This window comes from Sciurus carolinensis, chromosome 17, assembly GCF_902686445.1.
Source record: "Sciurus carolinensis chromosome 17, mSciCar1.2, whole genome shotgun sequence".
NCBI lineage: Eukaryota > Metazoa > Chordata > Mammalia > Rodentia > Sciuridae > Sciurus > Sciurus carolinensis.
Genome location: NC_062229.1, coordinates 6,562,796 through 6,613,561, shown reverse-complemented (window position 1 = coordinate 6,613,561; position 50,766 = coordinate 6,562,796). Strand labels below are relative to the sequence as shown.

Sequence of the window (50,766 nt, the reverse complement as noted above, 5' to 3'; positions counted from 1 at the left end):
GCAAAAGATAGGCAATAAGCACACTTTTTACTTTTGTCATCAGTTTTCTTCATAGTTAGGAGTTATAGTGGCAGGGAGGAAAGCAGTAAGGCCCTTAAGTCTGAATCCCTCCAGGGTCTGTAGCACAGTGCAAACTAGGACCCTAACACTTTGCCTACGAAGGCCAGAAATAACTTTGGCAAAGCCAGGTAGTGAGAGACAGGTTTTTTCTGGACTGTAAGAAATCTCATTTAGGGAAAGTCCCTATACTTCTAATCAGAAGGGAGCTTCTCTCTCAACAGTATTGCCAGGTTCACCACTAGCCTGCATACTGCTAAACTGCAAATGATCAAGAACAGTGACTTTCATATATTACCAATTGCTGACATCAATAACTCTACCGTGAGAGGAGAAAGCCTTGAGGAATCACCTACTAAAGGAGGAAAATCAAGGGACCCTCCCAACTTAAGACAGACAAAAATAAATTTAGGGAGGATTTTGGAGGGATCCTAATAAATATTGAGATGTTTCAAAACGTACTTCACCTGGAAAATATGCTATTAGCCATCTAGAGCACTGGCAGTTCCCAGAAACCATCCTAACCAGGATTCCATAATGAGTAGGATGCCTAAAAATCTATTATGAGGCCTTCAGGAAAGTCCTGCTATTTCATGGAGAGACTTAGGAAGGTAATAAGAAAACACACCACCCTGAATCCTGAATCCATAGAGGGCCACCTACTTTAAAGTATAATTTATCATTCAGCCAGCCCCAAACATTTAGAGGAAATTACAACAATTGGCATGAGGGCCTGATCAGATCTTCTCCAGCTTGCATCTTCCATTTTTAATAGAGATCAAAAAGAAAGAAAAGGGAGCATAAAGACAAAAAAAAAGGGGGCTTATTAAAGATCATTCAAATTGATAGAAACTTTAATGCCTTGCAACAGCCCATGCAATTCACCCATTTTAGGAGTTAAAAAGAAAACTGCCTAGTCCAAAACCTTAGAATAATTAAGCAGTAATTACCCCACCCTGTAGTTCTTACTCTGTTATCTGAAATTCCAGATGCTACTTGTTTTACTAAGTTAGATTTAAAAGATGGCTTTTCCTGTATACAGTACACTCTGAATAGCAATTTCTGTTTGCCTTTGAGGAACCAGATAATGTATCTCAACTAACCTAGACAGTGTTGCCTCAGGATCTAGAGATGGCCCTCACCTGTCCAGACAAACACTAGCTAAGGACTTAACAAAATTCAGAGATTTCCGTTTCTGCTAAAACCTGTTAGCTCCTTCCAGATCTCAGTTAAGGCTTACATTGAAATGTAAATAGAGGAATCCTGAAGACTCAGGAGGAGACCAGTCTCAAACCCAAGACAAGACAAGTAAAAAGAGTCTTACCTGAACTCCAGCAAAAGTAAATTTTATGGTACTTTACTAATTAACGGCCATATCATTTTTCCAGGACTCTTTTTTTTTTTTTTGAATTCTATATTTTTTTTGAGCTCATGACTTTTTTGATCAGTTCTATTTTTTATTCAACTAGAGTTTTTAAACATCTTTTACATTGCAATGGAGAGTCACCTGTAAAGTTACAAGGTCTTTGATTTTGTGTTATTTGTATGTCGTGCTATTGAAGCCAGAATTGGGGACAGGCAGTTAGTGTAGAAATAGGAAATCGGGTCAGATCAAGAAAATAGAGGCCATCAAGCCATCTGCCTCTGGAAGTTGGAGACTGCAATGGGAGAATGGAATGTCAAGGACCTGCAGAACCCATTGATAACCAAATTCACCTGCCCTTGCCAGAGACTGCAGGCAAGAAGGTGCTAATCAATGCCCCCTGGGCCCTTGCCTGTCTGAGACACCTTGACCCTCCCTCTGCCCCATCCGCTTTTCGCTTTTTACATTTCAAAACCAGGCCTAATCCTGCAGGCATGAAGGGAAGAGATAAGGGGAAAGAATGGGAGAATGAAACCCATAAAAAGAACGAGATTTGCTCATCCCACGGATTCCGCCTTTGGGTCCCCTTCTTCCACCCGGGAGAAGTCTGCTTTTCCTTTTCTTTAATAAAGCTACATTTTCCACTCTACATTTGCCTCGGCGTGCTTCTCTGGCGTTATACTTCAACACCTGAGGAAGCAGGACTCGTCACCGGTAAACAGCGGTATCACTATCTGACGTCATGTTTTGTCTGTATGAAAATTGAGCACTTCTAAAATTAAAATTAAAAAAATGGATCCAGATACTTTTAATTCATGTGATTTATAAAGGTTAAATTTAAATTGGATGAACTAATAAAAGTAAAACATCTTTAAAAATAATTCACAGATCTCTAGGTAGTCAAACTAATAAAATGTTGATGTTAATAAAAAGTCTAATATCAATTGTTTCTAGGACTTTTCTTCAACAGGAAAGAGATGGCAAATACTGTTCAGGACACTTGTCTGATATCTTAGTTTTTACAAAAATAAGTGAATTAGAGTTACCATGTATGAGATTACTCAAATGTGTTTGTAGGGACATCTGATTAAATTACAAAGTTAAAATGCTAATCGTTATATAACATCGAGTACTCTTAACTCCTTAAATTCCATGGGGTAAAAAACATTATTGGTGTTTTCATAGGTTGGTAAATAAAAAGGGTTTAAAATTGCTTTGTGTCATCACTAAACTAAAAGCAAGGTTACTAAGAGTTATGTCCTAACAGGTACGATTCTATATACAAAGGGTTCCAAATGTTTCAACTGCGTTTCAACTATGGTACTATAAATAACAAAATATTTAATCTTATTAAAATGGAGTAATTTATCTAAGTTCAGTAATTTCTTAAGAGTTGTTTCAGAATGTGAACAAAAAGGGGTCAACACAGGAAAGAGAAAATAAATGGTTCTAGATATGGAAATATATTTAGTGAAGAACAAAATCTGGGGAAGAAAGTGTTTATGTAATGAAATACATGAGCATCTAAGTAAGTGCTAAGAAAGTCTATGTAAGTAAAGGGCAAATTTCAACAAGTTTGCATGTAACTAAGTTGGTTATATGTATGTGAGACAATCAGTTAAAGCTATTTAAGGTTTTTCCTAAGGTCAAATACTACTGTACTGATATAAACCAAAGTTTAATCTATATGGTAAAATGACAAGGATTTCTTAGAAACACTAATTTACTCTTAACTTTGTGTCTATTAAGTTTTATTCTTTAGAACAAATAGTCTTAAAAATTGGGGTTTATACAATTATGGTTAATTAACTGTTAGAGTATTGTATGTTACAGAGTCTAAATTTTTCTTTAAAAAACTAAATTTGGTAATATAAAAGTGTCAAGGTAATTGTAAAATGGTCACTATTTGTATATTAAATGTGTTCATATTTTCCAGGTATACAAGTTTTTAAAGCAGGAAATTTATCAAGCTGCTATTCTCCAAACTATACTTATCTGTAATGGTAATTTTAAACTCATAAAGAGTAAATTTTATTGGGGATTTATTTCTGTCATTTAATATCTATTATAGGACCTGTTATCAATAGGGTATATGTAAAATTTGTTACTTTTTACACTGAGATAAAATATTTTAAATGTAAATGTATTTCTAAAAGTTAATGAGAGCCTGATTTAACAACAAAATGTTAATATAATGAAACAAAAAAGCATTCTGCCACTTTGCCACACAAAAGGAAAATTAAAAACTCTCAGTCTTTCTTTAATTCATGTTTTAGGTATAATGTTAAATTGTGTTAACTAATGTTCATATAGACTCAGGAATCAATATATGTAAACTTCTTAAAATGATAATTAAGAAAGAAGCATATATCAGCATCAGAATTTGAATACTTCACTTAAGATTTGTAAAGAGCCACGTCTTACCTAAGATAAGGCTCTGCCTCCCACCTTACTGCATGTTAGAGTGGCTACAAAATAAGCCAAACTCCAGCTTCTTTAAAGTTATACTCAAAAGATTGGTTTTTGTTGTAAAATTACTGTGATCAAAAACAGGGGATAATTGTATAGCTCAGCCAAAATTTAAGAGAGCTATTATACAAACTAAATATATATTTTACTCTTTGTAATTTCATTTTGTAAAACTGTTATCTGTTACTGTTTTGCAGAAGTAGCTGCTTCAAGAACACACAACCTAGGTAATTTATGATAATAAGCCAAGCCATCACCTATAGAACAGATGGTAACTTCCAGTACTAATACAGACTCCAGTTAAATAAAAAATAAATGTAAAGTTAAAGACATTGAAGTTAGATCCCAGTACTTTTACTTTATGACTGGTGAGACTGGCTTGCTGGATGGTTAAGATCAAACTTAGAAATTGAGATTAAATACAGAGGCCAAGATAGGCTGGTATTTTGATCTTGTCCTCAGTCAGCCTGAATCCAGGGAACAAGAGGACTTCTCTAAGGAGCTTTGCAACTCTGTGTGGGTCACACAAACTCCTGATCAAGATTGATGAGACCAGTGGAGGATGAAAAGTCAATCAGTGCACCTGCTGCAGAGGAGAGTCATGGAAAAAGGGACACATCTCTTGATGCTTCCAAGGGAAGCCACCTCATCGAGGAGACCCTGCCTAACAAATGACAGTGGTGGAGCTAAGAAGGTGCTCTTCCCAAGTTCTCTACAAGTGACCCCTGTGGGAACTCGGCTGACCCTTTAACAGACAGGAACAGGTTAATTTGACCAGCTTGATCTTAGACACCTAGCAAAACAGTTAAAACCAAAATATAGCCATTCTTGGGCATTTAAAAAAAATAATAGTTAAATATAACTTAAGATGTACACTTGTGTTAGCCCACTAGAATAAAGACTAAAAGTTACAAAAGAGATTCTTGGGCAAATGTGCCTGATAACTATCAAGAGAAACTGCCAGAGTCAGAAGTTTTTAGTCAGTTTAAGGCCTACAGACACAGGTAGGCATAATCTGTTTGCTAGTATGATTATCTAGCCCTAAGTAACAGAACAGAGCCCTAAGTACTAAACACAGGTTATATTAATAAAGGGATATATTACAAAAAGTAGATGACGTTAGTAGCTTAACTATATTTTCTGGGGACATCAATGACATTAAAAGTTAAATGTTGTGTTTACATTCCTGATAACCTGGACAATGTTAAAGTTCCCATATAAAGGCCTTGTCCTCTCCAGCCTTTGTTAGGTCTTTTATGGGAAAAATTTTTCAGTTTTTCCAACTCCTGGTGAGAGATTGACTTCTGTCATCTTCACAATATTCATTGGCATGTTCCAGATTCTGCAACATTTACCTTGTACTAATCTCATTTCAGTATTCATGTCTTTTTGTTCTTCTCTCATAGAAGCACCCACCCCCAGATGACTTTACAACCTGCTCTTCCCCAACCAAACTTCTATCTTGGACCACTCAATTGACCCAATTTTTAAAAGGCAACTCCAAACTGCTTGCCCCTCGTTGCCCTCTTCCAGCTCCGAAGCAGCCAGAGTGGTCGTCATTCCCTTTCCTTAGAGCAGTAAGGAGTTCCTAAAGCAAAAAGGGAGAATGAAGTCAGAACTGGGGTCAGGCAGTTAGTGTAGAAATAAGGGATCTGGTCAAATTCAGGAAATGGAGGTCATGAAAGCCCTCTGCCTCTGGAAGTTGGAGACTGCCCCTGGGAGAGTGGAATGTCAAGGACCTGCAGAGCCCATTGATTACCAAATTTACCTGCCCTTGTCAGGGACTGTAGGCAAGCAGATGCTAATTAATGCCCCCTGGGCCCTTATCTGCCTGAATCACCTTGGCCTTCCCCCTGCCCCATCTGCTTCTCACTTTTTACATCTCACCTGCAAAACCAGGCCCAGTCATGAAGGCAGGAAGGAAATATAAGGGGAGAGAGAACTGGAGAACCAAGAGACCTTAACCTATAAAAGATGTTGGGTGCACTCACTTCTGGGGACTTTAGAACATGAGCCATGGCCCCCTTCTCCCTCCTGGGAGAAGTCTATTATTACCTTTAAATAAAACCTGCTTAATATGCTTGCCCTGTCGTGCTTCTCTAGTGTTCAAACTTCAACATTAGAGGGAGCAGAACTTGTCACTGGTAAATGGCAGTATCACTCCCAGGAAGTCAGCTCCTCAAGAGTCCCAGGTGGTTCTGATAGATGCAGATGCTGTGCCTGGAAACGGCACCAGAGGCTGAAATCTGAGTTCTTGTCCCTCTGTGCTTTGGTGACAGCCCTCTCTGTTGTTGTTGTTTGTTTTTTGTATATGCCAGATTATCCAGTCCTTCTTCTGGGATGAAATTGGTTGTTTAAATTAAAGGCATCACATTCTCACCGAACCAGCAACAAATTCTTTTGCAAGGGCCTCCCAGGAAAAGGGAACAAAGCCTGCCCTGCTGGAGGTTTACCAAATGTGACTAAGGCCACCTGGGCCAAAGGGACCCTGGGAAGAAGGATCCTGTTATCTTAACCAAGACTTTTTTTAGGAGGAAGGAACTTGCCTCAGGAAGAAAAAATGCTCCTCTTAAGAGAAAGGCATTTTGGTTGGGGATCCATTATATTCTGGACAAATTCTTGAAACATGGATTGGTTTGGCTCTCCCAGTCCCCCTGTTATATGTCTATTTTTGCTGTTATGAAACCTCACACTGATGAGTTCTGGTTTGTGCAAAATTTGAGAGCTATAAAATGTTTCAATCACAACGTCCGTTGCTTTAGGATTTTTATTTGGCTGAGAAAATGTGGATTAAAATGTTGAGTAAGCTCAGTTTTTATGAATAATCCATACTTAACAATTAAAAATGAGTAAGTTATATTTAACGTAATGGGATTAATCTTCATAAATGTTTGTTAGAAGAGACATCTGATTAATTCAAAAAATTAAGGTACAAAAACATCGCTCTATATAACTTCAAGTACTCTTGGCTTCTGTATTTCCACAGGGTAACACATATTTCGGTTTATTAATTGTGTTTTTATGAATTGGTAAATGAAAAAATAATTTCAGATTGCTTTGTTTCTGGGTCTTCACTAAAAGCAAGGTTACTCAGAGTTGATATTCTAACAGGTGAAATTCTATATGCAAAGTGTGAAACAAATTGTGGCTGCATTTAAATTAAAATACCATAAAAATCATCAAATATTTCATCTTGCTCAAAAGGAATAATTTGTCTTCATTCAAAATTTTCATAAGGATCATTTCCAAATGTGAATTTAAGACAAGGACTATAACAAGAAAAAGAGATATTAGAAAGTTACAGTATGGAAGGGAACTGAGGGGTGTCCCAATAATGGCTACAAAGTTATTTTGGAGAAAAGTAATAATCCTTGGTGTTCTGTAAACATAGTGAACAGAAATGCATTGCATATCATGACATAGAGAAATTTGAATGTCATCACCACAACAAAATTGTAAAACTTGGAAGAGATGGATGTGCTATTGACCCTCACTTGATCTTCACCCAGTGGACCCAGGAATCGGAACTACACTCTCTTCTTCATAAATATGTACACATATACGTCTTTCAAACACAAATAAACGAATGAACACTTGTGAAAAACAAAGCTCTACACCTTTCCTTGGCAACCAATGTCCTCTAGGACTCTGGAAAGAAGAAGGAAGCACATCATTCTAAATGGTGAAAAACTGAAAGCATTCCCCCTAAAATCTGGAACAAGGCAGGGATGCCCTCTTTCACCACTTCTATTCAATATCGTCCTTGAAACTCTAGCCAGAGCAATTAGACAGACCAAAGAAATTAAAGGGATATGAATAGGAAAGGAAGAACTCAAACTATCCCTATTTGCTGATGATATGATTATATACTTAGAGGAACCAGGAAATTCCACCAGAAAACGTTTAGGACTCATAAGTGAATTCACTAAAGTAGCAATTTACAAGATCAATGCTCATAAATCCAATGCATTTTTATACATAAGTGATGAATCTTCAGAAAGAGAAGTTAGGAAAACTACCCAATTCACAATAGCATCGAAAAAAATAAAATACTTGGGAATCAAAGTTTCACAAAATAGGTGAAAGACCTCTACAATGAGAACTGCAGAACACTAAAAAAGAAATTAAGGAAAACCTTAGAAGATGGAAAGATCTCCCATGTTCTTGGATAGGAAGAATTAATATTGTCAAAATGGCCATACTACCAAAAGTGCTATACAGATTCAATGCAATTCCAATTAAAATCCCAATGACGTACCTTACAGAACTAGAGCAAGCAATTATGAAATTCATCTGGAAGAATAAGAAACCCAGAATAGCTAAAGCAATCCTTAGCAGAAAGAGCAAAGCAGGGGGTATAGCAATACCAGATCTTCAACTCTACTACAAAGCAATAGTAACAAAAATGGCCTGGTATTGGTACCAGAATAGAAAGGTAGATCAATGGTACAGAATAGAGGACACGGACACAAACCCAAATAAATACAATTTTCTCATACTAGACAAAGGGGCCAAAAATATGCAATGGAGAAAAGATAGCCTCTTCAACAAATGGTTCTGGGAGAATTGGAAATCCATATGCAACAGAATGAAACTAAACCCATATCTCTCACCATGCACGAAACTAAACTCAAAATGGATTAAGGACCTCACATTCAGACCAGAGATCCTGCAGATTATAGAAAAAAAAGTAGGTCCAGATCTTCAACATGTCGACTTAGGACCAGACTTCCTCAACAGGACTCCCATAGCACAAGAAATAAAAGCAAGAATTAATAACTGGGATAGATTCAAACTAAAAAGCTTTCTCTCAGCAAAGGAAACTATCAGCAATGTGAAGAAAGAGCCTACAAAGTGGGAGAAAATCTTTACCAATCTTACTTCAGATAGAGCACTAATCTCCAGAATTTGTAAAGAACTCAAAAAACTCTACACCAAGAATGCAAGTAACCCAATCGACAAATGGGCTAAGGAAATGAACAGACACTTCACAGAAGAAGATCTACAAGCAATCAACAAACATATGGAAAAATGTTCAACATCTCTAGTAATAAGAGAAATGCAAATCAAAACCACCCTAAGATTCCATCTCACCCCAATTAGAATGGCGATCATCGAGAATACAAGCAACAATAGGTGTTGGTGAGGATATGGGGAAAAAGGTACACTCATACATTGCTGGTGGGGCTGCAAATTAGTACAGCCACTCTGGAAAGCAGTGTGGAAAGTTCCTCAGAAAAATTGGAATGGAACCACCATTTGACTCAGCTATCCCATTCCTTGGCCTATACCCAAAGGACTTAAAATCAGCATACTACAGAGATACAGCCACATCAATGTTCATAGCTGCTCAATTCACAATAGCCAGACTGTGGAACCAACCTAGATGTCCTTCAATTGATGAATGGATAAAGAAAATGTGGTATATATATATATACAATGGAATATTACTCAGACATAAAGAATGATAAAATTATGGCATTTGCAGGCAAATGGATGAAATTGGAGAATATCATGCTAAGTGAGGTAAGCCAATCTCAGAAAACCGAAGGATGAATGATCTCGCTGAGAAGTGGATGATGACACATAATGGGGGGTGGGAGGGGTTAGTGTTAGGGTTAGAGTTAGGGTTAGGGAGGGGGGCAAGAATGGAGGAAGGACTGTATAGAGGGAAAAGAGGGGTGGAAGGGGTGGGGGGAAGGGAAAAATAACAGAATGAATCATACACCATTACCCTATGTAAATTTATGATTACACAAATGGTATGCCTTTACTCCATGTAGAAACAGAGAAACAACATGTATCCCATTTGTTTACAATAAAAATAAATAAGTAAATAAAATGAATTAAAAAAAATTTAAAAGGAAAAGAAGAAGAAAGAACATTCTTGGTTATGGAGATAAATCCAAAGAAGACTTTCGCTTAATCCCTCTCAATATATCATGTTAGCATTGTTTTGGGAAGCAGAAGCATTTTACCTTATTTTTCATGTACTCTTGTGGTTGATAGAGAATTTCATCTTATTTTTTATCCCATTGATGACTTTCTATATACCTTTTATTTCTCTTTTAAAAAGTGAATGAAGTTAGGGCCTGGGGATATAACTCAGATAGTAGAGTACTTGACTCACATGTACAAGGTCCTGGGTTCAATCCCCAGCACTGCAAAAAAAAAAAAAAAAACAAGTGGATGGGTTTATAGAAGAGAGATGAGTGCAGAGAGAAAGGGGGTTGAGGGGGAGGGAGGAGGAATGTTGTAACAATGGAAAAGTTGAACTAAACCTACCAAACTCTCCTGTGTACATCTACAAATTCCTCTTTATTTATGTATCTATGATGCTTTAGTTAAAAACCTATAAGAACAGAAGAAGAGTGAAAGGGAGGAAAGAGAACAGGAATAGGGAGATGAAGGGGAATTTTATTTATTTATTTTTCTTTCTTCTAAAATTTGTTCTTTTTAGATTTCCATGACAGTAGAGTATTTCTTGACATATTATATACACATAGAATATAACTTATTCTAATTAGGATCCCATTCTTGTGGTTGTACATGATATGGAGTTTCACTGGTCATGTATTCATATACAAACATAGGAAAGTTATGTTCAATTAATTCTTTTGTCTTTCCTATTCCCATGCCCTTCCAGTCCCCTTTGTCTAATCCACTTATCTATTCTCATCCCATTCCTGCATTGTGTGTTAGCATCCACATGCTAACATCCATATGCTACCACATATTCATCCATGTGCTAGCATCCATATTCAGACAGATTATTTGACCTTTGGTTTTCTGGGATTGGCTTATTTCACTTAGTGTGATAGTCTCCAGTTCCATCCATTTACCATAAAATGTCATAAGTTCATTCTTCTTTAAGACTTAGTATATTCTATTGTATATATGTACCACATTTTCTTTTTGCATTCATCTGTTGAAGGGCATCGAGTGGGTTATGTAGAAGAAAATGAGAAGGGAGAGAGGGCAGGGGCATGAAAGAGGGTGGAAGGAGATCGACATCATTACCCTAAGTAACTGTATGATTACACAAATGGTGTGAATCTACATAGTGTACAACCATAGAAACAAAAATTTGTACCCCATTTGTGTACAAAGAATCAAAGTGTATTCTGTAAAAATACAAAAAGGGAGAAAATTTAAAAGAGCAAATTAAAAAGAAAGATAGAAAGAAAGAAAGAAAGAAAGAACAAAAGAAAGAAAGAAAGAAAGCAAGAAAGAGAAAGAAAGACAGAAAGAGAAAGAAAGAAAGAAAGAGAAAGAAAGAAAGAAAGAAAGAAAGAAAGAAAGAAAGAAAGAAAGAAAGAAAGAAAGAACGAACACTTGGAATGGAGCCAACATATGACCCAGTTGTCCCACTCCTTGGTTTATACATAAAGGACTTAAAATCAGCATTATACAGTGAAACAGTCACATCAATGTTTATAGCAACTCAATTCACAATAGGTAAAGGGAAATTTTAAAAAATGAATTTGTTTAAGGTGGTGAGAAAGACATCACAATGTCATTTTGGCATGAACTTCAAATATTGACAATTTCAAATCCTGACAATTACTTAATCCTACAGAATGAGTTAACATGGTGTAAAATGTGTTGAAAGCAGAGGAGTTGCTGACACCCTTAATTACAAAGATTTAAAATGAACAATAACATTGGTTGAGCACCATTTCTACCTACTATGTGATGGTTGAAATCTGACCAAACATGCTGAGCACGTGGATGTGTCTGAATTTTACCACCTTTTTTATGGCTTTGGAATTGAATTATCTACTGTATTAAAAATGAAGAATCATGATTTCTACTCAGAATCTCCATTTCTAAAGAATATTACTGAGACTATTGTACCAATATTGAAAAAAGTAGTTATGAAATTCTAACCTGGGGGTTATGGTTCTGTCTATATTTTTGCAGTCAACACTGATCAAACAAACTGATTAGTCTTTTGTGCAAACAACAACAACAAAATACTATTCAGTGTACATCAGTGTGATACAGGACAAGATACTTGTGTGTATTTTCACCATATCTTAGTTGATATTAGCAATTGCATTCTTTATCTCTACATATAGAAGGCATATTTTCATATCTATAGTAGGAATCAGTATTTCTGATGATAGTAATTATATTGATTCCTTTGTTTATAATTTAAAAGGAATAATGGAATTTGGTGAGATGCATGGAGTGCCATGACCATAAAATGGAGATGAACATAAAGGATGTGGATAACCAAATTGTGCACATGTGGTCTCCAAGGTCAGAGACTGAGCCATCCTGAATTACTCTTTTCTATGCCTTTCATCTTTAAAGTCATACACTCCTGGGATCTGAATGACAGTCAAGCAACTGGTCTAATGAGGAGCTGTGGAAATTGAGCCCCAGGGAAACAGACAATATAGGAGTCATCCTGTGAACCGCTCACTCAGCAGCTCACATCAGTCAGGACACACACCGGGGCCTCTTCCCAGAGATGATTCCTCATGAAGAGGGGTCTGCTGCCTCACTGAGCCTCTCTGCATTTCCTGAGGACAGTCCTTCCATCTTCAATATCCAGGTGAGATGTTGAAGTCATTCCTCTTGAAGTCAACCAGGTAACAGAGTCCCTCAGCAAATGTTTTGTACTTGAGGGCAAGGATGTTACTAGAATTTCATCCTGAGAAGCAATGAGGGAAATAAGTAAAAAGGGAGAGGGAAACAATTAACCCATGACTTTCCTATCAGCTGTCTGTAATCCTCTGGACACATTCCCATACATTTGTACCTACAATCATGAAGTTACCATTCTGTTGGTCTTAAACATTTTTGTGCTATAATGATACTGGTTATAAAATGTTCTGAAATTTATTTGAATACTTGAAGGCATGTTTCAGAGGGGACTTTGTGAGTGTCTTTGATGGTAGAGCTGCCATAATGAAGTACCGTAAATTAGGTGGTATCACAACAGAAACTTAATTTCTTACAGTTCTCAAGTTTGGAATTCATAAGAAGTCCTCAGGTGTGGTTATCCAACAGCTGTACTGCATTGACTGAACATTTCCTCTTCACCCAATGTATGTGAGATACCTTAACATCATGGAAAGAAGAAACCAAACAGTGGTTTCAGAATTCCTTCTCCTGGGACTGACAGATGACCCAGCACTGCAGCCCCTCATCTTCAGCCTGTTCCTGACCATGTACTTGGTCACCATCCTGGGAAACCTGCTCATCATCCTGGCCATCAGCTCTAACTCCCATCTCCACATGCCCATGTATTTCTTCCTCTCTAATCTGTCCTTTAATGACATCTGTTTCAGTTCAACTACAATTCCAAAGATGCTGGTCAACATCCTAACAGATGTTCAAAGCTCCACATACACAGCCTGCCTCTCCCAGGTCTGCTTTGTCTTCATTTTTGGCGGTTTAGAAAATTGCCTCCTTGCAGTGATGGCCTATGACCGTTATGTGGCCATTTGTTACCCCCTGAGGTACACAGTCATCATGAATCCCCGACTGTGCATCCTGTTAGTTCTGATCTCTATGCTCCTCAGTACAGTGGATGCCCTCCTCCACACTCTGATGGCACTGCGTCTGTCCTTCTGCACAAGCCCAGAGATCCCCCACTTCTTCTGTGAACTTGCTCAGATCATCAAAGTGGCCTGTTCTGATACCCTCATCAATAACCTGCTGGTATATTTGGTGATGGATATATTTGCTGCTGTTCCTCTCTCTGGAATCATCTTCTCTTACATTTGCATTGTCTCCTCTGTCTTGAAAATACCCTCATCAGAAGGAAAGTATAAAGCCTTTTCCACTTGTGGGTCTCACCTATTGGTTGTTACCTTGTACTATGGGACAGGTTTTGGGGTGTACATTAGCTCTGAAGTGACTGATTCCCCCAGGAAGACGGCAGTGGCTTCAGTGATGTACTCTGTGGTCCCTCAGATGCTGAATCCCTTTATCTACAGCCTGAGGAACAGGGACATGAAGAGAGCTTTGAGGAAACTCATAGATAGAATAACTTGTCCTCTATAATGGGTGAGCATTTTCTTTGGAATTGTTTCTAGTATACATAAAAGAATAGATTTACTAGTGACCCAGAATGCCTGGTGCTTCCATCACAGCTTTTTCCTAAAATGCCTAAGCAGCATAATGAGCATATGCTTTGAACTTCGTTCAAATCTGGGCATTGCTTCATCAATACGTCTGTGAGGGTTTACACATGATTTCAAAGATCTAAACACAATGCCTTTTCTCAGGTCCAACAGGATTCATCTGAAGCAAATGTTTTGTAGTACATTCTCACAAGGAGGTAGGTTGAGAAGGCAGACAGGTCACGGAAAGTATTGAAACAAAATTATGTTTGTATATGTAGAAATTTCCACCTGTTCTATGACTGGGACTTAGTTCATGTCGTCCTAGACTTAATCCTACTGTGAGGTAATTGCAAAAGCCTGAGTATCCATGCCCTGTGAAGCAATGACTGCGACCTGTTACTGTTAATCCATACCCACCATCCTAGGGTCGTTATCTATAAGGTTCATAATTGGATGATGTCAGTGGTTGAGAAGATTCTGTGATTATTTGAACCTGATCAGTGAAGAAGCCTTCCATCCTAATCAGAAGAAGACACACCAATGTTAATATACTCAAACAATAAAGGGAACTACCTTTCATCACATGGAGGCAGGGAATGTGCTCGAACAGAGAGCAGGGCTTCCTTCAGTTCTCCACGAGGTGGATCATCCAGGGCTCGTTCTCCTGCAGGTCACCAGGTGACTGCAGAAAATGCAGGTGTCAGGTGTCACACACTGAGTGCCTTTCCTGTGCCTATGGACATTTACCATCTCTCTGGATCACACTGGCTGCATCTCTGGAGTGGACTGAATGGTGGCCCTCAACATGTGTCCAGTCCTGTCCCACTGACTGGTGGTTATCATATAGGTACATGGGTCATTGTTACTTGTTTGGGAAAGAGGATGTGCAGAGGAGGAGCATTTCCAGGATTGTCTGTGGGAGCCATAAATGTCAGCATTGTCACCATAAGGCAGACAAAAGAGTAGAGGGTATTGGGGGAGGAGGAAAGGAGGCATTTTAGCCTTGGACACAGATTTCGGATTGATTTTTGTGGTATTTAATGGCCAGTACTTTTATCATGTTTTCCCACATAACTTTCATTTTCATAGTACACTAATGTATTTTTGTCACCCTGGAGATATCACTGTACATTTTACTACATAAATGTGCTTCTTTTTGACCTTGGGTAATTCAAGGTTAATGGGTGAATTACTCATCTCTATGCTATTCTCATCATTGCCTCAGAGCCTTGTGCTGTGCTCAGAAGTGGTTCGTTTCTTTATTTCTCTCTCTCTCTCTTTTTTTCTTTTATTTTTTGGTTCATTTTTTGTAAATGCTACATATCATTCATCCTGTATGGGTACATTAAGAATAGGGACCATTTCTAATGTTGATGAAATTGGGATAAACCATTTTTCTGCTACTGTGAATAGTTGTTTGAATAATTTTTCGGCCTTATGAAAAAATAAGTGGTATTTTTATACTGGGTGTGGAATTATGGATTTCATGGAGTAGAGTATTGCATTTTGGTATTTCCAAAGAGTTTTGCTAAGGAATTTAACCACATTACCTTCCCGTTAGATATTCTTGATTCCACATGATCCTCAAAACATTTTCTTTTACACTGACAATCTAATGTGCATCAAATGTTGTTCAACTCATTCACATTTCAGTGTATAAACTCCTATGGGCATTGAGAATCATTCCTCATTTTATGTGCCATTTAATTTTCTTGTGTTATATGCATTTGTGATAGTTCCATAAAGCTGCTCACTGATTTTTTTTAAAAAGTATTCATAATGTTTTTATGAATTTGCAATAGTGATCTTTGAAAGTTGCTTGTATTAGTATTTAGTTTTTAGTGCAGGACTTTGGCATGAACTTTATTTATCAAAATTTATCTTTGATAATAAGGTGAGGCATTTAACCATGTTCTTCTTGAAGCTAACCAGGTAACTATAGTCCCTTAGCTAATGTTTTTGGAAGTGTGAACTCAAATATCCTGAATTCAAAATCTCCACGAGTTTGTCCTATATGAAGGAATCCTTTCAAGATCTCTCATCTTTCTTTGGGTTTTGTTTCATTCTCTTCTGTATTGACAGCTAAACTCCTTATGGAGTTTAATTATACTCACACTACCTAATTCTCCTGCATGTGCCTGAGTTCAATCCAATCCTGCTTCAGTCTGGTTACTCATCCTGTAGATTCACAGTTGCTCACCCATCAACAGTCAGGTCTTGACTCCTAAATACAGCTTGCTAACTTCCTGCTTACTGATATGGAGGCCACAAATCCATCCACAAAGCCAGCAGTGATCTTAGACAAATTCTTCTTTGAAGGCTTATCTGAAACTTTCAGATGTTCTAAGTCCATAGCCATTAGTCTAGAGAGTTCTCAGTTCTTGAGTTCACCCACATACCTCTAGTAATGAAGTTCTATGCAGGAGAAATAAAATAGATCCCTTAACATCACCAGCTACATACATCAATGCAGAATGCATTCAAGACTTAAATACAGGGCTCCTTGATATAAAGCTTCTAGAAGAAAACACAGGGAAAATGCTTCAGCACATTAGCCTGTGCAATTATTTTTGGAATTACCCCAAGACAGAGTTTACAAAAATAACAATGGATAAGTTGTACTACATCAAACGTAAAAGTTTTGTACACCAAAGAAAGAAATAAACAGAGCCTAGAGACAAACTACAGAATTGAAGGAAATATTTACAAACTACAGACCTGAGAAAGAGTTAATATTCACAATAAATAAAGAACACACATAACTGAATAGCAAATTGTAAGTCACCCCAATTAAAGAGTAAGGCTAAAGATCTGAACAGACATTTCTCAAAAGAAGACATACAAATATAAAACACAGGAAAAATATTCAATATCATGAAGCACAAGGAAATGCAAATTAAAACTACATGAGATACCCTATCACCTCAGTGAGGGTAGCCATTATGAAAAAGACAAAAGATAACATGTCAAGCGTTGTAGAATGTATACAGGATGGCCGAGTGGAGCTAGGTGGCAATCCCCAGTCTCTCAACAGCATGGAAAGGAAGCATTGAAGGATTTGCTGACCGGAGAGAACTTTATTACAAGATTGCACCTGGATTAGAAGTTCATCAGTCGGACAGCTTCTCCTCCATGATGTCATGTTCTTTGGACTTGTGTTTCTACAGTACACCAAAACAACAGGATTGTTGGTAAGCCAGAATCCCTGTTTTTCTGTCACTATGTCTTTCTAAATTTGCTAAATGACATAATGACCAGGTGTACTGAATTTGATTTGAATCCTGATAATTTTTTTGTCTCTGTGAGTTTCATACATGAGTTTTTTTGTTGTTGTTGCTGTTGTTGTTGTAAGGACTGAATCCAGGGAAGCAACATCATGAAGCAACATCTCCAGTTCTATTTATTATTTACTTATTTATTTATTTTAAGAAGAATCTCACTAAATGACTTAGAACCTTTCTATGTTGTTGAGGTTGGCCTTGAACTCACAATCCTCCTGCTCCCAAGTCACCGGAATGACAGGCATGTGCCCCCATGCCCAGCTTCAACACGATTTCAATGATCTAAACACAATATTTTTCTCAGTGCCCACAGAATCAGTGTGAATCATATGGTTTATGATCCATTCTCAGAGGAAGGTAAGTTGAAAAGGCAGAAAGGGCAGTGATAATATTTAAACAAAACCACGGTCATATATAGAAAAGATTCCACCTGTTCCTGTAGTTGGGATCATGTGAATGACATCCTAGACTTAACCCTATTGTGAGGAAAAATATGCAAAATATGCATACTCTGTGTAACAATGACTGGGAGCTGCTACTCTCATTCATATCCTTCAAGACAGTAGTAGCATTCACCATATTTAGGGTCATTACCTATAAAATTTTCATAATTAGATAATGTCAATGGTTTGAGATGATTCTGTGAATGGGATGGACTCAAACTAAAAAGTTTTGCTCCAGCAAAAAAAGAATCAATAATGTTAAGAAACAGCCTACAGATTGGGAGAAAATCTTTACCACATGCACCCCAGATAAAACATTAATCTCTAGGATATATAAAGAACTCAAAAAGCTTAACATCAATAAAACAAACAACCCAATCAATAAATGGGCTAAGGAACTGAACAGACACTTCACAGAAGAAGATATACAATCGAACAACAAATACATGATGTTCAACATCTCTAGCAATTAGAGAAATGTAAATCAAAACTAAAATTTTATCTCACTCCAATCATAATGGCAATTATCAAGAATACAAGCAGCAATAAATGTTGGCAAGGGTGTGGGGAAAGAGGTACATTCATAAGTTGCTGGTGGGACTGCAGATTGGTGAAACCATTATGGAAAGCATTATGGAGATTCCTCAGAAAACTTGGAATAGAACCACCATTTGACCCAGTTATCCCACTCTTTGGTTTATATCCAAAGGACTTAAAATCAACATATTACAGTGACACAGTCACATCAATGTTTATAGCAGCTCATTCACTATAGCTAAACTAAGGAACCAACCTAGATGCCCTTCAACAGATGAATGGATAAAGAAAATGTGCTATATACATATGATGGAATGTTACTCAGTTTTAAAGAAGAATGAAGTTCTGTCATTTGATGGTAGATGGATGGAGTTAGAGATTATCATGCTAAATGAAATAAGCTAAACCCAAAAAACCAAAGATCTAATGTTTTCTCTGATATGCAGAAGTTAATTTGCAATAGGGGGTGTGGGGGATAGGGAAGAATAGGGTTACTTTATATTAGGTAGAGGGGAGTGAAGGGAGGCAAAGAGGTATGGGGGAAGGAATGATAGCAGATTGAAACAGACATTATTACCTCATGTACATGTATGATTGCAGGACCAATGTGATCCTGCAACATGTGTAATCAGAAAAATGGGAGATTATACTCTATTTATGAATGATCTATCCAAATGTATAAATGCATTCTACTGTCATGTACAACTAATTAGAACAAACAGAATAAAAAAAATTAAAACAACTGTATATTTGTGTGTTGATATCTTTCTGGACTCTTTTTTGAACAATAGGAGTGTTATATCTTCCCCTGCAATAATTTTCCAAGCCTTAATGATGGCAATAACTCAGTCAGCTAAAACTGCATTTCGTGCAATAACAAACAAGCTCTAAAACATTTTTACTTACAATCTCAAAAGTACCTTCTACTTCAGATGAGCAGTTTTCCTGATTTGCATTTTCTGCAGCGATATTTTTAAGGAAGCTCTACAGTCTTAATCTATGACCTGCAATCTGTGTGCTTGCAAGTGTATAGATATACACACATATACACATGTGATTTATATATATGTGTGTGTGTGTGTGTGTGTGTGTGTGTGTGTGTGTATTATATATAATGCTACTTCTTTGAACACTCGGGAGTAGAATCCTATACAAATATTTGTAACATTTAGTACATTACAAATACAGAGAATATACTAGAAATTTCTCCTTTATAGCATTTAATAATAGACTCAAGATTCATGGAACCATGCATAGAATTCACACTAAGAGGTTACATTTTTATGGTACATTGACTGTAATTTTTGAATTTATCATATGTATACATATCCATCTACCCACATCCACCTGATATTTTCAGATGAAAGGTGATGATACTGTCTGTAAGGATATTTGTGACTCTAAAGACACCTAGGAGAGAGGACGGAGTCCACTAGAGCAGGAAGGAGTGTCCTTCCTGTGTGAAAGGCCTTGTAATGAATGGACAAGAGCAGAAGGAGGTGGAGGGAAGAGGACGATGAAGCCTGGGAGGTTGGGATAAGGGATCAGCCAACACCAAGGTGGGAAAGGTCAGGAGTTCCGCAGCTTAGTACCTCATTTTCTCCACCAGTTAAGCCACTCACCTTACAGAACAAGGCCAGAGGCTCCCCATGTGAATTCCCTGCTAAGCTCTTGTGTTGGTTAAATATCTAGCATTCCTCAACTACAGCAGCTGTTGAACTGTCCAGATCCACTTTGCTCATTTTTTCCTCTCATTTCAGTCTCCCTTCTCTTCCTCCTGTATCTGCTCTGATGGTCCAGAGACTATTGTTGGGAGACTGAATCTATTTATTGTCCGTCTTTTTAGGACATGCCAACAAAATTTTTGTTTCACCTTCAGTTTTATGAAAATCCCATGCAATTTGCAATTCATCCTTTTCTATTTAAAAAATTTTGCAGATATGTGTTGCATATCATATCAGATTAGTCATGTTTTATCTTTGAGTAATTGGATAGAAATACCATCTCATGTAAGCAATAGCCATTGTGGCTGGAGAAGTCATGAGGCACATTCTCAGGTCCCGAGTGGAGACCCAAATTTGAATCTCACTCGCTCTGGAATGTCTGTATTTTCAAAGAAGTGTAGACCTTGAAAAAGAAGGAAATCCCTGTGACTTTATCACAATGGTAGTTTTCAAACGTCATATGATAGGATCACAGTGATGCTCCAGGATGCCTAAGACTCTGAGATCACCTCATGTGCTGGTAGGTGTTCAGCTCTCCAGCCTGGTCTCCTGGTTTCCAGTCCCTTCCCTACCCAACACAAAGCAGAGTACTGTGTGTGAATGCATCCCTGTGTCCCACAACTCAATCAAAAAGCTTTATCCTTACATGAGGTCATGGGCAAAATGAGGCTCACAGACATAGCTAACTGTTCCTAAGTTGTTTGAAAGTTCATATCAGTAAAGTACTGAGAACTGCGTGTGTCTAGTCCTAGAGCCCCATGGCATTCACACTGCTGGTGACAGAAGTCTATGTTCTTGTTACATTTATTATGATGACTTGAAGTTCTATTAACCTTAGGTATCAAAATTTGGTCAAGGGATAAAGCTCCGATTCATGGACAAGTGAATTCAGATGGGCTACCTGAGGACAGATTTGGAGGGCTGGCAGTTCCTGAAGAGGTTAACCAGACTCATGGTCTTGGAAACCCTCCCAGTTGTCTCTGTAAAAAACTGAAGAGCTGGGTCACCTGTCAGAAATTTCCCTGTTCTACCCCAAACTGTGGGACAATTCATTAACCATGCCACAAAATAGTCTGTGTTTTGAATAGTGGACCTCCAATAGTGATCCCCAGACCAGCAACATTGGGCAATTTTTCAGAAAGACACAATTTCAATTCATTTTCTGATTGTTTCATTTGTTTGTTATTTCCACAATCTCAGAGTGCTGGGGAATCGAACCCAAGCCTCCAGCATGAGAGGCAGGCACTCTAGGAGATGGGCTATATGGCCTGCTTTTCTGATTGTTTTGTAGATTTTTTTCCTCCTTTTCTTCCTGCCTTGCTGTCTTTCTTTATGTATTCTACGGAACTTCAGTCACAAGTGATTTTCTCTAGTGATATAATTTGACTCCTTATTTTTATCTTTTCTATGTGTATTATTGATTTTTTTGGGGGGTGTCTGCAATGCTGAACCCAGGACTGCTTACACTCTGAGCCACATCCCCAGCCCTTTAAAATTTTTACTTTATTTTATTTTGAGACAGGGTCTTGCTAAGTTGCTTAGGACATCACTTAGTTGCTATGGCTGTCCTCAAACTGCAGTCCGCCTGTCTCAGCCTCCTGAGTCACTGGAATTACAAGTATGTGCCACCATGCTTAGCACTATTGATTTTTACTTTGCAGTTACCTTAACAATACAAAGAACATATTACTCGATAAATCTATAATGGAAGCACATATGCAAATATCAGAGAAAACCCATTAATTTGTATAGGTAAGAGGGTTTAATAACTATGATGAAAATAAAATGAGCCATATAAAATGCACTAAGTGTAAAAACTAAATATAGGGATACATTCTTCTGAGATTGTCATTTCATTAAAAATGAGCAGAAAGCACTGTATTGCCAGACCATGTTCTAGGTGCTAAACAAAAGGATGGAAACTCTGCTTGGGACCATTGTTATGGAGTGAATGCTTATATCTCTCCCAAATTCATAGGTTGAAACCACATTTATGGTAGTACAAAGTGGGAATTTTGAGTTAATCAGGTTTATGAGGTTTAGGAGCCCCTTGGGATTGTTGCTTCTGTAAGGTAAGAAAGATACCCCAGAGTTTCCTATCTTTGTTAAGGGAAGATGCAGAAAACCACAAAGAGAAATATCATTGGAGTCTCAATCCTCTGACTGTAACGAGCATCTATTGTTCAACCTGCCAATCCACACTGATATGTTATAGTGACCTGACTCCAAAGTAGCTTTGTGCATGATCAAAGCAAGTAGCCATCAACAAGAAGGACACATGTGGAAAACAGTGTGTATTCTATACAACTCCAGTCACAAGAGAAGATGATCAGTTCAGCGGCTATCTTTCTTTCTACTTACTGATACAACAGAAGCTGAGAGCACCATATGGCCATGCTCTATTCCAGATGCTGAGCATGTATCCGTACATAGACAGATGGAAGTCCTTATACCCATCTCACTAATGAGAGGAGAAGTAGGTGTCACTCAAGGATGATTTGTGGTGGGCACTGTGATGAGCTCCCTGGAGCTTCTGTCAGGGAAGGTGGAGCTGTTTCCCCAGTTGCTTGGAGTGCTACAGGAAGACACTCCTTCATTCTCTCCCCTTTTCTCTGATGATCTCAGGAGAATAATCACTGTACTCAGGGTCATGCTCCTTTCCCACAGCCTTAACTTATGACTGATCAATGCAGAATTTCCATAGCTGGTCCACACTTGAAACAGCTTGGGACAATTCTGAAAGCACAGTCAAGCTCCATAATGCCTCACCAGGTCAATGGACTCCAAAATGGGGAAAGCATCACAAGTCAGTTTTCCCCTATTCTAATTTTGTATCTATCCCATTTATCCACAGTGTCTGACCACATATGACCACCCTAATATCTGTGCATACCAATGCCTGCTTGTCTTTCCAGGTAGCTCAATTGGATGCTAAAAGAAAAGTACAGGCTGAAAGATTCTGATAAATGCAATGGAGAATACTTATCAATAAATAGAGTGAGAAAATGTTAAAGCATACACTTGTAGTGGTAGGTTAGGACACTTCATTGACAAATCAACATTTGAACACAAATCTGAAAAGGGTTCAGGAGTGAATGAAGTGTTTCTACAGATTATGAACCAACCTTGCATTCCTGGAGCAAAACCAAATATAGTAGAGCATGACAACCATTCATATTTCTCAGTGGACTTCACTTCTCTCTTTACCTCTCCCTGCCCCTCCTTTTCTCCTTCCTTCCTCTCTTTCTTTCTCTTTGACAGGGTCTCCCTAAGTTGCCAGGTTGACCTCAAACTCATAACCCTCCTGCCTTAGTTCCTGGGGTAACTGGTCTTATAGGCACCTACCACTGTGCCTGGATGGATTTTATTTTGCAAAATTCTAAAGTATCAGGGTAAGTTTTTTATGCCTTTATTATGTTAATCTTATCTGATTTAGGCATCCATGCAACAAGCCAACAATGACCTGTTTTCTTTTTTCCTTGGAGGCATTCAAATTCCATGAGCAGAAAACTAGGCAGTGCTCAGCTCGTGAGTCCTCCCACATTTCTACCCCTACCATAGCAACTAAACTTCTCCCAGGATATTGAGTCCTTGTTGCCTGAGAACAAGTAATTTCGTGGTCATAGGGATAAATCCATAGGGTCCCTTGACTTCTGATCATTCACCAAGCTATACCTGAGTGTTTTTTTTTCTTCCATCTTTTGGTAACTCAACTTTGCATTTTACTATTCCTTTTGTGTGGTAATTGGAAAAATTGACTTTTTAAACAATCCCATAGGTGTCTTTTTATATGCCACCTATCATTCGTGGTTTTAAAAGTTAATGGGGTGAAATGGTGATAAAAACCCATTATACTTCCATGATGTTATAAATGGAGTTTTGAGTAATGTGTCTAGCAAAGGATAGATTAAACAACCAGCAGAGTTAACATTTGTAAAGTAAGTTGACAAACATGAAATTATTGAAATCCTTAATTATAGAAGATTTTAAAATAAATACTAACATGGATTACCATCTCTATCCATGAAACTGGGGTTGGAATCTAACACCTCTCTCTCTCTCTCTCTCTCTCTCTCTCTCTCTCTCTCTCTCTCTCTCTTGTTGTGGTGCAGACAGCTTTAAGAACATGCACTAGTGGGATCAGAATGACAGTAACATTTCTGGTATAATGAGGAGCCATGGGTATTGAGCCCCAAGGGACACAGATACTGGAGGTGTTAGCTAGCGAGGATCTCATTCAGAAGCCCAGGAATCCAGGAAGCAGCAGCTGTGCCTTCAACCAGAGATGGTCCTTCCTGAGCTGGAGTACATAGACTCAGAGTGTGTCTTCCATCCTGAGAACAAGTTTCTGTCTCCACATCCAGGTGAGGTGCTGAGTCATTCCCAGGGAAGTCAGCCAAGGAACTCAATGTCCCTTAGTTCATGATTTTGATGTGAGGGCAGGTGTTTTGCTCCAGTTTCCTCCCAGGGAAGCAGTGAGGAAAGTGTAGGCAGAGGATGAGGCTCAGTTCCCCATGACTCTGCTGCCTGAATCCACATTCCTAACACATTTCTTTTTATATTTTCTACAATATTCAAGCAGCTTCTATTTCTGTTGGGTACCTGCTCTCTCTGGAGAGCTGCAAGGGCCATTTCCTCCTAATGGAGGGAAATTTATACTTCATAATGGACCTTATTAAGTATTATGACAATTACTTCAATTCTGTTGTTGGTGCTGGGGAGATTTTGAACAGTGTAAAAGTTTTCTAAGGCTGCTATAAAAAAGTGCTATGGATCCAGTGGGTTAATAACAGAAGTTCATTTCCTCCCAGTCCTGAAGGCTAGAGTTTGAATGATCAGGGTATTGGCAGGAGTTGTTCCCTCTGAAGCCTCTCTTCTCACCTTGTAGATGGTTGTCTTCTCCCAGGGCTTTCCCAAGGTCTTTTCTCTGTGGATTTCTTTCCTTCCTTCTTTTTCTCCCTCTTCTTTCTTTCTTTGTTTTCTTCCTCTCTTCCTTGTCTTCCTCTTCCTCAGCCTTTTCTCATCTTCTTCCAAAACAGGGTCTTTCCATGTTGCTCATGCTGTTTTCAAACTTCTGGGCTCAAGTGATTATTCCACTTCAGCCTCCCAAGTATCTGGGAAAACAGGTGCATAACAGCTTATCCAGCTTTAGTTTTCTCTCCTTGTAATATAAGGATTCTCGCCATATTGGATTCCGATTCACTGTAATGACACCATTCTAGAGGAATTACCTTTCGGAATTTTTGTTTGTATTAGTGCATGATAGTTATACATAATCCTGGGGTTCATTTCAATATAACGTGCATGTGCGGAAGGTGACATTCCATTTTGGTGTCAGAAACTTCCTCTTCCCCTTCTTTTCCTCCCCCTATTCCCCTTCTTTACTCTATTGGACTTTATTCTATTTATTGATTTTTAATTGGTGCTTTAAAGGTGAAATTCACTGTGGTATATTCACATATGTACATAGCGAAACTGAAGATCACCTTGTAAAGAACCACCTTCAGATTCCCTCATGGACTTCAGTACTGGGGATTAAGGTTCTAACACAAACTTTCTGAGGGTATGGAATTCAGCCCATGACCATCTGTTCCTCTTTTATCTCTGCTGGATCTTTACCCATTATTCTACAGCAAGTCACAGGAGCTTCAGAGACAGTAGTTAACAACTGCAGCAACCCAGGGACAGCCATCTCCACTACCCAAAGCTAAGAGACAGTGATATTTTGCTGTGTTTAGATTTTTAAATGAAGTAATAGAATAAGAGTCATATGGAATTCATCACTGCGGAATTACCCTCCACTCCTCTTCTTCCCTCCCCAGGCATGCCATCCACCATCAAGCTGATAGTCCTGAAGCATGCGGGGCAGGTGAGCAGTATGAAGCGTAGCACACTTGACTCTGGATTGTATATGTAGTCATAAATAAGAGGCAGTAACTGGAACACATATCAGTTAGGGAAAGTAGAAATAAATTGCCTTCTGAAAGTATAGTGGAGTCCTCTGGTAATTGAGATTAAAGAAAGCAGACCAACTGTATAAACTTCAATCAATGAAATCATGCACCTAAGAAAACCTGTTATAAATGGTACATACAGTAGGATTCTGTTTGTGTAAAGCTTTTAAAGTGCAACAGAATACAGAAAAAATAATACCGACCTAAGGAAAGGTGTGAAGAGTGATACCTATGAAGTTGGTGTGCAGTCCTCTGGGAAAGGAAGCAGCCTGAAGTGTTTGACCTACATGCACACATGGTGTGGGTGCTTCAGCTGTGCCTCTATTGTTACTGCCATAAGATATGTGAAGCAGGGATGATGAAGTGTGTCATTCTTAAATGAAGCCTGATGGCTGCCAGCCCTTCAGGATTCTCTGTGCTTTCGATCAAGCCACATCATCCATGACCAAAATGTTATGTATGGCATGGCACAGTGTTTATTCACACAATTTCTTCCTGGATTAGGTATGCATAATTTTGTGAATATGAGTTTAATTTATGTATTATTTACTTCCTTTTTATTGCATAAACTCTGTACATATATATTATGTTACTTTTCATTATATACAGTATCATATGGTTAGGCCAAATTATTATTTTATCGTCAATGTTTCCTTCCTTTCTGCCTTCTCTACATAATCAAGATTCCCAGAGGTCATTTCAATTACAGTCTTCATTTCTTCATTCTTCAAGCTAAAGATGGCCTCTCTTCTTTCTTCTTCAATCAACTGCCCACACTCATCACTCTCTCTGAGGGGTGAGAAATGTCATGCATTCCTGCTCATGGAAGACACATGTGCACAGCCCCCCACACACACACAAGGAAGCACAACATACCTGCACTCCCAGGGCAGGAAATGTCAACATGAGTCTCACAAGCTCAGTACTCTCCTGGTTTTTGTTCCAATTGTTCCTCACTGAAACATCACCACGTGACTTTCGCCACTTTACTGAGATATAATAGCACAAGTAAAATCTGTCCATTTTTAAGATGTGATCACTGGGGAAGTGCACATTGTGAAATGTTCACTACACTGCAGCTACTGGACATGTCCACTACGCAGTTCCCATTATACAGAAGAGGATACCCAGGCTTCTCATTCAGTTGAAAACCCTTTCCATCCGTAAAGCTAATGCAGGAGGCTGAATTAGATTCAGATGTGCAAGTCTAACATACCAAGTGTTAATTGCTGACATGACAGGGTCTCTCTTTCCCCTGAGAGGAAGACCATTGCTCTCCAGAGACACACCTATTAAGCAGTCTCATCATCTAAGTCTGTGAATTCTTGTGCTTGTCATCTGCAATTAAAAATATAAAACTTTTAATTTCCATCTGTTGTCAGAAATGATTTCATTTTTTTCTCTCATTTAACTATTTTTGTTTGTTTAATTTAACAAAAACACACCTATTACATTAAGGGAAGAAGTTGCCTTATGATGAAAAAGAGAATGTCATCAACATTGTTACCCACTTTCTCTTAGAATTAATTGATGAAGCAGACTGCTTCAGTTCCCAAGGAGAGTCTTAAGAACTTCAAGGTAATTTTGTTTTTGTTTTTTTTGGGGTGTGTTTTGTTTGCTTGTTTTCTTGTTTGTTTTTGTTTTGGAACTGAGGATTGAACCTAGGACCTTGCACTGAGTTAAATCCCAGCTCATTTATATTTTATTTTGAGATTGGGTCTTGCTAAGCTGCAGAGACTGGACTCAAACTCATGATGCTCCTGCCTCAGCTTCCAGGTGTTGGAATTACAGATGTGCACACCAGCACCAGGCTTGAACTTTGAGTTTAGAGGTACCAGTCTCGAATCTTTTCTCTCTCTTTTGGATTTTTTTTTTCTTTTTTGGTACTAGGGATCGAACCCAGGGCCTTGTGCTTGCAAGGCAAGTACTCTACCAACTGAACTATCTCCCCAGCCCTGGAATCTTTGCTCTTGACCATCTGAATGAGCTTTCTTTGTCAGCTACAATTAGGGTAGAAGAAGGCATAACTAGAAAGCAAGGGGAAATTGGATGCTTTTTCAGGAAAATCTATTCCAATTGTAAAAGGAAATGATGAAGCATCAGGGGTCATTTAGAAATGTTAATTCTTTGGTGTCCTGAAGCCTTAGCAGAGATTGACTCTAGGAGTCAGTCAGAAAACGGACTGACCCAGTCTTGGCCAACCATTAACTGTATGTTGTGTCTATGACCCGTCCTTCTGAGTCCGTAGGGCTGAGAGGCCACAAACTGCCTTACCTGAGTTTTGATGATCTCTTCTCATGATGACTCACACCAAAAGTGGAGACCATGGATCTAGAAGACAGATTTGATAGGTGAGTTTCATCTTACTTTCTGTTTCCTTACATGGAAAGATTCTGAAGGAAAATCAATGTCATGTACTTTGTCCCAAGTCTCATCACTTGGTCATGTGTGAAAAAGTGTTCATGTCCAAGAGAGGGAGTAGAAGTTAGTGGAAGCTATAGAGAAGAGAGCTGGAGGGTGACAGTAAGCAAAGAATGGATTTTAATATTCTCTTATTGCATGATACATATGAACAGAGTTTTTTTAAAAAACAAAAACACCACTTCTTCATATTTAGAAATACCAAAGTGATCTAGATTGCTTGTTAAAATATACACTGGTGGTCCTTATCCCAGTGTTTATCATCAGAGAAGTCCATAAAGGTACCAAGAATAATTTCTACAAAGTTCCAGTGTGATACTTGTGTTGTTCCAGAGGTTTCTGGAACTCATTCTATTTTATTTCCTTACAATGTTTTCTGTAACATTTACTAGTGACATGGAACCTGAAAACCAAACAGCCATTTCAAAATTCCTCTTTCTGGGACTGACAGAGGACCCAGCTCTGCAGACCCTCATCTTCAGCCTCTTCCTGTCCATGTACCTGGTCACCATCCTGGGAAACATGCTCATCATCTTGGCTGTCAGCTCTGACTCCCACCTCCACACCCCCATGTACTTCTTCCTGTCCAACATGTGCTCCACTGACATTTGCCTAAGCACTTGCACAGTCTCAAAGATGTTGCTGAATATTCAAATACAGGACCAAAGCATCTCTTATCCAGGCTGCCTCACCCAGGTCTGCTTTGTTATAGTTTTAGGATTCTTGGAAAATTTTCTCCTTGCAGTGATGGCCTATGACCGCTATGTGGCCATTTGTCACCCCCTGAGGTACGTAGTCATCATGAAGTCCTGCCTCTGTGTTCTGCTGGTTCTGGTCTGCTTGTTCATTAGCCTTTGGGAAGCCCTCCTCCACACTCTGCTGTTGTTGAGACTGTCCTTCTGCTCAGTCCTGGAGATCCCCCACTTCTTCTGTGAACTTGCTCAGGTCCTCAAGCTGGCCTGTTCTGATACCTTCATCAATAACATCCTGATATATTTTGCAGCTTTAATGTTTGGTGGTCTTCCGCTCTCTGGGATCATTTTCTCTTATGTTCACATTGTGTCCTCTGTCTTGAGAATGCCCTCATCAGAAGGGAAGCATAAAGCCTTTTCCACCTGTGGGTCTCACCTGTCTGTTGTCTCCTTGTTCTATGGGATGGGATTTGGAGTATACATTAGCTCTGCAGTGACTGACTCCTCCAGGAAGACTGCAGTGGCTTCAGTGATGTACACTGTGGTCCCTCAGATGCTGAACCACTTTATCTACAGCCTGAGGAACAGGGACATGAAGGAGGCCTTGAGGAAGCTCACAGGCCAGATGGCTTCTCTACTATGAAGAGTCATGTGCTTTGAAGCAGGTTTTATAGTGTAAATAAAAGTGACAGGATTCCTGGGAGCCAGAATGCCTGCCTCTCTCCCTAAATTCTTCTCACAGAATGGTAAAACCTAATGGCCAGGTGCATTTTAACTTGTCTTGAAACTTCCTATTGCCTTTTGTCTGACTCTGCAATGTTTAACACATGATGCACATTCTCTAAATACAATTTTGTTTCCTTGATTCACAGAAGCAAAGTCTCAAGGAGAGGTTTTTCCTTAAAAAATTTTCTTGTGAAGCAAGACAAGAGGACCAGAGGTGGTTTTTAAAAAGAAATCGATATACACAGGATGCTGTTGTAAAGATGCTAATGAAATGAAAAATTGATCACGGAGAAAAGAGGTGAGAGAGTCTCCAGAGCTACGTCCTACACTTGGCAAGAATGAACAAGCTCTCTGCACAAGTGGAGATAAGTGCTTGAAGATGGTACCAATCTTCTGTCTCGTTCTCAAAAAAAAAAAAAAAAAAAAGAAGATAAAGAGAGCAAAGTGTCTTGAAGAGTTGTCAAGTTATCAATAATACCACAATCTACCAGGCAGTTTTATATAGAAGTTCTACAAATAACTTTTTCAGAATGAGTAGAAAGATTAAACAAAATTTTCAGAAAACGCAGATATGGAATATCATCTAGTTCATTTTTCATGCTACTAGTGTTTGAATCCAATGTCTCACACATGCTAGGCAAATGATCTGCCTTGGAACTAAGAACCAGTCCTTCTCTAACCCATTTCCAAGGCTACTAGAGCATAGATACCTAAATTACCCAAAATTAACACCATAAAGCAATAAATCAAGTTACCCACAATCCTGAAAAATTGGAGAAAGACTTCCAGAAAACAATATCTGATAAGAAATAAAGAGGGATAAGCTATATATCCAATTTATTTATTTTTACTCCAGAAATTCAGGGTTGGTTTATTCTCTGTAGAACCATATCTTTTACCTATGAACTCTCATCAGGTCTGGGCTCAACTGTTAAATTCTCCTCTCATATACAAGAGCACAATACAGTGCTACTATGTTAGCAATTTTTCAAGGCTACAACAAAATATCTGATAAAATCAACTTAGAGGAGAAAAGACTTATTTTGATTCAAAGTTTGAGATGTTACAGTTCATGGTGAGATGGTTCCATTGTTTAAACCTGTAGCCAGAAAGAAACATCATGGTGGAAAAATGTGGCAGAGGAAACTATTCACCTCATGGTACACAGGAAGCAGAGAAAGATAAAGAGGAAGGGACTAGAGACAGAATATGGTCCCCAAGGGCATGACCCCAAGTCCCACTCCCTTCAACTGGGTCCCACCTCCTATAGTTCCCAAAAGTCAATTCAAATTAAGAATTCAAATACAAAGGACATACTGGAGAAGAGGAAGGGAATCAAGTGGGAGGGAGGCAGGATGGGAAAGGGGAAGAACTGTGGAATAAAATTGATGAAACCATGCTAGGTGCATATTGAAATGCACCTGAAAGGTGTAATTATGAATCATCAATTAAAAACAATAAGTAAATAGAAGGTAGCAGTGGAGTAGAGGAAGAGGATCAAAAGAAGGGAGAAAGAAGGGGGAAAGGGAAGTACTGAGGTTTGAAATGGAAAAAAAAATTACATGCATTTATAAATACATCAAGATGAACACCACTATTATCCACTATTAGGTATGGCTATAGTGCAGTTATAATTATGCATGATGTATCAAAAATGTATAAATGCATTCTACCATCATGTACAACAAATTAGAACAAATTTTAAATTTTTTAAATAAAAGCAGGAATAAATAATTTGGATAGATAGAAACTAAAAAGCTTTTTCTCAGCATAGGAAACTATCAGCAAAGTGAAGAGAGAGCCTACAAAGTGGGAGAAAATCTTTGCCACACATACTTCAGATAGATCACTAGTCTCCAGAATCTATAAAGAATTCATAAAACTTTATACCAAGAATACAAATAACCCAATCAACAAATGGGCTAAGAAAATAAGCAGACATTTCACAGAAGAAGATCTATAAGCAATCGACAGATATATGAAAAAATGTTCAACATCTCTAGTAATAAGAGAAATGCAAGTCAAAACTACCAGAAGATTTCATCTCACCCCAATTAGGATGGTGATTATCAAGAATACAAGCAACAACAGGTGTTGGCGAGGATGTGGGGAAAAAGGTACACTCATGCAGTGTGGAAATTCCTTAGAAAACTTGGAATGGAACCACCATTTGACCCAGCTATCCCACTCCTTGGCCTATACTCAAAGGATTTAAAATAAGCCTACTACAGTGATACAGTCACATCAATGTTCATAGCTGCTCAATTCACAATAGCCAGATTGTGGAACCAACCTAGATGCCCTTCAATTGATGAATAGATAAAGAGACTCTGGTATATGTACACAATGAAATATTACTTGGCCATAAAGAATAAAATTATGGCATTTGCAGGTAAATGAATGAAATTGGAGAATATCATACTAAGTGAGATAAACTAATCCCAAAAAACCAAAGCCGAATGGTCTCTCTGATAAGCGAAAGACGACACATAATGGGGGGGATGGGAGGGAGGCAAGAATGGAGGAAGGATGGATTGCATAGAGGAAAATGAGGGGTGGGAGGTGTGCGGGGAAGGAAAATAAAATGAGACAAACATCATGACCCTATGTACATGTATGATTGCACAAATGATATGATTATACTTCATGTAGAATCAGAGAAACAAGTTGTACCCCATTTATTTATGATGAATCACAATAAATAAATTATTTGAAAAAGAAAAAAGAAGAAGAAAAAAGTAAACAAAACAAACAACCGAAAAACATCTATCAAGGGAGCCATTGGGAGATGTTCATATCCAAACCATGAGTTCTGCATACTAATTTCCCTCATTGGTTGTGTTGTTCTCTATTCATGGATGAATGTAAGTCTCAGTGAACGGGGCTGCTGTTGCAATACAGGCTGGGTATGTGGACCAATGCAGTCTATTTCTGACAGGCTGGAGGTGCAAAGTCTAGATCATGGTGCCAGAAATCTAGACCCTGGTGATGACCCTCTTGGTAGTTTGCAGGTGGAGACCTTGTGGATGTGTTTTCCCTTGGCAGAGAGAGGGAGCTCTGGCATCTGTGCTCTCCTTCCCAGGATACTGATCCCATCCTTAGAGGTCCATCTGCATGACCTCAAATAACCTAATTGTCTGCACATGTCCTCCTCCCAATACCACTGTGTTTGGGAGAAATGGGAAATTATTAGGAAAGCTGATAACTTGTGGTGTAGAGACCTTTGTGGTTGTGAACTTTAAAAATTTAGGTCTTGTTTATTCCACAGCAATCTTAACTTTATCCTGTTGCTGGGCCATAATCATCAAAACATGGAATATTGGAGCAGGAAAGGCACAACGATCCTATTGTTCAGAAATGAGAGTGCAGAGAACCAGCAACACATAGATGAACCATTTCTTTATTTCTGAATTATCTTTACACAGAATGAATGGGCTATCAAAATTGCTAAGAAACAAACATGAATTTGATTCCTGTCTCACATCCAAAGTAAAAATAAATTTCATATGGTCTCAGTTTTGCAAAAGGAAGAATAAAACTCTCTTTAATCTAGTAGTTGCAGGTTCTCTGTTCTAGTGCCTAAGTCTTTGATACACTTTAAGTTGAGTTTCATGCAGGGTGAGAGATAAAGTTTTAATTTCATGTTGTTCCATGTGGCTTTCCATTTTTCCCAGCACCATTTGTTCAATAGGCTATCTTTTCTCCAGTGAATGTTTTTGACACCTGAGTTCCTTAACAAGGCCCCTAAAGCACAATAAATTAAATCAGTAATCAATAATTGGGATGGATTTGAACTAAGAAGATTTTTCTCAGCAAAAGAAATAATAATGTGAAGGGAGAGCCTACAGATTGAGCGAAAATCTTTATCACTTGCACCTCAGATAAAGCATTAATCTCTAGGATACATAAAGAACTCAAAAAACTTAACACCAAAGAACCAAGTAACCCAATAAAGTAATGGGCTGAGGAACTGAACAGACACTTCACAGAAGAAGATATAAAATTGATCAACAAATACCTGAAAAAATGTACAACATCTCTAGCAATTAGAGAAATGCAAATCAAAGCTACTCTAATATTTCATCTCCCTCCAATCAGAATGGAAATGATCAAGAATACAAGCAATAATAAATGTTGTCGAGGATGTGGGGTGATGCCGTCCAGTGGAGTCAATTTGGCGCAGGAGACAAATGAGTAGCGTGGCTCTTGAATTCAGAACGGTTTATTGTAGATTCAGGAAACCCGGGAACCCCAGCGCTCAAGAAGAGCCTCCAGGAGGTGAAGGGTAGGGCTCACGCCAATAATGTGAAGATTAGATGAGGAGCTACATGTCCGAGCAGGCACGATTAGGAGCACTTGGGAACACATGTGCACACATTGTGCGTGTGGACTTAATTGAATACGGCCAATGACAAATCACCTGGGTGTGCTTATGTTAATCAACCTCCTCCCTGCCGATGTGGTCAAAACAACTTCTGGCTGGTTTCCAGGCGCCATCTTGGCATAGTCCATATGGCATAGCCCCCAGCATCTCCCCCTTCCTTATATGAAATGAAAATGAAGCTGGCAGGGATCGTGTCTGTCTTAGGTCCCAGGAATCAACATCCTGTCCTTACCTGTCATCAAAGGATACCAAAGCGGGGTTGGTATCCTTCTGTCTTAGATTGATACAGTGTTTTCCCGTGGTTACCCATCTTTGACTACTGATCCAGCATACTAAGCCATATACTGGGAGATTGTCCAGCTTCAAGGGTGGCCATGGCCTATTTTATGATTACATTATGAGTCTGTTGGCTGGCTTTGCGGCGTTTGTAAACGTAGAATAGAATTAACACAAGCATACCCAAGCTTATTAGTGTGGGACTTAAGAGTCCCCCAAATTTGTTGCCAAATTGTGTAATGCTCCCATGATAAGCCCTCCACCTTAGTGGCGTTCATGGCGAGGATCTGCCATCAAAGCCTTGTCACCAGCTTGTCGAATCCATCCGTCCATTGTTGTGCAATCTGGGAAAATAACTGTCTAGAGAAGTTCTCATTAAAAATCACAAAAGTAAAGGTAGAGCTAGGCACACAGGAGTATATGAAAAAGTAATTGTTTCACTCTCTCTATGTATTTCAGGATTAACTCCATTAACCTTTTGATCAGTGCACTTTCCTTTACTTATAGACCCTCCTTTTACAAAAGCCAGGGGACTTTTATCCGTACATGCCTTAGGCCTGCATAAGGACCAAATGGATAAGGGGTTGAAATTACCTTTATATTCCAAATTTTCTATAAAATCTTTTGCACTTTAAGATGTGATATATATCTGATTAGGTAAATACCAAGGTCCAAAAGCCAGATTACTGGAGACCTTTTTATCAGGTCCTAGGTGCTGACAAGCTTCCCATAAAGGAGGCCAAGTAATAGGCTTTTTGAAGGACTGGCAATGGCCATACTAATGGATATAAAAATCAGTCTTATTACTAATAGCTTTGTGCATGTAACTGGTGACATTTATATGGGAGTTGTTTTCTTTATTTAAGGTAATATCTGCCAAAGTACAATTGATCAACTGTACAGAAGGTGTGCCATTGCCAAAGGCGAGGCATAATGCATTCTCTAGTGATAAATTCAGGTAAACTTGGAGTCCAATGGTGGTGTGTACCTAAGGGTAGCTTGCCCAGTAGATTCATTAGTGGAAAAGAACTGAGGAAAGACTGCACCACCTTGAGAGACTGGAACCAGTCAAGGCAATACCTGACTATTGTCCAGAACTGTTCACCCTCACCACCATCATCAGTAGCAGCAGGATACCCAGAGGGCTTGGCTGCATCTTGACAAACTGTCTTAACTGCTTGGACTAGTCTTTCTGGAATCCAAATTGGCATTTTTTCTTCCTGTGGAAATATACACACATGCCCTCTTCCCCAAATCAAGACCGGGGAAGATCCTTTCCATTTCCCTGTTACAACATCTTTCCATAAAGCTTGTGGCTTTATGTCAGTGTCAACTGCAGCATGTCAATCTGCTGTTGATTTTCCTGATTTATCCAAATTCAAAAAATTTAAGGTAAAAAGGGCTATGGATAATCTGTTCTTAGGTGGATATGATGCCCCTATTTCCCCTTTTTGTTTTATTAATAAGATCTTAAGAGTTAGATGAGCTCTTTCTATAATTCCTTGTCCCTGAGGGTTATAAGGAATACCTGTGACATGATATATACTAAATGTAGAACAAAACTGTTTAAAGGTTAAGGATGTATAGCCTGGAACATTGTCTGTTTTTATTGTTTTTGGAATGCCCAGAATAGAAAAGGTATATAGAAAGTTATTTATAATATCTTTTGTTTCTTCACCTGACTGTAAGGAGGTCATAATAAATCCTGAATAAGTATCTATGGACACATGCATGTATCTAATCTTTCCAAATTCTGAGATATGAGTAACATCCATTTGCCATATATGGTTGGCTTGTAATCCTCTAGGGTTAACACCATTTTGAGGTACTGGAAGATAAGTATGTTGACAATTTTTGACAATAGTTCTAGCTTGTTCTTTAGTCAATTTAAAACGTTTTTGAAGAATGTTAGCGTTAACATGAAAATTTTTATGAAAATTTTCTGCTTCTAAGAACGTGGAAAAAATATGTACGTCTCTAGTAGCTAAGTCTGCTAAAGCGTTACCCATACTGAGAGGTCCTGGTAACCCGGTATAAGCCCTAATATGTCTAACAAAAAATGGTTCCTTATGGTCCCAAATTAACTTTTGAATTGTAGATAATGAGGAATGAATGGTAGATGCTGAGGATATTTTTGGTACAATTTCTATGATATTTAGAGCATTGACTATATATTTGCTATCAGAGAACAGATTAAAGGGCTGATTTGGGAACACTTAGAAAATTTGACAATAGAGCTAGAAGCTCTATCTTCTGGGCAGAATGTGAAGGATAAAGAAAAGTAAATGTCTGTGTTGGCATGACTATAGCAGCTGTTCCATTACTGGACCCATCAGAAAAGCAAGTTATAACATTTGGTATGGGATCTTTTCCAGTGACCTTAGGAAATATGAATGGGTGTCTGATGAACGTTTGGATCATCGGGTCCCCGGGGTAGTGGTTATTAAAATTAGGATTATAATTACATATAATGGTAGCCCATACTTCTGATTCTTGTGCAAGCTCAATTATAATTTCTGGTTTATAAGGAGTGATAATAATTTTCTTTGGAACAATGCCAAAAATTCCTATAGCAATAGTTATTGCCTTTTTTATTAACTTTCCCACTAATTCTGGATAACTCGCTACAGTTATCTTTTGGCTATAGTGAAGATGGACCCAATAAGTAGGTCCTTGTTGCCAGAACACTCCTGTAGGACTTCCTATGGTGGCTAAGATTATCAGTAATATAAACCTAGTTATATCTACCCAATCTAAATGTGCCTTAGTAATGGCATCTTCTACCTGATATAATGCTTTTCTAGCTTCTGTGGTAATTTTCTGGAGCAAGGTGGGATCACCACTTCCCTTAAGAACATCAAATAATGGTCCAAGAACTTCAGTTGTTAATTTTAAATATGGTCTTATCCAGTTTATATCTCCCAAAAGTTTCTGGAAATCATTTAATGTTTTTAATCTATCCATCCTAAAGGTAATCTTTTGAGGTCATATTAAGGTTTTGTCAATAATGGCACCAAGGTAGGTAATGGGGCAAGAACTCTGTAATTTATCCTCTGCTATCTCTAATCTGAATCAAAGAAGATTTTTGACCAGTCCATCATATACTCTGAAAAGTTTGTCTTGATCAGGATGAGCTAATAAGACATCATCCATATAATGATAGATCTTTAGGTCTTTATCAGATTTTCTAATAGACTGTAAAGCTTTGTCTACATAGACCTGATACATAGTGGGGCTATTGGCCATGCCTCATGGTAATACTGTCCATTCATATCTTTGATCAGGTCCTTCGTGGTCAGTAGCTGGTACAGTAAAAGCAAATCTGCAGGTATCTTCCTTATGAAGTGGAAGCAATCTTTTATGTCTAAAACTATAATTTGTCAATCCTTTGGAAAAGAAGACAATTGAGGGAGGCCGGATGGAGCTGCTCCCATTATTACCATTTGATTATTAATTGCTCTAAGATCTTGTAGGAGTTGCCACTTTCCTGGTTTCTTTTTAATTATAAAGATAGGTGTATTGAAAGGAGACATAGAAGGTTGTAGATAGCCTAGGGCCAGTTGTTGTCTTACTAATTATCTGGCTGCTTATAACTTTTGAGTATTGAGGGGCCACTGAGGTATCCAAACAGCCTTTTGTGATTTCCATGTCATTTTTATTGACTCAGTGGCCCCCTCTGAAAACCCAGTCCCTCTTTATTACTTCTCTTCATAGCTTGGATGGGTTCAGTTATTCTCTGTGAATGTGCTCCCAATCCTTTTCCAGGTATGAATCCCTGGTTCACCATGATATTACAAGCTATTGGGTTAATATGCGTATGTTCTTTAGTCAACTTGATCTGTAATTGTCTTAATATGTCTCTCCCCCATAAATTAACGGGTAAATCTCTTAAGACATAGGGTTGGAAAGTACCGTAATTTCCTTCTGTATCTGTCCATTTCAATAATTGTGCACTCCGGGGTAGGTTTGAGGAAACCCCCAAACCTCATAAGGTCTGGTCAGCCTTTTGAAAAGGCCAATTTTTTGGCCATTGGGTCAATGTTATGATACTAAGATCAGCTCCAGTGTCTAATAACCCACTAAATTCCTTGTCATTTATTCTTATAGTATACATGGGGCAAGTGTTTAGGTCTAAGGCAAGCATGGTCATAGGTTCCCCTGTGGATCCAAACCCCGATTTATTTCTTTTATTCCTTTTTGCTAAATATTCGTCATGTTCACTGGGTATCACCAGTATTTGTGCTATTTTATCCCCCTGATTTATAACCGAAATACCTTTTGGGGAACTGACCATTATTTTTATCTCTCCCTCATAATCTGGATCAATTACTCCCAGTGTTATATGGAGTCCTCTTAGGGCAGCAGAATTGCGCCCTAATAGTAAACCTACTGTTCCCGATTTAAGAGTTCCATAGATACCCGTAGGTATTAATTGAACCCCCATTTCTGGAATTAGTACTACTCTGGTGGCAGCACAGAAGTCCAATCCTGCGCTTCCTGTTGTATGTCTGATGAGAGAATTAATGGATAATGGGTTCAAGGGATCATTCTGATGGGATCGGCTGCTGGATCCTTCCTTCAGGGCTCCTTTGGAGGGGCCCAAGCCCGAGGGCCCCTCATCTCGTTTTTGAGGAGTGGTTTTCTTTCAATGTTAATTACAAATTTACATTCATTTGCCCAATGTTTTCCTTTTTTACATTTTGGACATATTCCGGGCATTTTTTTATATGTACTATGACTTGGGTTTGGACAATCCCTTTTAAAAGGACAGTCCTGGCTGTCCACATGAAAAACAGCTTTTGGGTTTGGCCCCCATAGCTTGAGCTACTCCTTGAGTGACAGCAGCTACTAGTACCTGACCCTGTAAAGCTGACTCATTAACATCTCTGCGTATTTTTAAATAGGTATTGAGATTCTTATTTTTCCATGGCCTAATTGTTTCCTTGCACCATTTATTAGCTTGTTCATATGCTAACTGTTTTATTAAAGACATTGCTTGTTCTGAATCCCCAAACACTCTGCCTGCTGTTTGTAACAGATGGTCTACAATCTCTGCATATGGTTCATTTGAGCCCTGTGTAACTTTGGATAATTGCCCTTGCAAGTCCCCATAACCTTTTAATATTTTCCATGCTCTAACAGCGGCGGTAGCTATCTGAAGATAGACCACTGGATCATACGTAATTTGTTGCTGTAGTTCAATGTATAGTCCTTGTCCCAGCAATATATCTGGGTTTCGTTGATGAAAACCTGCAGCTGCGTTTCTACGAGCGGTCTCTGCACAGAGCTCTTGATTGGTTACTTTCCACATTAAATATTGTCCACCATGCAAAACTGCTCAACACATACTTGCCCAATCACTAGGAGTAAGATTAAGTGTTGTGATGGATTCCACCATACTCATGGTAAATGGAGCTTGGGGCCCATAAGTAGCGACTGCCTCTTTATGATTTTTTACTGTTTTAAAGTCTAGGGCCTGTTGAAATCGCTGCCCCTGACTGTCCACCAAGTCTGGGCAGGACAGTATTAATGGGCCTTCCACAGGGTCCCAGCAATCCCCGGTATCACTTGGGACTCCACCACAACATGGCTGACAAGAGTGCCCACAAAATGTCGGGTCCTCCCACCTTTTATCATAAGGGGGAGCTGAGGGGGTAATTATCTCATGGTCTTTACTGCCCTTTAGCAACTCTGCAGTGTTAACTCGCTTTTTTTCCAGTTCCTCCCCAGTATCTCCTTCCTCCTCAGAACCTCCTTCTTGTAATATATTTTTTATGCCTCCTTTTTGAATTGTCTCTTCAGACTGATTTCATGATATTTACGAACCCATCTTATACTACTAAATAAGTTTGATGCAGGACAAACAAAGACCACACTAACAATAGTACAAACACACAAACAACACTAAATACATGCACTCTGGAACTCCTTTATCATCCTCTTTGTATTTCATCACCTGGCCAGCTATCCTGAGTGCCTAACTGCCTTAGAGAGAGACAGAGCCTCAGCTTACCTGAGTACCTGACTGCCCTAGAGAAGGGGTTAACTGCCCTAGAGACAGGGCCTCAGCTTACCTGAGCACCTAACTGCCCTAAGAACAGGGGCTCAGCTTTCCCTGGCCCGCTATCCTGAGCACCTAACTGCCTCAGAGAGAGACAGGGCCTCAGCTTACCTCACTACTTACCGTTTAGCTAGACAAACGGGTAGCAAGACTCTTGAATTTGACAAACACACAAGCAACACAAAATAAATGCACTTTTGCACTTCACTACCTGGTCAGCTATCTTGAGCATCTCACTGCCTTAGAAACAGGGTCTGCAGCTTACCTCACTACTCACCGTTTGAATTCTCTGGAGGGGAGATGAACGCAAAGTTCCCTGTACACAGAATCCCCCGTATGCAGAGTTCTCCATAGTCCCTGTACGCAGAGTTCTCCGTAGTCCCCGTATGCAGAGTTCCCTGTCAGAGTTCCCTGTATGGGCCACCATTTGATGCCATCCAGTAGAGTCAATTTGGCATGGGAGACAAACAAGTAGTGAGGCTCTTGAATTCAGAAAGTTTTATTGTAGATTCAGGAAACCCGGGAATCCCGGCGCTTGAGAAGAGTGGTTTATATCCCCTCCAGGAGGTGAAGGGTAGGGCTGACACCAATTATGCGAAGATTAGATGAAGAGCTAGATGTCCCAGGAGGCACAATTAGGAGCACTCAGGAACACATGCGCACACATTGTGTGCGTGGACTTAATTGAATATAGCTAATGACAAATCACCTGGGTGTGCTTATGTTAATCAAACTCCTCACCACAGATGTGATCAAAACAACTTCTGACTGGCTGCCAGGTGCCATCTTGGCATAGTCTGTATGGCATAGCCCCCAGCAGTGGGGGAAAAGGTATACTCATACATTGATGGTGGGAATACAAATTGGTGCAACCATTGTGGAAAGCAGTATGGAGATTCCTCAGAAAAGTTGGAATGAAACCATCCAGTTATCCCATTCCTCAGTTTATACTCAAAGGATTTAAATCAGCATACTACATTGACGCAGCCACATCGATGTTTATGGCAGCTCAACTCACAATAACTAAACTAAGGAACCAACCTAGGTGCCCTTCAACAGATGAATGGATAAAGAAAATGTGATATATATATATATATATATATATATACCACATGGAATATTACTCAGCTTTAAAGAAGAATAAATTTTTGCATTTACTGGTAAATGAATGGAGTTGGAGAATATCATGCTAAGTGAAATAAGCCAAAACCAAGAAAACAAAAGACCAAATGTTTTCTCTGATATACGGATGCTAATTCACAATAAGCAGGAAGGGTTAGGGAAGAATAGAGTTACTTTATATTAGGTATAGGGGAGTGAAGGGAGGGGAAGGGGTAGGGGGAAAGGAATGATGGTACATGTGCAACTGCATGACCAATGTGATCCTGCAATATGTGTACCTTCAGAAAAATGAGAGATACCCTCCATTTATGTATGATCTATCCAAATGCATAAATGCATTCTACTGTCATGTACAACTAATTAGAACAAATAAAAAAAATTAAAAATTCTTTGGTAAGGTTTTCAGTGTCAAGACCTACTGAACACAGACCATGAGGGGAAAAACAAACAAACTGAAACATATGAAACTTGTGCGCAAATGTGTGGGCACTGTTCAATACTAGGAAGTGTGTGCAAATGGAGACACATGAGAAAATAACTATTAGCATGAAGAAAATTTAAAGATCACCAGACCAAGTACCTGCAAAGCTATTCTGAGTCCATTTATAAATAAGATAAACAACTCAAGTGTCATGAGAAGATGCAGGCTCTCAAACTCATAACAAGAGAAAATTCATTCACTGCAAGCTGTTTTAAACACATTTGATCATCAACATTAACGAAAATGTTGGTAGGAGGGTGGGTATCCCCAGCATCTGTAATGGCAAGGCAAGTCATTCAACCACTGAGGAAAATCCTGAAAGTCACCAACTTGGCAAACTGTTCTGTGAGCCAGTAATTCCATTCAAGGAAAAGAAAAAACACCTTGTATTTCCTTCAGGAGACATGAGGGAGATTTCCAAACAGTTTTATCACAATAGCAGAAATAAAGCTACCAAGATTTCACCAACATCAGTAATGTCCCTTATTTGTAATGTCACCACACATACTTTTAAAATACAAGACCTTAAAACTAAAAGAATACCTGCTCAACCAAACGAGACGTGATTGATCCTGAAGCACAGGGATCAGAAGAACAGAAGACGTGGAGTTCTTTCATAAAGTATGAACTTCAACAACATAAAAAGCAGCACAGTTATGTGATAACTGTATGAGGATCACTCCAGAGTGATAAAAATGCTTTAGAGTCCTGTGAAAATGCATTTTGAAGGGTGGAATTTATGATGTATCAGCTATCAGACAGGCTGTCAACCCAGATTCTACCTGCATGATCACAATGCCACCTCTTCTCCTCAGTGTCCTCAGTGTGAATTATAAGGAAACATGGTTGCACATTGGATGCTCCCGGATAATCCAGAATTAGCCCTTCCTCTGCACATACCCTCTTTTCAACAGACAACTTTCGCCCATGTATCACATAAAAATCCACCTGATTTGGGGAGAGGATCTGGACAGCAGTCCTCTGTGGAGATGCAGTCTGCTGGATCCAGGGAAAGTGAGCTTAATGGACCAAAGGGAGGGTTTTCTATCTCTGCCATCAAGTCAGGGTGTGCAGTCACTGCTGACCTGGAGGAGAGTCAGCCCAGGCAGGATCCAACTCCTGGAGGACTGAAGGAAGCCCTGCTCTGTTCCAGCACAGCCCAGGCCTCTGAGTCATTGAAATAAAAGGTGGCTCTTCTGGTTTGAGTGTATTAGTATTAGAGTTTCTTTTTCTTCTTAGGACTTGAGGACATATTTATTGAGGATTTTCTAAAATGTCCCAATAATGTCAGAACACTGATATCATCTAATTATACCAATTTTGTAGACTCTGAAACTGAGTATGGTGCATGGCATTACTGCTTGGGAAGGATGTGGTTTTCCAGGAGCAGGTCTCAGTATTCACTCTGTGGGGCATGAGTGCCACATCTTCGTCTCTTAGTGCTGGTAGGTCAGAATAGAATTCTGGTGGCTCTAACAACATGAGCAGGTAGAAGTTATCGACTCTATATAAGATGGCTTTGTTGGGAATGCTTTCTTTTAGTTATTCACCTTCTCTAACATCCCCAAGATTGGAACTGTGTCTAACCTTGAATTTTCAAAAACTGATGATGAAATTTTCAAAATGTTTTTGACTATAATTAAACAAAGTACTATCACTGAAAAAAAGGAAATGAGTGAGTAACTGCTATACTCCACATGAATGATCCCCCAAAGCAGGAAGATACTAATGATAAGACTTGGAATAAATATACTAAATTTGAACTCTGGCAAGTTCAAAAAAGAAGAATATTTATGTAATAAATTATATAGGAATATTTACAGAGGTGATAAAATTTCATTGAAACCTTATATAAATGACAGTGTTGATTGGAACAAAGAATCGAACATTAGCTGTCTCATTCTGATTTCTGTCTTTGTGGATGCCAGACTTGCTTCTCTCCATTTCTTCTACAAGTCAGACTCTCTTATACTGAAATGTGGGATCACACTGAAGACCCACATGAGAAATTCTTTTCAACAAGTCATCTTTCCTCAAACAAGCAATGTTAGCCATTATTATATAAGTAAATAAAAAAAGTTAGTTGGAAAGATTCTGGGCCTATGCTGAGGGTCACTGTTAAATTCTCTAAAAGATTCATTTTAATTGATCCATGGACAAGTCACCTATCCATTGACCAGGAATAACACTCAACTTTCTTCCTCTAGCATCACGGCAAGGTATCACACCTGAATTTGCTGCTCTCACCTGGTGACTTCGGAGGAAATCAGCCCACCTCATGGAGACCAGATGAAAGTACTCCACTGCGGTACATTCCCTGCCTCAGTAGTCTTGGTAATGCATTGGAAGTGTCTTCATACAGCAACATATTAATGTCAGACTTTGCTTTTCTTATTAGGACAAAAGACATTTTTACTGATGAGTTTGAATGTTCTCATAACCATCTCAGATCACTGATGTCACCTAATTGTGGCAATTTCAAATAATATGACACTGGACATGGTGGACACCATTATGATCTCAGAAAGTTGTACCTGGCTAGTGAAATGGTTCCATATTTGTTTGTAGGATATAAATGGTACCCTTTTGCCTCACAGTAAAAAGTACCTGTAGGATGCAACTCACATGGCCCCACCCATATAATCACCTGGAATCAACTTTGTAGCTATAAATGCAGCTCTGCTTCAATATATTCCTGGTATGTCAATCCTTTCAAACTTGCCTTTTTTTCTTATTCTTCATTTTTGTTTTTTGTTTGTTTGTTTTGTTTGACTTTTTCAGTACTGGTATTTGAATCAGGAGTGCTCAATTAATAAGCCACATTCCTAGCCCATTTTATATTTTATTTTGAGACAGGCTTTTGCTAAGTTGCCTAGGGTCATGCTGAAATGCTGAGTCTGGTCTTGAACTTGTGATCCTCCTGCCTCAGCCTCCTAAGTCACTGGGATTACAGGCGTACACCACTGCACCAGAATCAAACTTGCCTTTTTCCAAGAAAGCATCATAAGTATCTCTAAAATTAGAGTCCCTTACCCCAGGCATGGATCCTGTGAGGGCATATCAAAAAATTGTGTTTATATTATTGAAATTATGTGTCTAACATCAAGGGAATAGGCAAAAAAAAATAATTAAATCAGAGGTAAAATGCACCTGGTCATTCTATTATTTCATCATTTTTGGAGAATGTATGGACAGAAGATCGAGATATTAGGGATCCTGTCACTGTGACTTACTCTAGAAACCAAAGTTCAAAGCAACTGATGCTTTACGAAAGAGATGCTGTCCTACTGACAAGTTTTTCTCAAGGTCCCCTTCATGTCCCCATTTCTCAGACTGTAGATAAAGGGGTTCAGCCTTTGAGAAACCACAGAGTACATCACTGAAGCCACTGCAGACTCTCTTAAAGAGTCAGAGAGAGCAGAACTAATATACACCCCAAAACCTGTCCTGTAGAACAAGAATACCACAGACAGGTGAGACCCACAGGTGGAAAAGGCTTTATGCTTTCGTTCTGATGAGGGCATTCTCAAGACAGAGGACATGATGTGAACATAAGAGAAAATGATTCCAGAAAGAGGAAGACCTCCAAATATGCAAGATGAAACATAAATCAGGATATTATCAATGAAGGAATCAGAACAGGAGAGCTCAATGACCTGAGCAAGTTCACAGAAGAAGTGGGGCATTTCCAGTTCTGTTCAGAAGGACAGCCACAGCAACATCAGTGTGTGGAGGAGGGCAATCAGAAGGCTAATGAGAAAACAGAACAGAACAAGTAGAACACAGAGGCAGGAATTCTTGATGACTGTGTAATTCGGGGGGTGACAAATGGCCACATAGAAGTCATAGGCCATCACTGCAAGGAGAAAATTTTCCACAAATGCAAAAAATACGATAAAACAGACCTGGGAGAGGCAGCCTGTGTAAGTGATTCTCTGATCCTGTGTTTGAAGGTTCACCAGCATCCTGGGGATTGTGCAAGTGCTTAAACAGATATCGTTAAAGGAGAGATTGCAAAGAAAGAAGTACATGGGAGTGTGGAGGTGGGAGTCAGAGCTGACCATCAGTATGATGAGCAGGTTTCCCAGGATGGTGACCAGGTACATGGACAGGAACAGGCTGAAGACCACTGGCTGCAGTGCTGAGTCATCTGAAAATCCCAGGAGTAGGAATTGTGAAATGGCTGTTTGGTAATGGGGTTCCATGGTGGTGAAGAATCTGGTGGAAAAGACAGGGTGAGAAGATCACGAGATGTGTGGACAACAGTTGCAGTGCTGGGAGATGTTAGAAATGCAGATCCTTGGTCCCCACTCCAGGCAGACTCCTGAACCACCCTGGGGACGAGGACCCCAAGTCTGCTTCAAGTGCTACAGGTGACTTCAGTGCATGCTGAATTCTGAGAATGTTTATAGAACAGAAAACATCCCCGAGCGCACTGTGAACTCCAGTGAATATTCAGACAATTTTCTCTACTATTTTCTCAGATCCATTTTCATTCATTCCTTTTTACCTCCACTCTCTTGATTTAAATAAATTTATATGGAACACTGATTTTGTTCCAATTTTTGTGCTAAATATGAGAAAGAAAAAAAGCCAAAGGCATATATTTTCAATCAACTATATTCCAAGATGTTATAAAATAGAGGAGAATATATTTTTGAAATGTTTCTTATAAAGCAATAATTCCCTCATTTTGGCTTGGTTCAGAGTCACCTGACAGAGGAGGCAAAGTGCACGTGGGTTATTTTTCATCGTCATGCACATTTATGCATGAGGACACTTAGGTAAGGTGAGGTTATATCATGAATGTGAGATCCACACAGAAGGCTTGGTCAACACTGGGTTGTAGCTCAGATATGCAGACTGCTGAACTGATTCACAAATAGTCTCTGTTAATGTGTCTAGATAGCACATTCCTAGATGATCACTCAGGTCTCATGTTTTTCCTGTGCATTAATATTTTCTTCCTGATCAAAATCTCTAGTTTTACCCTTGCCTTCCAAGTGTGTCCACTTGTATCCATGAAATTAGCAACAGCAGCTGGATGGCATCCATCCAGGTGGACCTGAGCAAAGACTAGAAAATGTTGCCTCTACACTTGAAACTCAGAAGACTCCCCACAGAAACATCACCCATCTCCTTAAGTAATTAATTAAACATCAACATGACACATGAGATTCTGTGTCTCCTCTTAAGGTAGCTACTCTATTTTATTGGTTATTGGGATACCATTTTTGAAAATATATTCAGATACATGAGAGAAATATCAGTGAAATACACAGAAAAATCTGAATATGATGAAAATTAACACAACAAACACAAGATAGCACAATTATAAGATAGGCAGGGTCTACCAGGCATGTCTGTTGGAGCAGTGGTCTTTCTAGTCAGAGGAGGCAGAAGTGCCTGGGGCAGCTTTCAGCATTTGGGGTGATGTTGAATCCACACACACTGAAGGTCACAGAGGTTCTAGAACATGCTTTGTGAAAAGGAAGCCCTCAACTCTGAGAGCAGCCTGGATGTTGCATTTCTACGAAGGAAAGTGCAGGGAGATGTGTCAATTCATGCCATCGTGGTCACCATATTGCAATGTATATCCACATCCCACCATCACACTGTACACCTTGAACATTTACAGCTTTTATTGAACTATCCCCAATGAACATGGGAAAGACTGTGGGGATGTTTCATGGTGAGAAATGAGTAGAACAAAGCACCCTGTGTGGGGCTGAGATAGGGGCCTGAAATTCACTTTCCCTGCTGTTTATGTTTTTACTGCCATGCACCTGCACAGAGTGTTCTTTACTCCACAGAAAGAAAAATGTGTCAGGGCAATTGAGGAACAAGGACTGAGAAAAGCATCCCCAGCATCATAAATGCAAACATCAGGGAAGTGTAATGTGCTGAATTTCCCTGTGGAATGGATAGGTAGGAAATCACGAAGGAATCACCAATTATATCAATATTTGTTTGGCAAGTTGATATGAGAAAATATATATGAATTAAAAATAAATTCAGGAGGGCTTACAAGATAGTGGACTAGAGGGAGGCTGCGTTCCTTGTTGACCCATAACTCCAGTTTCAAGCAGAGGATATCTGTTTCTTGGTGAGGCATTTTTTGCTGCTTATCAATCCCTTGGTGTTTACCCCATTTGTCTGCTGTGATGACTTGCAGTCTGCCAGCATATTGACGCCATTATGAGTGCAGATTGCTTATAGTCAGGCATCTATTATCCGCCATTTGCCTGCCTCTCACCAGTCCATCACCTGCCTTACACCAATCCATCACCCATCGCAGGAGGTTCACCTCTCGATGGTCCTACAACAGTCAGCAAACTGATCGCCGAGCGCCAGTGGAGCACCAGTTGCCTGCTGTTGCCTGGAATATCTCTGTTACAGTAACTGCCAGTTTGATTACTCGTGGCTGCCGCCATTTTGAGACAACAGCCAGGCTCCATAGGACCCCTGGCTGCACTGACTGAGCCCCATCTCCAGAATCCCTCAGCCTGACCGATCACTCCCTGCCTCTGGGGCCCTCACATTGACTGACTGCTCCCTGCCGCCAGGACTCCCAGACCAACTGACTGCGCCCTATCACCAGGACACCAGACTGACTGATTGCACCCGGCCTCCAGGATCCCACAAACATACCAAACATTCTGGACCTCCAGGACCCCTGCCTGATGAACCGCATCCCACTTCCAGGACCTCCAGCTGACCACGGCCACACCCTGAGCTGCAGCTGCCCATTTGCCAACATATTTCGAAGCCACAGCGGTCATCATGGATAATCCTAGAAACTGTAGCTCTGATCTTTAGGTGGGGCAAATCCCATCTTGAGACAACTGCTGGAGGCTTGAAGCTCATTGTCAGGTACCTCTCATACATCAGGCTACTGAACTCTGGGAGGTTTCATTACTATATGACTATTATACTGTAGATTTTCTTTTTTCTCCTCATTGAAAAAGTTTAAGTTTTTATTTCTTTACTTTTCTTACTCTCTTTTCCTTTTATTTACCTGTTCCCTCAGAGTCTCTTTCTCCCTTTTTTGCATGCTAACATCCAAATTCTTTTGATTACACTCTCACCCTTTCTATTATCTAGAACTTCTGTATATTCTTTTCTTATCCCATTAACATTCTTATCCCATTCTACATCCCTCTGCATCCTCTTTGTCCTCCATTTGAAACTGCAGACCTTAGTGCAAATCTGTTTGTTTTACTGAAGATAATATTTGAACTCATTCTGTTTATTATGACAATTTTGTTATTGTCCTCATAGGGGCTATTTGGTCTAGGATTGCATAGTGTCTGAATTGGGCATTGCTAATATTGATATCCCCTTAAAGAAAGGGTTTTGGAAACCTATAGGGCCACTATAAGCCTATAGGGGGAAATCTGCAATACCCCAGATCTGCACTGCTAGAGGGGAAGATACATGAACAACATGAAAAAACAAGGGAAGAAAATGAACAAACAAATCTAGATTCTATAATAATAGAATCCAATGACAGTATGGTAGAATAAATGTCAGAAAAGGACTTCAGAGTATACATGATTAAGATGATTTGGAAAGCAAAGCATGAGATAAGAGAGCAAATGCAAGCAACGAATGATAATACCAATAAGTAGACAGAGCACCTGAAGGAAGCAAAATATCATTTCAACAAAAAGATAGTGATTCTCAAAAAAACCAAATGGAAATTCTTGAAATGAAGGAAACAATGAACCAAAAAAAAAACCTCAATGGACAGCATCACCAAAAGCCTAGACCACTTGGAAGACAGAACCTCAGACAATGAACACAAAATATTAAATCTTGAAAATAAAGTTGCTCAAACAGAGAAGATGGTAAGAAAGCATGAATAAAATCTCCAAGAATAATGGGACATAATGAAAAGACCAAATTTAAGAATTATTGGGATTGAGGAAGGCACAGACATACACACCAAAGGAATGAACAACCTATTCAATGAAATAATATCAGAAAATTTCCCAAACATAAAGAATGAAACAGAAAATCAAATAGAAGTGGCTTGCACAACACCAAATGCACAAAATCACAACAGATACACACCAAGTCAAATTATAGTGAAAATGCCTAACATTCAAAATGAAGATAGGATTTTGATGGCCGCGAGGGAAAAGCATCAGATTACATATAGGGCGAGAACAATACAGATAGCAGTCGACTTCTCAACCCAGACTCTAAAAGCTAGAAGGGCCTAGAATAATACATTTAAAGCTCTGAAAGAACATGGTTTCCAACCAAGAATCCTATACCCAGCAAAACTAAACTTCAGATTTGAAGATGAAATAAATTCTTTCCATGATAAACAAAAGTTGAAAGAATTTACCAATAGAAAGCCTGCACTACAGAATGTTCTCAACAAATTATTCCATGAGGAGGAAATGAAAAACAACAGTGTATGTCAGCAAAGGGAGGAACTACCTTAGAGAAAAACTACTCAAAGGAGAAACCAAGCCAACTTAAAAACCAAAATTAAGCCAAATGAGTGGGAATACAAATCATATCTCAATAATAACCCTGAACATTAATGGCCTAAACTCATCAATCAAAAGACATAGAATGGCAGAATGGATTAAAAAGAAAGACCCAACAAAATGCTGCCTGCAAGAGACTCATCTCATAGAAAGAGACATCCACAGACTAAAGGTGAAAGGATGTGGAAA

The 50,766-nt window shown here is 39.1% G+C and overlaps 2 protein-coding genes and 1 pseudogene across 2 annotated transcripts; 2 read left to right on the top strand and 1 right to left on the bottom strand.

Annotated features, from left to right (window-relative positions):
• The first annotated feature begins 12,946 nt into the window (after positions 1-12,946).
• Positions 12,947-13,909, top strand: LOC124969016 (olfactory receptor 7G2-like). Its single transcript, XM_047531847.1, has one exon. It carries the CDS (start codon positions 12,947-12,949, stop codon positions 13,907-13,909), a length of 963 nt encoding a protein of 320 aa, XP_047387803.1.
• A 14,818-nt stretch (positions 13,910-28,727) lies between these two features.
• Positions 28,728-29,666, top strand: LOC124969495 (olfactory receptor 7G2-like). Its single transcript, XM_047532464.1, has one exon. The coding sequence runs from the start codon at positions 28,728-28,730 to the stop codon at positions 29,664-29,666; it is 939 nt and encodes a 312-aa protein (XP_047388420.1).
• A 15,691-nt stretch (positions 29,667-45,357) lies between these two features.
• On the bottom strand, positions 45,358-46,110 carry LOC124967894 (olfactory receptor 7G2-like; annotated as a pseudogene).
• Positions 46,111-50,766: the final 4,656 nt, after the last annotated feature.

What these genes read in the sequence shown, in the direction of transcription:
- LOC124969016 (XM_047531847.1), top strand. Translation starts at nt 12,947, where the DNA reads ATGTATGTGAGATACCTTAACATCATGGAAAGAAGAAACCAAACAGTG.
- LOC124969495 (XM_047532464.1), top strand. Translation starts at nt 28,728, where the DNA reads ATGGAACCTGAAAACCAAACAGCCATTTCAAAATTCCTCTTTCTGGGA.